The 60,948-nt window shown below is 46.5% G+C and overlaps 1 long non-coding RNA gene across 1 annotated transcript; it reads left to right on the plus strand.

Moving 5' to 3' along the window:
* The first annotated feature begins 34,188 nt into the window (after positions 1-34,188).
* Positions 34,189-44,104, plus strand: LOC119398039 (uncharacterized). Its single transcript, XR_005184736.2, has 4 exons — positions 34,189-34,316; positions 35,594-35,704; positions 39,268-39,542; positions 43,682-44,104. It is a non-coding gene; the product is annotated as an uncharacterized LOC119398039 (long non-coding RNA).
* Positions 44,105-60,948: the final 16,844 nt, after the last annotated feature.

The raw sequence follows: 60,948 nt of genomic DNA on the forward strand, positions 1-60,948 counted from the left end.
GCGAAACGGAAAGCTAGCTATTCAGTGAAGACTTCATCAGGTACGCGAACTGAACACTGAACTTGCAAAGTGGTACAGAGCTGGACATTAGGAACGGAAGCAGGCAACATTCACCGTCAGCCTTCAGCGAGCTGAGAAAGAGAGAGAGAGAACACTAGAAAAGCACGAGAAGATAGAGACAAAGAACAAGAAAAGAGAACATATAATGCCATAACTGCATACGTAGTGACTGAGCGGATTGTAATGAGAAAAAAACAACAAGAGGAGAAGGCTGCGAGAGAGAGACAGAGAGAGGAGGGGAGAGGGGTACCTGTGGGCAGGCAGCAGTGTTAGCACGTGTAGAGTAAGGCGAGAAAACGCTGTCTTATCCGAGTGCAGCTTAAAAGCTCGCGCAAAGAAACGAGTCGAGCACGGAGAAAGAGAGCGAGAAGGAGTCCTCACGGAGGCAATATAAAGGGGCCGCTTCCGCGGCTAGCGGCTCGAAGCGTTCCACTGATTTGCATGTCCGCAAACAGGGTTCTTTTTTTTCCCCTAAATGTAAACACGGACCGGTGGCCCCGGCTCTGAGAGGAAGGAGTAAGAAGACGAAGAGGGAGAGAAAGGGGGGCGGGAGACGGTCACTGCCGTGTGTCTCAAGTGCGAGAGCCCTGTCCCGTTTTTCTTTACCAGCATTTCTTGAGGCCCCACGGCTGAGACGTCCTTTCCTGCCAGGTCGGGCAAGTCTCACGGCTCGTGCGTTATTGCGCGCGACACACAGACACACACACATGCAAATGCAGTCACATCCTCAAATATGCTAAGTTTCTTTTTTGTCTCCACACTAACGACAAGACAAAAATCACCGTTCAAGCACTCCGTACGGGTGGTTAACCAACATCATGAAACGTGCGGCCCAGGTGTTTATCATAAGCCGGGATCTGTGGAAGTGTCTTCTTTACAAATAAATTTAGCGCGAAAAATTAACACAAACAAACAAGATGAGCACGGACGAGGACGAGCGCTACTACCGACTGTTTCATGCAACTGTACCAACTGTGCCAACTGTAATACCAACTGTACTTTTCGCGCTGAATTCATTTTTAACGTTGGCACACCAGCTAGCCCAACAGCTGCCCTTTTGAAGTGCCTTCTCTGGCTCTTCATTTCTATATCACCCCTTTTAAGAGACACGTGCTTCAAACTTTGCGTTTGGTTGACGTTAGCTTAAAGGAAATCAAAAACACCTAAAGGACTTTATGGGTGGCGATTCATACTGCGCGCGGTTATCATCCATCTAGCTATATATGCTGATAAAACTTGAAAAGAAACTTTTGCAAGCGAGGAAACCCTCGAGGTAGCGTATGCTAGCATTATTTCTTCATCATAGTTTCTGCGCGCTCACGGACTCACGTACAGCCACATTTTCCCACCTCCTAGCGATATACAGGTTGCCTGTAAAATATTTTGCCGTGTTCCTCGCTGTTGCTGTCTCTTCTTAATCAAGTTTCGCAGCAAAATCGCACTTCATATAGTCCGAATTCCTCGATACTCTTGCAGCGGTTAATTCTCCGTTGTTTTTCAAGACAACAGAGAGAGAGAGAAAGAAAAATCTATCTTCGTCTGCGCCCCTCCGGGTGTTTACGTCTACATACCCCAATGAGTAGTGGCAGCGAACTTCAAGCGTCGTGCTTTGTCGCACAGCAACCAAGAGGAAAAAGAAAGGAACGTACGTGGCATCGTAGAAAACACGTCTTATAGTTAGAAGCCTATACAAAAGCGACATCTTTTTTTTCTATCATAATCACGCAAGCAACGATATCAGATGTTGCATAGAACAATGTGAACTATAAAATGTGATCTCGCAGCGTAACTTCAGGAAGAAGAAAGTAGCGGTGAGTTTAGAACATTTGCCAGATGTGAGTAGGCAGAAATGCAGGTCCCCGAATGCGTAATATATGGGCGCGAGAATTAAAGTGCTAATGGGGACATAATCAATGCTGAAGAAAAGGCTTTATGCCGAGCCTTCGGTGATGTATATTACTTAACGCCTTATTAACAGCCCGAATGAAACATGACAAGAGAGTGAGGTATTTGATGTGATAGAAAAACTGAGAAGTCGGCCTGAGTGTTTGTCACACACTTCGGCGAGGCCCCCGCCGATCTAACAACGGCGTTGCGGCAGACTCGCAGGCTTCCACTTTACGCTTAGGCCTGCGACGCCTGGAAGGCCTCGGAGTGGTGCATATCGAATTTGTAATGGCCGGTCGACCCGTGCGGGGTTGCACGTGTAGTGGTGTGCAGGATGACCGACGGACTCATTGAGCGGACACGGACATTTGATACGAAACAAATAAACATTTAATTATGACAAGGGCAACGGTAAGCGGTACAATGGGAACTAAGAGGAGACAAAAAGTATGCGCGATAAAAAGAACAACTACAGAGCAAGCTACGTACTAAATGAACAACAACAGGTACACATTAGAGGCAACGCGGGATGTTAATAAAGTGATTACAGACATAATTGTGGCTAACAGAAATTCAAGGACAAATTATGAGAAAGGTAACGGGCCCCCGCTTCGGAGCTTTTATGCGACGCAGCGCACCATGATACAATATATTAAAGCTGGGTAAAATACAAAAAAAAAGGTAACAAAAAAAACACAATAAAAAGTTCCGTACGGACCATTCCAGCACGTGGTACTCGTAGGGGAGGTGACGTGGTGCCGCCGATGGACTCGCAGCTTCGGTAGACGACGAGGGTGCCCGGTGTTGCAGCCGACTCGATTCGTTGCGCGGGACACTCCGCGCTCGCCGCCTACGCGAGACTCGCGACACCGATGACCGCGCTCTTCGCTGGTTCAACGTCAACTGCCGTAAGCAGTCAAATTCTCCCTTGCTTTTGATGCGTGACAGCAGGCTCGCGGGGCTACGTCCGAGATAATTGATGTTGCTGTCCCCGGATGTCTTCACCCATTTCCTCTCCTCCGTGAGCCGGAGACCGCCGCGCCGGTCGTTAAAACTAATGGTGAACAGACCACGGCTCTCCACTCGAAACGGCTCCGGGAAGCGAGAGGTGTTTGCCTGTCACCGCACCTCTTTTCTCCGAACCGAGCGTCGCCGTGTTCGACCTTCGTCTCCGGGGCCTGGCGCCTGTTAGGCCACGGCCGACACCACGGCGCCCTTCCCAAGGCACGAAGGGACGGGCGAGCGAGAATTCCAGACGTTTGTGACAGTGTTATACGTCGTCAAAATGTATGTCGCCCCTGTGGGCCTTAACGCTGATCGTTTCGTCACTTAGCAAGGTTATAGTGTATCCGATAACCTGGCTGATCGATAACTACCGTGGTGGGTCGAGCTATGGACTTTTACGTGTGCGACTCACCAATCAATCAATCAATCAATCAATCAATCAATCAATCAATCAATCAATCAATCAATCAATCAATCAATCAATCAATCAATCAATCAATCAATCAATCAATCAATCAATCAATATTTTTTGCAATGCAAGAAAGAGAAACAGGGGGTGCCCGAAGGAAAAGCTCGAATGAGCTTGACAAGGCTTCCGAGCCACTGTGCAGTTCGTCAGTGTTATGAAAGAAACACAATATTAAGTGCAGATAATCATGCACACAGATCATCTTAAGATTCAAAATACTTCACACACTTTTACAGTAACATAATAAGCAAGCGGCCTATATAAACGCGACTGTTTTGTTACTCATCCAAGTCGATACGCTGCGTAGAACAGCACACGTCGGAAACAGTTTTTTTTTTATTACAGCAAAAACAAGTTGTTACAAATCAATATGCAGGAGGAGGTCCCAGAGTCGGATACCAAATTGGTACGTCTCCTCTACATCATAACTATGAAAGAAAATTAAGTTTAGTATAGCATCAACAGGAAGGAAAGAAAATTACAATATACATTCTAAGATAAGTGGGTATGCAGATTTTTGAGACATGGCCCAAAGACCGAAGGTCTGCGTATTAGGCTATATCGAAAAGTAAATGTTTGCATTAGGGGAAAGTAAAGGAAATGTTACGTAATGTTATATTGGTTGATAAGGAACTTTATAATTCAATCTGAAATGAGCTTAGTCTCAGTGATAGTGCAGCCACTTTAAATAGATGAGGCTTAGTGTCAAGTTTTAGGATTTGGTTGGAATGAGGTTGGGTTTAGCTTAGGTTAAACTAGAGTGAGGTAAGGAATAGGCTAAGGTTAAGCTAGGTTGAGTGTTGGTTAAGTGTATGAAGGTTGCGTTAAATGAAGTTACTTTCAATACATCCTAGACACACGCAACAAATTTGTCGTAGAATGTACATCCCCAGAATTCGGGACCACGCGCCTTGAAAAACTGGTCGCGCCATCTCGCGGTGCGCCCATGCGTAATTGAATGGCTGTGAAAGGTGAACATCACTAAGTCGCCATGCACACCAGTTATCACTATGCTTTCTCACTTATGCGTTAAACACCTGCCAAAATTTCTTTTAAGTCGATTTTCATCCGCGTGGTTAACGTATTGCGATTTCCTAAGGCAATGACATATGATTGAATGTAGCCTATGTAGAGGCTCTAAAGAACGCACCACTTCACTGTAATTCTTCATCGACAGCTAGGTTAATTCGCAAGACATCGCATTGCCATGTTAGTAACATTTGTTTTTTTTTTCTTTTCCAGTTTAGCCGAAGTCCCGCCATTACACCGCTGTAAGTGATCCGGTCCATCTAATTCGGCCGAATCGCGGTGAGCCAATTTTTGGGGGCGGAGTGAGGCATCGATTGATAGATGAAAAGTTAAACTCAGACAAGCTCCTAAAAGAGAGCACTCACGAAAAAGGAAAAAAAAGAAAAGGAAAGCGAGGACCCCTCCCCTCTTGATACCATCTCACTTGATCCCCTCCGAAACGTCGTCTCTATGGGACATTATTATTATACAAGGAGAGAGTACGTTAATGTATTTAGCTTTAACATAGTTGGACCGAAATGCGAGTCCACCAATCAATTACATTGATCGCACCGGGTGTCGAACGAAGCGCTCTGAACACTCACTGCAGACCGAAACCGAATCGTCCCCTGCGTGTGAGTATATGCCCGGCCTTGGGCGCATCGCGCTGCTTCGACTTTCCTTCCCCGTTGTAATCAGTGGCGGTTCGAGTATTGCATCAAGCCGAAAGAAAGATATTTCGACGAAACTGTCGCGATATCTCGTTTCGACTTCGATCTCATGATATATAATGCACTATTTGCTTCACATCTGCGTTATTGTCACCTCGTTTGGTCAAACAGCACAAAACAATCACTAGGTCATCTAGTCATACTGCAGAAGCAAGCATTACGGGCTATTGCTGATGTACCCTACAATGACCATACGCGTGATCTGTTTATAAAGTTCAAAATTATCCGAGTTGACCATCTATATGAGTATCAGCTTATGTGTTCTTTTAAACGTGAAACGACTAAGGGTACTACCCATATTAGGAACATCGCAAACTTGTTAACCAACCAATCATCTCGCTTAAACCGACACACTGAACAATGGGCAGTTCCGCGACCACGCACAAGCTATGGTTTTCAAACACTTTCCTACTGTCTTCCCTCCACTCTCAATAAATATAAACTATGCGATGAAAACATACGTTATGTTCCTAAAAACGCATTGCTTCAACTAATATTATGAATATCAACCTTGCTTTTGTGTTTCTTGAAAATGTGTGTTTCTTGCTGATGCTTATCACATTGCTTTGTGTATTTTTATTTTAATATTGCAACAAGTGGGAATATTTGCCATGTTGCTGCTGTTATTGTATGGGGAGGTGGGACCAGTCAAGCTGCCTATATGCGGCTTTTATCCCACCATCCTTGCTGTGTATACATGTTTTGTAACTATGTGGCAATAAGACTTCAATTCAATTCAATCTATGTGGTACTAACTTATAACAAGATATGTGAACGTGTTTATTATTAGTTCTGGTAACGTGGTTAAGCAGGTTAGTCATACTTAACGCCGGTTACTTCTCAGAACGGGATAACCATGGTTAGGTTAGCTTACGCTATATGACCAAGGTTAACGTTAGTCAGTCGGATCAAAACCCTCGTTTTAATACTGAAGTGACCAGTACGTAATACTAGGTAACATCAGGTAAGAGTGTTCTTTACAATCCATATATTATACTGATCAAAACCCTCGTTTTAATACTGAAGGGACCAGTACGTAATACTAGGTAACATCAAGTAACATTGTTCTTTACAATCCATTTATTATACTGATACCTGCCCGTCACCAGCACTCCGTGTGATGAAACAAACGTTTTTTTTTTATTCTAGTTGACCCAGAGAGCTTTTGCTATTTCTTCTATTCCTTGAAACAGTGTACAAACATTGATTTCTACACTGTTTCAAAAAAGACACGTCCTGTCTTTCTTGTTTCATTCGTCCCCGTCAAAAGTACGCAACTTCACCATACGGTATAATTATCAGTCACCAGCTAGCCCAGCTCTCAACCCTGCAGTAGAAATCGACGAGGCTGTACGTTTCGCTGACGTTAGCGCAATTAAACAAAACGAAAAAAAAAAGAAGAACGAAAAAAATAAATCCTCGTTCCGACCACTCGGCAGGCTACTACTTGAATTGATACACGACATGCGCTTGTACTGACTGAAATAACGGCAATGTTCGGAACTCGAAAACCACTTCTTTTCCTTCGCGACAGGTTTTCCCGATCGCACCTCGGTGTTCGTATTAGTTTCCGGAAAAGAAATTACGAGAAAAAAATTATATTCGGTTTATCGAATATACGTTTCAGCTCGTGTCGTATACGTTCCTGGAATCGCGCACTTTGGTGGCACCACTCACGGAGTGACCGAGTTGTTAGCAAAAAAAAAAAAAAAAACACACACACTCACAGACAAGCGTCTGTAATATATTACAGTAGACGTTTCCACAATTTCCAAGGTTTGATTTCCAAAGCCGGCCGCGTACTATAACGGCTTCACGGTGACTTTCGTGATATACGAACAAAAAAAAAAAAAAGGGAAAAGAAAGCGCTATACTGCGGGTACCATAGATGTTTCGAAATTCACAGAATCCGGCATACCTGCCTACCTGCATAAAGAGCTGGGGCGAAAGGTGGGTTCGCGCCTTTTCCGTTTCAGTTTTGCCGACACGCGCGTCCTAATCGCACCGCGCACCACAGCCATCCGTCAAAAAAACGGGTTGATACGTATGCCGCGTAAATGCATGGCTGGCTGGCTCGTTCCTGTAGTACATATACAAGCTGCCTCTGCGGTCGCTCGCGAAGCGGTGACAGCTAGCGCGCGTCAGCCGCAATCACTCACGCAAAAACAGCTGGACACGAAATGAAGACAAGGCTTCGATCTCCCGCAACTTCTCGTCAAACGGAGAGATGAAGAAAAAAAAAATGAACAAGAAAAAAAAATCGTGTTCCTGCACGTTCGATCGCGGAACCTGGCCCTGCGTTGTGAGTGACTAACCGACGGTAGGCGGCGCGTCGAGCGTTAGTATAAAGTAAAGTAGCCCGAATAGCAAATCAAACAACGGTTTCTAGGAATCCCACTCGTCGAGTGTATACGTAAACGAACGGCGCCGCGCCGTCCGTTCTGTTTCGCTCATATGTTTGCGACGCTGTGGGTTTTCTCGCCAACCGTTCGCGGTACGCCCTTTGTATGGTACGAAGTATAGAAAAAAAAAAAAGAAAACGAAACCGTCGGTGCAAGTTTGCCTGGGGACACGTTATTGCCGCAAAGTCACCGCCACCTGTTTTTCGCACTGTCGTCTTTGTAGCGCGGCGAGCGAGCGAGCGTGTGTGTTCGTGAGTGCGTGCGACGCCTAACTTGTAATAAACGTCGGCCTTTTCTAGGCTACTACCACTTACTACTACTAATACGAGTGCGCGAGAACTTTGTTTTCTCCTTCGTTTTTTCGTTTCGAGAACGCGCGCAAAGGCCTACGCCGCCACCAGAGGCGCTGCATGCACAGCTTGTGCACGCAGTCTCACCGCGGGAGGCGAACGCAGATGCCAGTGGCACGCAGTTCCAAATGCTCGCCGAGGACTCTGTATACATCGCCAGCCCGCAGCGTGACGAGGAGGATGAAAGGAGCATATATGACGAGAGACAGAAGGATTTGAGGTTCGCGACGTTATGGACGGGGGAGTAAGGAAAACTACGGGGGACTTGCTGAAAAGAAATGTTGGGGGAGGTGGGGACAATCCAGCGCTGGACGACTGAAAGTCTGACAAGGACGGTACTAAGGTCTCCCGTCGAGACGCCACTGTCCAAGAATGCCGCCAGATGCCTCTGAAGAAGAACACCCGTGTATGCACAACGCCGCGGGCGGGCGGCGTGCCCCGCGAAATAACGGAAGTGCCGTTGCGTAATGGCGGCGTTTCGGAGACGTCTGCATGGCCGTCCCGTCGCGGCGACTCGAAATGCCCCGCTGGAATCAATTAGCCTCCCGCCATCTCCTTGCGGTAACTAGCCGGTGTGTGTGTGTGTGTGTGTGTGTGTGTGTGTGTGTGTGTGTGTGTGTGTGTGTGTGTGTGTGTGTGTGTGTGTGTGTGTGTGTGTGTGTGTGTGTGTGTGTGTGTGTGTGTGTGTGTGTGTGTGTGTGTGTGTGTGTGTGTGTGTTCCACGCAGTATATCCACGGGGAGGCTATACCAGGTGGTCAGCGATGCAATCATTATATGATGATGGTGATGTTGATGATGAGGCCATATCCTTTGTAGCGGGCGGGCACATATGTGCACCCTAGCCCATCATATGCTAACTACAAACATAAATTATAGAAGAAATAGCAAAACATATAAAGAAGTAACAAAAAAGTAAAGTGAAGTAACAAACAAATTTGACAAACATAAAAGGGACACTGAAAGAGTGCGCGAGAGGCCACCTAGCGGCGGGTTTAGACACTTCTCAGGAGTCCGCGAGTTGCGCATGTACGATTTCGTTAAGTGCCACAAACGTTCGTCGCGTGTCGTTGAAACCAGCGTGTAACTTTTAACGGGTCATCCTCTATTCCGCAAGCTTGCTTGACTCGCGTTTCCCTCCATATCGGGGAACGTCTTACGAAGTTAAAAGCCGTTCTCATATTTTATACGAAAGTGTGTGGGAATGCGTCGTGAGGGGGCCGTAATGCAAGGTGCTCTGCGGATAATGGATCTCTCTGTCTGGCAAGAATTAGCCGTAGGCAGCACAGGTACAAGCCAGTGCGACTGTCCTCATAAAACTGACTGCGCCGTCAAGGTGACCGACCAACGAGAGGTCACCGAGGGTTAATGTCTCGTTCGTGGCTGTGTCCGGCAATTCGGCTAACTGTTAGCACCAACCCTCTACAGCAAATCATGGTGGCGCAATACGCGAGCTGCATTTCGGTGATGGCATTCTCGAGGCGAAACTCTTCGACTTACAGACAGGGGAACGCTGCTCGTGTAAAAGCTTTCGCTATAAGCAAACCAAGAGCGAACAACGCTGAAGATGGGCCCGAGATGAAGATGACGCTTGGATGGATGGATGGATGAACAACTTTATTTTAGTCCTTCGGTGCGCGCGATTAGCGTGCAGCGGGCCGCTCCCACGTCGGGACAGAGAGGCCTTGCCCCTCCGCCGCGTCGTGTTAAAGTATAAATCAATAAAAAATGTCATCTTTCGTAATGTTGGTGTAAAATAAATTGCGGGCCATCAGAGTCGGACACAGACAGTTTACGTTTGAACACCAATGGTTTCAGTTAAGAGGCGTCCGAAATCTCCGAAATATCTAGCCATCGAGCAGTTCAGTTGCTCAGGATGTTTCCTTAGATATGACCTCGCCTGCAATACGCGGCCACTTGAAGTACATGAACATAACTACTGACACGGCCGCTACATTAAAAAAATCTTTTTCTTTTATTGTAGCGGCCGTGGGATAAAATTCGCTAATTAACGAACTTGCGTTGAACAGCCCTGTTTTCCTCGCTGGCAGTTGCTATACTGTCTAAGCTAAAAACCGCAGCGCAAAAAAGACTCAAGGACACAACAAGACAACGACGAGCGCTTTGTCGTCTTGTTTCGTCCTTTTGTCTTTCATGCGCTGCAATTTACAACAAAGATGTGTATGAACTCGCCCAACGTTGCTATACGGTCGTTAGCATTGCGTCGGACTGACGCGTGTGGTCCTGCACCTGTATTGATATAACGTGCGTTATGTATTTCTCTAAATATTTTACTATAGCTTGTCGAATTACCCACCGTGGTCGACTTTGACCCGAAGGTCGCGGGATCGAATCCCGGCCGCGGCGGCAGCATTTCGATGGAGGCGAAATGCTAGAGGCCCGTGTGCTCAGACTTAAGTGCACGTTAAAGAACCGCATTTGGTCGAAATTTCCGGATCCCTCCTTTAGGCGTCCCTCATAATCATATCGCGGTTTTGGGACGTAAAACCCCAACAATTATTATTACCTGCTCGATTTAAAATAATACTGCACTACACTTTTCGCGGAGCAGTTTGTTCAGTATGAATATGATGGCGCTTTCGGCATCGGCGTCGTACGTCGACTCAGGTGAAACTGCGCTTGTACGAGACGATAGCCCTGCTACTGCAGATGAGCTGTTGTAAATGCAACCTTGTATTTGCTGAAGCAGTGTAATCTAGCCACGCTGCAAAACGGTGAAATGGTAGACGGTATACGTGGGCACTGAGCAGTATATAGTCGACTGCAATACTGTGGCCAAGGTATTAAAGTATGGAATGAATGATAAATGCGTTCTGATGCATCAGTGACAGGTGTAGCAGGGAAGCACCTCCCCCAACCCCCTCTACACGCCGAGCCGCATACGCGACTGCATCTTGTTCTAAACATGCAATTTACTACTATGTATGTAGACACGTAGTGTAGTTGAAAGGCCCTCCGAGAAGAAACGTGCTACGCCACGGTGTGGCGGCAACAAAACCAATCGCGCTTAGCGTTTTTTTTTCCTTCTTTCTTTTTTTACTGCCGAAGCCTAAGTACCGACATAAGAGAGTGCATATACGAGTGAATGAAGCTACATCTCCGATACCGAGCCCAATATCACTTCACGACATAGGTTTAGTATTCAGTCTTGCTAAGCAGTTCATGGTTGGAATATTATACCTTGTTAAGCATCCGCATAACAAGAAATCGACAATCTCTGGACTGCGATACCCGGACCGCGCCTAAATTGAAGCATTATGCTGCAGTGAAATTATGTTCCCATTGTAAACTAATTCACACATTTCATTCATCCTACATTTTTTGAAATCCGGTAGTTTCATCTTGCAGATCGCGTCGAAAAACAGGTTCCTCGCAGTTTTTTTTTTCGCTCGATACAAACACTCTTTCAGTGCGTGATTAAAGTTTAAGGAGCTAATTACAACGCTCTACTCAGTAATTATATTTGTTCCTCGTTCAGAAACTCGATACCCGGCTCGTGTGCCTACGGAAAGTGAAGCTCCGAAATCAGTACAAGCGAAACAAGTACGAAAGAAGTGGTACAGGACGGCGAAGAAATTCATAGAAAGCGCCGCGCCCTTTCACAGAAAATGCACGGTGAAGAATAACATTCTGTGGGATAAAGCTTTTTTTTTTCTTTTTTTCTCTTTATATTGTTTTAGGTGGAGTCAGGGAGGATTGGGGAGGGGGTTTTGTATTCGGAGAAATAAGAACCCCTCACAAAAAAAATTAGCGACTCGGTACTTCCTATCGACTGACTCCCTTGTGGGCAAACAAGTCGTTCGTAGGAAGAAAGGAATAATTAGGAAAACAATGGACAGTCTTAATGAGCAAAGATTTGTGACAGAGACCTGTACCTGTTATTTTTTTTCTTATTTTCTTTTTCTTTTTTTAAAACCTGGAATAAGGGAGTCGCCCACCTGTGGGCTAAGAGAACGCGCGCCTGGTCATACAATAAAGTTTAATCCTCTCCGTTGCATTTACGTGGTTTTTTTTCTTTTTTTTGTGAATAGTAAATGACGCGATTCTTGGGGGATTCGACCGCAGAACTTGATCGTAAGTGTAAACTGAGCGGAGAGGCTCCCTGACCGTGCAACATCGAATATTGATCTACCATCCCGCGGTACCGTAATTACGCGATTATAGCTCAAGCTACGTCTCTTTTTCTAAGCAAACGGCCCGAATGTACTGAAAGTCGATTGAAATGAATACAGACAACTGTTTTCGAGATATTCGAGAAATTGCACGATACACTTCCTTTAATTACGTTCTGAAGCTGTCTCAGAACGCGGCGACTGATGTCATCGGCATTACAGTGACGTCGTAACGCAAGCTTAGAGAAAGAGAGAAAGGCAGGGAGGTTAGCCACATTGTACCAGGTTTGCTACCCTACACGGAGGAGGGGGGGAAGGGGAGGAAGAGAATAGATAAAGAAAGAAGGAAAGAAAGAACAACTAAAACTCTCGCACGCATAGCAGCGTTCAGCGCGCATTCCCAGAAGGTATCATACTGCGAACTGTTACATAGTGCGGTTTGACTGTGACTTTCTTAATGAAGTCCGTAACTGCAATCCATGATGTTAATAAAGACCTAAAGGAGCGACTTTAAAGTTTCCAGGATTCGAAGTGCACTTTGAGCTGACGTCGTTACGCAAGCTTAAGATACTTCGATTTGTAGTGAGGCTATAGAGGCAGGATGACGTCATCCAGTGGAAAAATAGTTAGTCCGGGTGTTGACCGCGTTCAAACCACGTACCACGAACAAAAACCACACGCTGAAAATCATTCACGACACCGACAAGTCTTCGTTTTCCTGAAATTCTCAAAAAAGAAAAGAATAATAAGAAGAAAGGTTATCACGTACTTATTTCACGAACCATGTTCGATTTCTGCGGCGACCTTTAATCTAACGCTGTGCTTGTTCCAGGTTTCGGAACAGAAAAGCACATAAACGCTGGATTCGGGAAAACTATTATCCAATTTCGCTCGACATTTGCGTGAGCATCCTAATTTCATGTGCTTACATCTATCTATCTATCTATCTATCTATCTATCTATCTATCTATCTATCTATCTATCTATCTATCTATCTATCTATCTATCTATCTATCTATCTATCTATCTATCTATCTATCTATCTATCTATCTATCTATCTATCTATCTATCTATCTATCTATCTATCTATCTATCTATCTATCTATCTATCTATCTATCTATCACCACTTGGCGCGAAGGTGGGTGACAGGATCTGGAATAGGAAACGCGGCCTAACCACTGTGCTAACCATTTTCTCTCTCTCTCTCTCTCTCTCTCTCTCTCTATATATATATATATATATATATATATATATATATATATATATATATATATATATATATATATAGAGAGAGAGAGAGAGAGAGAGAGAGAGAGAGAGAGAGAAAATGGTTAGCACAGTGGTTAGGCCGCGTTTCCTATTCCAGATCCTGTCACCCACCTTCGCGCCAAGTGGTGATAGATAGATAGATAGATAGATAGATAGATAGATAGATAGATAGATAGATAGATAGATAGATAGATAGATAGATAGATAGATAGATAGATAGATAGATAGATAGATAGATAGATAGATAGATAGATAGATAGATAGATAGATAGATAGATAGATAGATAGATAGATAGATGTAAGCACATGAAATTAGGATGCTCACGCAAATGTCGAGCGAAATTGGATAATAGTTTTCCCGAATCCAGCGTTTATGTGCTTTTCTGTTCCGAAACCTGGAACAAGCACAGCGTTAGATTGTGTGTGTGTGTGTGTGTGTGTGTGTGTGTGTGTGTGTGTGTGTGTGTGTGTGTGTGTGTGTGTGTGTGTGTGTGTGTGTGTGTGTGTGTGTGTGTGTGTGTGTGTCCTCTATCACTATCTCTCTCTCCGCGTTTCTTTCCCCTTCACCAACTAGGAAAGCGTATCTTTCGAAAATGCTTACCATCGAAGCACACACCGATGGTTCATGCCTTTCTTTCTCGTTCCTTACTCCGTACGCTATACGACACGTCGTTGGCTCGCTTAAAACTTGGCCCGGGGGTCGTTCCGAACATGTGCGCGAGTCATCCCCCCCTCCTCCCCCTCCCTTTAGCCGGGGCGCGTGGTTATAACGTTTATAGGTTTGCCCGCTGGCGCATCCGCGGTGCTGCAGCGGATTCTTTTACTGCTACGCATCAAGCCGGCTGTAAATATGGCGCTGGCTGAATTATTTATGCCGGCAACCTTCTCCTCGATGGCATTAAGTTGGTCCGCGCAGGCGCACTCGCTTGCCTCGTGAGCAAACTTAAGGGCGGAAGCTACGCGTTCCAGAGAGAGAGAGAGGAAAAAACAAGCGGTACGCTGTAAGCCTGGACTAGTCGTATTTTCTTCTTCTACACTACGCACAGTTTTTGTCCGTTCGTGCACCGTTATTCGGAAACTGGAAAAAAGAAACTGTTATTAGCTTAAGGGCTGCGCGCGCGCCCTTAAAATATTGCGAAAGTTTGTACATGACTTCGGCTTCCGAAAGGAAACGATACTGCATTCGCATGCATGTTCGTGCGGTCGCCTATAGGGAGCGTGGTTAAGAATTTGTTACGGAGGCGGCACGGCTTGGCGCGGCGGAATTCTGTAGGTGTCGTGCGGCATAAATTGTTAACTAATTCTCGGTACGCATATGGCGCCCGTTGCGCCTCATCGAACACGCTTTCTTTCTCTTCAATACCCGGCGTCCAGGTTACGGCACTAAACTTGGCGTTTCCGGGCCGCCTTATCGTGCTGCGTCGGAGAAGGCGGCAGAATCGTTAAAAAAGTCGAGCTGCAAGAGTTTTTACATTACTTTTTTTTTTTTTTACCGTTCGTTCGTCTAGTCCTTCACGAGAAGCAACAACGGCATGTTTCGAAATGCGAATGACCTCAGAAATGTTCGCAAGCCAAGCACCGGCTTCACCTATGAACAAAAAAAAAAACACGTAGTGAAGCAGTCGCAACAAGTTTTGCATGGTTAACGGCCATAGCGAGTTGAGATGGTAAAATTTCGAACAACTGAGCAAGATGGCACGGGAAGTTCTGATCGTTCCTTTTTTTTTTCCTTTTTCTCGCGGCACTGATACTTCGCCTCATAAACCACGTGCAATACAGTGACAGCTGTGACGTCAGTCACACTGTCTTCTGTGCATTTGCCTAAGACGACTCGAAGGCGAAAGCCACCTTCTTTTGCTTCTCAGTCAATCGTATTGACCTCACCTCCACCCATTCCCCACCACCATCGCGAAAGCTTCCGCACCCAATGTAGTTTCGCATGGCCTCCGGGATCGAAGGCATTGGAAACTTTCTGCACCTCACGTCGCTTTGCATTGCCTCCGGGATCGGCCCATCTTTCACCGAGCACCGAGCAACGATGTCATGTGGGATACGTCATCATGTGACGTCAGGTTAAGCGACGTCATCGTGCAACAAATTTCGACGACTTGTGACATCATGATGGCGTCATAAGGTGATGTCACCACGTGATTTTTTTTTTTGCATCACTCGTGTTGACGCCGGCGGTCACTTTTCGCGTTTTAAGGCGCTCGCCTTAAAAAAACAAAAAAAAAAATGTGGCGCCTCTAACGTCCTATTCTCATCACTGTGCACTCGACGTAGACAGAATGGAGGCCTCACGCAAGGTATAGTAACGCACAACGGGCGAAACCACGTTATCGATTTCGAGTAATCCGAATCGAGCATCGTCACTAAATGAAATGGCTAAACAGAAGCCTTCAAAATCCTTTCACTGCGCTGCTAGGAACTGTTAGAAACTGAGTTCGACAGATTTCGCCCAAGCACAGCGCCGCTCGATAATAAACATCTTTTAAGGGCAAATCGTTCGTGGATGTATGCGTGACACGGCCGCATCAACTTACCGTGAGAGCGATACAAACGAGCGCTTTCTACCTATCTTGATGTTTTGTTTTAAAGCGCATCAGTTAATAAGGCGAAAGCGTTAGATGACCGTCGGCTTCGGCGGCGTCAACACGAGTGATGCAAGAAATCGTAATCACGTGATGACGCCGCATATCACCAAAATTAGTAACGTCATCATTACGTCACTGTGACGTCACATGATGACGTCATCACATAACATCGTCACTTGGTCATAGGTGGGCTGATGCCGGAGGCACATGATTTGCGGAAAGCTTGCAATGCCTCCGATCCCGTAGGCAGTGCAAGACAGAGCTAGGCGCAGAAAGCTTTCGGGGGAGGGGGGGCGGGTCAATCCAATCGACTGAGAAGCAAAAGAAACGGAAGATGAATTTCACCCTCAGGTCATATTAGGTGCTTGCAAGGACACTGCGAGTTTTACTGTAACAGCTAAGGGCAACACGGAGCCCATGTTTCAAAACACAAGACTCACTCAGCACCGCTCGTTTATTCATTGCGCAAGTATTGCAACTCCATTCTACACAACCTACTTGGTTTGAGACTGAGGACGTTTGGCAATGGTTTATCCGAGAGCTGTCTCATCGCCGAACAAAGAAAAATAATACAGCGTTATCAGAGTCTGCACGAAGACCGTCTCGTCACCGCCTGCCGCGTTTTGTGGAGTGAGTGAGTGAGTGAGTGAGTGAGTGAGTGAGTGAGTGAGTGAGTGAGTGAGTGAGTGAGTGAGTGAGTGAGTGAGTGAGTGAGTGAGTGAGTGAGTGAGTGAGTGAGTGAGTGAGTGAGTGAGTGAGTGAGTGAGCGAGCGAGCGAGCGAGCGGCACGCTTACCGTAAACTATACATTGTTTATTTTTAATTAACTAATGTGATAGCGTACATTTCGTCGGGATTATACGTCTATAGTGCGTGTCACTAAGGACTTGTTGTTTCAGATTTTAGCTCGGCTAATGCTTCTTTTATATATACTGATGAAAACTGAGCAACTAATTGCTTCTAAAAGTCTGGTTGACTTCCCCTAATATTAATCGCTTTATAACTGTAATAACAAAAGCGAGATACGAGAAATCTGGGCTTAAGTTTCACGAGAGAGACTTTGCAGCCTACCAAAACAATAGCAATAAAGGGGCCCTTGTTTTGTTTTTTGTTGTTGTTTTTTTAGTCTCGCTCACAATGCGCGTTCCGTTTTGCGAAACCAAAGCGGCGTCGCCAACAACAGAAGAACGCGTGCACACCTTAAGCATGAAAAATTGAAAGTCCCGGGAGATTAAGCTTTCGGCTCTAATAAAGCCGCGCGTAACCGTAACGTTAGCGCACGTTCAGGCCCTAAAGCACACACACACACACACACACACACACACACACACACACACACACACACACACACACACACACACACACACACACACACACACACACACACACACACACACACACACACACACACACACACACACACACACACACACACACACACACACACACACACACGCACGCACCATACACCGTTGCTAAATATCTTAATGCAAACAAATCACCCTGGTATGCTACGCGGCTAACCTCCTCTCTCCTCTCCTTACCACTTGTTCGTACCTCTTTCCCTTCCTGCTAGTGCACAACTGCTTGTTGTTTGTTTGCTTGTTTTTTAAGCCAGGCAAGGCCAGCAGGCAAGGTAGACAAGGCTTGTTTATGTTTTGCCTGCCGGTTCTTGTTCGCGGCAGGAATCATGGCGACCGTTGTTCCGCGGAGAAAAACAGAAAGAGAGAGAGAGAGAGAGAGAGAGAGAGAAAAACGAGAAGAAGAGAAACTATCTGATCTAGACAAAAAGAATTGGTGACGCTGGAGAGGTGTCTGGCATGGTAAACAGATATCTCTGTCCCAAGGCCACGCAACTGGTAAACAAAGAACGGACGGCCCCGACTGCTCTATGTACGGGGTGTTAGGTACGCCTCGCTGCTACAAAAGAGGCATCAAGGGAGAGAAGGGAATAAAGTAAAGAGAGAGAGGGAGGGAGTTGGGAGGCTGGGGGGTTCCGTAGGCTCATCACTGTTGGGAGAGGAAAGAGAGACAGTGAGAGATAGAGAGGGAGAGCCATAATAGAGAGAATGCGGAGGAGAAAGAGGAGAAGGGCAGCAGTGGGTCCACTTGTAACAGACACCGGAGCTGGCTGCTTAATTGCTTTATCGTGTACGCCGTCGACCAGCACCGTCGCAGGCCTGCATCATGGCGCCCTGGATACAGCTTCTGCGTGCTGGCGCGTGTGATCGGAGTAGTTAGAAGGTGAAGGTGTGGGTGGGCTAGCACTAACTTGCGTTGCTTTTGTTTTGACGCACCATTCCGACCGCTCTTGCAATCGAGCTCTGTATTTGTCGTCGGACAGCTCCCCAAGAAACACGATCGTCGACGCAGCCAAACACCTACGCTGGGTCTCACGCCCGCATCGCCTCAAGGACTTACCCTCTCTTTCACCCCCAAATCAGTGAAAGAGCGGGGGAGGAGAGGGAAGATAAACGAGCGTCGAGAATGGGGAAAGAGGCAAATCCTGCGGGGAAACGGAAATCGGGGAGGAGGATGTGGCAATCGTACAGTGAAGTGGGATTCACGCCTCCCAGCCGTCTTCAAGGCCTTGGCTTCGGCTTTGGATTGTTTTTGTGGGGCGGCACGTTCTTGCCTTCGAAAGTTGCCTCGCACTATATTATACATACACTAGTTTCTGACACTGTGAAGCTGTCCGGAGACTAGATCCTCGGGCTACATTGGATTCCACGTAACGTTAAGGAACGAATTAAAGGGATTTTTATACCTTGTGCTAACGCTCCCTCTCTAGCGGGGAGGGGTTCCATCCCCACCCCCCATTTATCTAAGGGAGGCGTCAGCTCTGCCCCATACCTTTAGTCATTCTGACCTGTCTCGTCATTCTATAAAGTACAGTGTTATGGCCATGTGGAGGTTTTTTGGTGATAATGGCGACTGACCTGTGATGTTGCATTCCAGTGACTGTTTACTGCACACCTTCACCCCAGAAAGACGGGGACCAAAGGTAAGCCCGTTGGGAGAAGTACGCGATCACTTCATTTTCAGTTTGTGCATCCACTGCGAAGCTTTTCTTTCGGACTCGACCATACGGGGGGGGGGGGGGGGGGGTCACTGAGGCGAAACTTCGCCCTCCCCAAACGGGGAACACTGAGCACGCCCATGCGTAAGAGCAACATCGCAGTTCACTCAACCTCGACACAACAATATTTGTGCTCATCGGTTTTGACGGCTGCCGAACCTTCCGCGTATCGTCAGAACGAAAAAAAAAAAAACAACGAAAGAGTCTTGTCGATTGTTGAGGCGCTATAACAACAGTGAATAAAGTTCGAATAACTGAGAGCTGAGCTAGTTAGCATGTATTCGCGTTAAAAGACGGTGTGCGGAAACACGGACGCAAGAGATAAGCACTCGACGTTTGGGTTGCCTTGACTTCTCTCTTGTGTCCGTGTTTGCACGCCTTGACTCTAAGTTTTTAACATCAGCAACTGGGGAGTGCGCGCTTTTGCGTCGACCCCGCATAATACGTGACAGCTCCATCGAAGAACGCGATGCTTCTCAGGCAAGCAAGCAGGCAGGCACAGGGCATAACAGGCTAATATCGTGATGGTCGAGGATCTCCAGAGACCTTCCTGTGACGACATCCAGCGCCACCTATTTTTTTTTTCTTTTGTCGTTTACCGTTATGGGGCCTGCCAGTGAGGCGTAAGAGGAACGGCAAGAGGCAGACTGGGCGAGGGAACATAAGCCCATTAGGAAATCAGCGCCATGCATTTCCGGCGTTGCCTCCAGCGCGGAGCGCCGAGCCGTGCAGCTTTGCTTTTCTTTCTCTCTCTCTCTCTCTCCCATACAATCCCTAACTCGTGCCAGGCCTTGCACCGTGTTTGAAAGCCGCAACGCCATACGTATATACGCGGTTTCCAGCGCAATGCCGCGTACGTGCGTTTATGTTCGCGTGATTGCGGGCTTCGCCTTACTGTATATACAGGCAACAGCGTGCGTGTTGTTGCTGCCGCTGATTGCGCCACCCTCGTGTACGCAGCTCGAGCCTTTTCGTGCCTTATCTCTTTTTCTCTTTTTATCCGACATGACGAATTATAAACGGTCTGGTCTTCGTTCATGCGTATAACCAGCCGCGAGGCCCTGTGCAGCGTCGAGAACGCGACGCTGCGGGGAATTTCGCTGTCGCGATGTCGGCGCAATTGGAGAGGAACATAACGGCGAAACACTTTCGGCGTAATTAGCATTCCTAGCACATACAGTGCGCCGCGCGAAAGTTAAGTGGAAATGTGTTTGGTGTGCCTAGTACCGTAGGTTAAGGGTTCAATAATTGTGGTGGATGCATGAGTTTGTATAAAGGTTGGGAGAGACCTAGCTTAAAGTCACTTGTGACTCGATATATGCGTTCCCGCTGAATCAAAACGTGTGAAGGGCCACTTATTGCCCCGTCAGCTGGTCTCGCGTGTTACTCTGTGACATCGGGCGTTTTCGGTTATTAGGGCGAAAGAATGAGATCAAACGCGAAAACTGAGCGTCGGCGTCAATACAAGTTAAGCAAAAAAATCATCATCACGTGATGGCGTCACCATATGACGTCAGAGATCACCGAAGTTTTCAACGTCATATGACGTAACGTCCCATGATTATGTCATCACATGATATCCCCGCTTCGACAAAGGTGGGCCGATCTTGGAGGCAATGCAAAAACAGACAGCTTTCAATGTCTACGATCCTGGAGGCAGTGCAAAACCACGTTAGGTGCAGAAAGCTTTCGGAGGGGTGAAGGTAGGATTAGCATACCGACTAAGAAGAAAACGAAGAACATGGCTTACGCCTTCGAGTCGTCTTAGGCGAATGCATAATGAACCATGTGAGGTTTTTTTTTTATTGTGTGATTAAGCCGTTTAATCAACTAAATGCGCATAAGTATTTAATGGACTGCATACTAAATTTGACCCAGCATCAGACACTGCCCGTCTAATGCTTTAGATGCGCAATTCAGCAACATTTACTTAGTGTTGCGAACACGTTTCTCTTTAATCAGTACTCGTCTTTTATCGGGCCAGGTAGCTATGACAGGAAAGTTCACCCAGACGAATGATAAGCTTGAGTCAACTGAATCGCACGTCGAGTTTACACACAAACGGTTTACGTAGGACGAGCAATGCGATGTCGAAACGACGCAGCGAGCAACCAACCGTCGAACGCAAGCTGACAGTCGCACATTTCCCCTCCCGTAACGAAGAGTTCAATGACTTGCGAACACTTTAAACTGATCCCTCTCGTTTCGACCGCCACGATTTCTAGGGTGCTTATGCATAAACTAGGCCTATTTGTGTTCCCTACCGCATCTCGTCCGAACACAAACGTTGTTGCGTCTTCCTCACTCCCGGCCGCTTGCCCTTAAACGCGTAAAACTCGTTTCGTCCATCGAGTAACGTTTTTTAAGCTGATGCGCGAGCCTCCACGTTGAAAACCCTGAGAGCGATACGCGCTTTACTTTATTCCGGTTCGACCGCCCCCTGTTGACGTCGTTGGACTAAACTCCCTCGGGCATATGAAGCAACTACCGATGCGCGTCTTGGGCAACTACGTTACAGGTCGATACAAAGATTAAAGAGAGCAGAAAGGGGTGCTGAGAAGAAAACAAGAAAAACATAGTGGTTCTCCAGTGGCGTTCCTACGTGTATGCGTTCTTCTTTTCTTTTCAAGCGAGCTAAGGGGGACGCGACCGTTACGCGCCCATAAAAGATCGAGCTCCTTGCCGGCCGTAAAGCTGTCTTCTCGCTCGGCTTTTAAGTCGTAGGTGAAGCAAACTTTACGGCAAGCCTAACTGCTACAACGGGCTGAGTGGGTGGGTGGGCAGGAACCGAAGCCGAGTGGGCCTGTAGAGTCTGGACTAGATAACGGAAGGATGACGTAAGAGAGGAACTCGCATTCAAATATAGGATAGCCTCCCCCGTACTGAGATGGTTGCTTATAGCCTCGACGAAAGGAACGGGGCCGTTGTTAACTTCGCTTCTTTCCCGGGAAAGGCGAGGTTTCGTTACGCGAAGTAGTTGAGGAATGGTTTCCCCTTTGAGCTGCAAATGCCTCAGAACATCCTTGATGAAATGCTACAGCATGCGCAACTTTTTTTTTATAATACTTCTGTTGTTTCTTTTTTTTTTTTTTGTTAACGGGGCATAGAATCAGTGTATGTTCATACGGTCAACGTGTTGCGCATTAAACCGAAAATGGACCCTACGACTGGGGAAGTGGGCTTTTACTGTTATTTCTAAAACTCGTGGTTTTGCGTTTTAGTGTATTACAAGCTTTAAGAAATCACATGCTCCCTTATACATTTGGCTAAGACGACTGGAAGGCGAAAGCCATCTTTTTCCTCTTCATTTTCCTCTCGGTCGACTGTAACGCGTACCATTAAACACGTTACACCTGCGTAACTAGTATAACGGTGTTCCTAGCAGAAGCATCCTGTTCCTTTTTTTCCATACTGTCGTAAGCAATAGAGCATTTTTTCCCGATCACACGCGACCTGACATGTACACGTGCAGGCAAGCACGCTGCGTGTTTCGCCCAATCATGGCAATATCTTGGTGTAGGTCACCTCATTTTAAGTGACATGCATGGTGAAGGAAGGAAAACGAGAGAGAGCAAAGACAGGGATGTCAACCAGTTTGGCATAACCGATATGCTACCCTGCGGCACAGAGGGAAGGGATGGGGGAGATTGAACAAAGAGTAAAGGAAGAGAGAAAGAGAGGGGAACACACACGCACACACATAACGTCACAGCGCAGAGGGGCAGTCTTGTGCGGTATGCGGCATCATTAAGAGTCTACAGCCGCTCGTGCAAGTCTGTTGTCCTTAGGAATTTGAGCGTAATAGTCAAATAGCCAACAGGCCATAGGCCATAATCATAGATAGATAGATAGATAGATAGATAGATAGATAGATAGATAGATAGATAGATAGATAGATAGATAGATAGATAGATAGATAGATAGATAGATAGATAGATAGATAGATAGATAGATAGATAGATAGATAGATAGATAGATAGATAGATAGATAGATAGATAGATAGATAGATAGATAGATAGATAGATAGATAGATAGATAGATAGATAGATAGATAGATAGATAGATAGATAGATAGATAGATTAAAGGCAGGAAGGTTAAGGTATAAGGCCAAGTGGAAAAAGCGATTTTTTTTTTTTTCAAAATGTCATTTTTTCGTTTTTGGTCATGTTAAATGCACAATTTATCGTCCATCATTTTGCTGCATGAAGTTTCTGTCTATGCAGTCTCTTTCAAATGATACAAGCAAAAATGTTAGACCACCCACCGTCTACGAAACCGAAACTTAAAGCGCCAGTTTTGTGTGCACCATAAAGTTAGCTTGATATGTAGTATTTTGTTGATTATTTAACAACCAAATCAAGTTTTAACATGTTATAATATGCTCTCATAGCATTGTAAACCCATCATATTTAATCATAAAAGTCATAAACTTCTCACCGTGTGGACGCGCACTGTCGTACGTCTCAAGGACATGTATACGAACCTGTAAATCACCAAATTTGCATTGTATGATGCTGTGTGTCATTTCAATAATGGCAACAGAAGCACATTTGAATATTTTGAAGCAAGTTGGCATCGAGTCTGGCCTCTACACAGAAAAAACTTGTTTTACAAATGATCGGCACCGCATCGCACAAACATCCCAACACGGCACTGATGCTGCGAAGCAAGCTAGAAAGAAAAAGGCAAGTTTTCGCTCGAGCAAAGACAAACAAGAGTAAGGTCCAGGATGAAACTAGCTGCAAATATCGAGAATTTTAGGGCTCTTGATCGCCTTGTGTAAGCGCTGCACCTGTTTCAAATCTTTTTTGTTGATTTTCTCAGAACTTGCATTTTTGGTATTTTTCCATACGCGAACATTCATGACGTTTTTACTAATAAAGGTTTTTCGTTAACACTGAGAACACTTCCTTGTCTTATTAGTGGGTGTGCAATGATCCTCAATAATCAAAATCGTGCCGCAAGATTTAATATGGCTGCCTGTTATACGAAGTTGCTCCTAGTGTTAGTGCATAATTTTTTGGTTATTTAATCACTATAATTTTAATATTCATCTGAACTCATTTGTTTTGGTTCATTGCACTGGCCAAAGCTTCTTTTATGTCTCTGCAAAAAATTAGATTTTTTTTTATTGAGGGGAATATGAGTTAGGACTGTTCGCGTGAGGCCCTTTTTTAATGAAATATTTATTTAAGAAAAATTAACAAAAAATAGGCCTTGCTTTATAATGCTCGCATGCGCCTAAAAAGATGTGCTTTATAATGTAGACTAATAATTTCTAGTGATTATTGCTTTTTAAAGAAATTTTTTTGACACTTGGCCTCATACCTTAAGCAGGTATTTACATGGTTCGCTTGTCTCCCCTTACCCCTTGCCCAGTGCAGGGTAGCAAACCAGATATGTTTTCTGGTTAACCTCCCTGCCTTTCCGCATTACATTTCTCCTCTCTCTCTCTACATGGTTCGCTGCCACCACTATAATGTTCGTATGAATCGGCGCACGGAACAGGACAAGGCGGTGAAAACGCAAGTGAACAACACTATGGCACTTGCGGTTTCTCCATCTTGTCCTGTTCAGTGCGATGCTTCATGAACATTATGATGACTGATCACAAATTTACCCACCTGTCGACTTTGGTGAAGTGGCGACCGTTCACTGAAGAAAGTTACCATGCTACATATACCGGAGCGTAGCATTGCGCCAATCGCTTGTTGCTCTTTTCCTTGTTCATTAAAATGTACTTACATCTTCATATTTTACAGCTAGATTTTTTTTTCTTTTGACGTGTACTATAAACGTTTCTTGCTTATTTCGACTGCTCGCCATTTATGGGTTCCATCCGCATAGAATACTTGGACCCTTGCGCTTCTGAAGGTGAACCCGCCTCCAAAAGGCCCCCTGCACCCTTGAAGCGATCGCTGTCACCTGAACACGGCGCCCCGGCTCTTTTTTAGAGCGAAAGCTGTTATGAGATCCCAACAGCCGATTTTCGTGACGCAGTTGTCCGCCGCTGCCGCCGCCACCGGTTTCCACAAGCGCTATCACGCACAATGAGAAAAAAAGAAAAGCTATCCAGGATCCAGCGGGACTTGAACTCAGGACATCTGTGTGGCAGTCGAGTATCCTACCACAGAGCCATGCCGCTGTTTGAAATTTCTTTGAAAAAATATCCTATGAAGGCGTCATGTCGGACAAGGAATCATGTTAAGAGATGCAATACAGCGTGATTCAATACAACGTGATAGAAAGTAAAATAACAACCAGGCGTCACGCAATGTGAATTGCGTAATGAGTCGGTGGTTTAAAGCTTACCACCCATTACAAAGTGCTCAGCCATAATTCTTCATCGTCGTCAGCCACAACATCTACAAATTGCACATAATGTCTTACAGACGCGGGGTGGGTACCTCGCTCCTCCTAGAATGATGAATAATGGCATAGTGGGTAGTCCCCTACTTTCGCAATGTTAAGACGATTTATGGCGTAGTGGGTACTTTGCAACCGTACTTCAGTAGTTGCCCCAAGAGAGTTACAACGGGCCCTAGAAAACCCGTTCCGTCCAGAGGGCCCACGACATCGCGACCGAACTTGGACTTCCAGTCTCATCGTGGGCGGAACCACCAACTTGATCTGGGGGCCTTCGGCTCCCCAGATTCGAGTTCCTCAGGACTCCAATGAAGTTCTTGTCATGTCATGTCATGTCTCCAGCTTTCGCTGTGATTTTGCCGCGTGTTACGCGCAGGCCTGCGTTCATATCAGGTCATGGTTAATCCAATGCAAGCTCTGAACTTTTCGGTTACGCTTCACAACCGCGGCTTCTGAAATATTTTGTTGTAAGTATTGGCACGATGTCGTCAAAATATTTCGATACCCCTCAGTGCCCTAACCACACACACCCCCACCCCCTCTCTCTCGAATCTACCACAGTCCCTTGACTCATTCAACATTCATCTTCATGCTTAACTCTATGCCATCATTCCCTATCTTTTGGCACACTTCACAGACTGTCTCCTGAAAATATTTCATGCGACCGGGCGGACGTGGGGGAGGGGGGGAGGACGATTGTTTTCACCCCCGGACCTTTCCCCACCCCCCTCCTCGGCTCATCCGAGCTCTGTACACATAATTCGTATGGCGTAGCGCACCACGACAGGGACAGAGAAAAGGGACGCACAAACACAGCGCTAACTTGCAACTAATGGTTTTATTTGCGATCACACATGCCTTTTATACAATAACAGTGAATCGATAAAACCGAGAGAACAGCATGTGAAGATACAGCACAAAGCCTGCACGTGTCATCACTAATTACAACAATCTGCACCCGCCAACGTCAAAGCAAAGATTCCAGATGCATCTTTTCTTTAGCTGACAATTGAAGCCTACGAAATCGACAAAAGGGAAAAAAAATGTGTGAGTGTGCTTTTTTTTATTGAAATAGAAAATAAATGGAGTTGTCACTATTGTTTGGTGACGGCTACCCCTTTCCACATAGTTGTTAGGATAACAAAATAAATACTCTTTGGCTCTGTCAGCTAAAGAAAAGATGTATCTGGAATCTTCGCTTTGACGTTGGCGGGTGCAGGTTGTTGTGGTTAGTGATGACACGTGCAGGCTTTGTGCTGTATCTTTATATGTTGTTCCCTCGGTTTTATCGATTGCCGCAAAAATTTCTCGAATCTGTCAAGAATATGAGCGGAGTTACGGGGGTTTGGCGCACGCTCTCGGCGCTTTCTCTCTTTTCTCGTGCCGACGAGCGCACTGGAAGCTACACAGGGAAGGATGGCACGGGGGAAAGAAGTTACGTCAGCGTGCATCATGAAACGCGATCGCTCTCCCGCTGTGATTCGCGTGCGCGAGTGCGGCTACCGTATACTGAGGAGTGCGGCGCCGGCAAGTGGCTATCTTGCCTCGCGGCGCCGACGCAGGCAGCGTCGCGAGGCAGCGTCTTGATTGAAAAAAACCGACCGCTCGCGCTGCACAACCGTTCACTGACCACCCCGTATATATAGCCACTGGATTTTGACCTCCAAGGTAGTGCGTATGTGCGATTTCTCCTGTGCGTGATTAAACGATGAAAATTCACAGCGTACATGTAAAATTAAAGTGAGCTGCAAGTCGTCATAACTCTCATCGAACCTTTAGTATAAACGCGCCCGATCTCACGTCGGTGATGATGTACTGGGCAGAATTCACGGAAGATTCACGGTTTACCGATGAACCTTCGCAGCTTCGCCGACTGATCATCATTCACTCCGTGGATATGCTGTGATTTTTTTTTTCCGTTTCCGAATTTGAACAAACGCCTCAAGTCAGCGAGGTTTGATCGTTTGATTACTTCAGCTCGATTCAAACTCCCGCAGAGTGGCTTGGCAACCAGGAATAACTTCCTTTTTTTAGGGGCGTAGCTCTTCTTAGTCTAACCTCTGGTCTAACCTTGTCCCATGTCAGGCGTAACCGCGGCAGTATCTCCCAAACAGTATAATAGATGGCGCTGTCCCATAGAGATGCATGCAAACTGCAGTTGGGTGACGATATACTAGATGGCGCTGTCCCATAGAGATAGAAAAAAAATAAAAAAATAAAAAATAAAAAATTTGAAAATAAAATGAAAAATAAAAATGAATAAAAATATTAAAAATTGAAAAAAAAATAGAAAAATAAAAAAAGAAGGAAAAACGGAAAAAGAAAAAATAATCAAAGCGGCGTATCGCTTTGATTACTGCTGGGCGAAACCACTGAACATTTCACGGTGTACACATGATTGCTTTAGGAGCTTCGCCCAAGCTCTTCATCATTCACCCGTGGATATGCTGTAATTTTTTCTTCTGTTTTTTTTTTGCAGGGTATCAAAAGCCCTCCGGAAAAAACAGAGAAGTGCATTAGTGTGCGGGGAGATTATGTTGAAAAATAATTTTTTTTCTAAGGTCCGGCAGGTTTCCTGATATATGCGAGTTTCAAAACTTTTTCATCGCCCCCGTGCCTCTTCAACATTTCAGCTGGCTGTCGAGCAATTCACGAGACTATTGACGGCCGGTTTTTGTCCACGCTAGGCCAGGGGGGGGGGGGGGGGGGGCATCGACTGCAGCCAAGTGTACAAGTCGAGCGTTACGGCACCAAAGTCGACATGTACATTTAGCCTTACATTTACGTGCTGAAAAGTTGCCTTTATAAATGACAACAAACAAAACATGACGACGGCCGCTAATGCGAAGAACGCGCAGTTTATTTTTCATAACTAGAACTAGTCACTTAATTACGAAGCATCAGTACGTAAAACTACGCTTTGTGGCGCGGAGCCACGTCATTACGAAAGAGAGAGTTTTAGGTTGCGTGGGACCATGTGATCGAGGGACGCTGTGGAAACTGCACTGCGTTGCACCGATTCCGAAACGCAGCAGCGCATGAAGACGCGAACGGTTCTTCCAGCACGCGGTGCCCCACTGCAGCGCTTCACACAGCCACCGATGGCACGCTCTCGCTGCAAACGCGGTGCCCACGCTATGCCCGCGCGCATCACACTAGCAACACCATAGTAAGTTACGTAGCGCTAGCGGCGCTAGTTGCCACAGAATTGAGCCGTAGATGGAGCAGTGATACACGTTGTATGTGTGCTGTATGTCGGTTTGTACACCAATCAGGTCTTGACGCGCCAACTGTCGTCACCCAATGAGCGGTTTACACGAGCGAGACCTTCACCAGCGCTGCCAACGCCGCCGACGCGCGCGCCGCCTCGCCGCCTCTTCGCCTTTGTCTTGCGTTGGTTGCGTCGTTACGGTCGTTACGTTGCGTTTCGGTTGGCGCCTTGTTGGACGCTTGGTCATGCTTGGTTACCTTACCGGCCCTTGGCTGCCTTCACGGCGAGGAGGTTACGCCGTCGATTTCAAGACACAGCACTGAGGACGCGACAAGAACGGCGTCGCAAGGTACACACAGTTTTTTTTTCTCCCCTTGATCTGTGAGAATGGCCGCCGCTTTGAGTGCTGCGACGCAACCGCGTCGACGCCATCTTTCCTTCTTCCTGCATGCCCAGCGTCTACGTAAGTAGCTATAGCCGCGGTTTTACCCACTGCTGATCTCCCCTTGTAGTGGAGATCAGTGGTATTACCTCCAAACCATTCTCCCTTCCATAACATGCGCTTCTCTCTTCCTTAACATTCCCTGAAGATTTTTAAAAAAAGTTCATCGAGCATGTCTCGAGGCGGGCGATGGGAGCTGTTGGAAAGACATGTGGCGTGCGTTCGCGCCCATCAGCGCGATTACAGGCGGCGAAAGCCAGCGCAAGCATAGTGTTGCAACAGCAGTTAGTGATGAAAAATTCGGAAACAGGGGATGTGCTGGAGCCGACGTTTCGGCAAGCGGATTTTTCAAGACTGCAAATGAAGGCTGCAACACCAACAGCACTTAGTGTTCCACAATGAAAGGCGCATATATTTCGCCGCCGAGCAACTGGCGGCGACACGACAGCCGACGCGATTTCGACTGCATCGGATAATGAATTAAGCGCGCAAGTTGCTAGGCAAATTCTTTGCCGAGACTATATATATATTTTAATTCGTGAACGCCATCGAGAACAATTCTGTCGCATGTAAGTTCCATATACACGCGTGTTCGATATATTAGGGTGTGACTGCGAATGTCCAAAAGAGTGCATTTTTGTGAGGAACTGTGGAACACCCCAGCTGGAGAGAAACCGTTGCTTGGTACTGGTTTCTTTCCTATATGTTTATACTGCTTTTCTCGAGCCTCAGCATAACATTCATTGCAAGCTTCCCCATCCGTCAGTTTCACTTTTTTATCGCTTATTGGCTCATCTTGTGAGGGCTTCATGCCGAATACTCCTGCAACTTTTTTCTCTCTCGTTTCTGTCCAGCAGTAAGCAGTGCACGAAAGCGAAGTTTGTTGGACTCGTGCCTATGTTAAATTGTGAAGTACTTCAAAAAGTACGTCGTAAGTCCCAGCGAGGCGGCCGCGTTGCGAGCGTTGCTATGTACTAAGGAAGTGCTACATTGTACGCTGCTGCTGTTGCACCCGTGAACTTATTGAAGTCCTGAATACCACGTATGGCATTTCAGCCTGTATCGCACTTACGATGTGAACAAATCATGCAAACTGTCGAATTTAAGCAAAGGAACGGCTGAGCGAAACTGCACGAAGACAGACATACGAATACATGCTGCGCCTAACATGCTTCTTTTTCTCCCGATATTGCGCCATACATACGCCAAGGCGTGAAATCTGCACTGGTTCCGAAACCGAAACTGCGTTGTTCCAGCGGCCAAGCCAATTTTCAGCCGCTGCTAGTGGCCGCCAGAGCCTGGCGCGAGGGCTGTTTGCCGCCGGCATTGTGTCAATTGTGTTTCTGTGAAATGGATTTCGTCGATGCATCGCAGTTAATTGGCGATGAAACTGAAACGCATTAGTCTGATTTGGGCTATAAAAGCACGCCTGGCATTCAGTCGAAATGGCTTTTGCTAAGGTGAGCCCACAATGCCTGGCGCGGACGCCTACATAGTTTCGCGTGCGCGAACACGGATATGATGCATGGAAATGCAAATTCCGCGCATGCTTTGTTGCTTACCGTTTTGTTGCTTTGATGCTGCTGTGTCGAATGCTATCGCGCGAGATATCGCGATCTATGGTTTATAAGAAAGGTGATCACGGCGACGCATTGCGGGACTGCACAGCTCGATTTTGCGCTCACATAATTGGTGACATGTAGAGGTTCCCACTGAGCGCGAGTCAGCAGTGGAATCTTTATTTAATTATTCTGCTTTGTGCAGCCATTTCGTGTATTCATACTGACTCGGCAACTCGCCGAACCTACAATTCCAGTTGGTGTTGATATAGAACATATTTTTTTAAATGAAACTATCAACTTTGCTAAAATGCAACTGTCGGGTGCATGAAATGCTGTTATGCGAATGCGACGGTGGTTTGGCTGTCCCCATCACTTGTCACGTTCTTTCGCGATTCGGAAACATATCTAGTAATGTAGTTCTAGAATTGCCCAATGATGTTATTTGTGTTGTTACATGCTTTTGTGCTGTTACGTGTTAGTGTCACGCCAATTAAGCAGCCTATACCAGCGCTTAAACCAAGTCGAATAGCCGGAAGGGCACGGGATGGGATGAGACGGCTTACAGATTTCACTTGCAATACTTACATTTCTTATTGCATTGATGGCCACTTGATATAGTATGGTCACTTGATACAGCAGCTGTGGTAGCCATTCAGACTTGTTGCACCAGCAGTATGGTACGGTCCACCTTTCTTTATGCACCGGCCAACTGTACGATATAGTTGATGGGCCGACCTACATTTTTCGTGTTGGCTGTTCTTTTGGTAATGTTTTTGTTCGATGACACAAGCATGCACGCTTTTCCGTGAAAACCTAGCCAAGGAATGTTTACACATCAAAAATGCTGCCTCCGTTTTCCTGAAGTAACACACAAGGGCTCCTCAACGTGACCTCAGAGATGGGGGCACTGACACATCTCTAAGGCTATGTACCTGCACCTATGTTGTAGCAATAAGCACCAGGTGCACGTGTTTGCTTATACACATAGTTTATGGGCTGTTATTAAGAAAATTATACCGTTACCAGCCCTGTAGCCTTGCCAAACTTGCTTTTTTGGTATATGAAACTCAAGAAGTTTAGCCAAAAGTGAAACTTTCTTGCCTTTCAAGAGATACCCGTTCTGTTCTGTTAGTTTCAATTGCGTAAGGTGGTACTTTTCATCCTTAGGGGGAAGCAGAACTGCTGTATCTGTAGGAAAGGTGTAATTAGCTTTGTGCGTACACATGGGCAGTCACGTTGTGATTGTGTCATTCCATGCATTTCGTCATTGCCTCTGCCAAGGTTACCAAGAAGACTCCAGCAGAACATGCCCGCACAGTTTCCAACTGCATCAACATCCAACTGGCCAACATGCCATCAAGGCTGTTGAAGTTGTACTCTTCAGTGGCCACCGTCTTTTGTTTTCCTTTGTTTTTGCGGCGAAAGCTCTTGTGAGATCACAACCAATTTTGGTGGCGCAGGTGTCCGTTGCCACCAATGTGCATAACCGCTACCATGCACAATGAAAAATAAAATTTAAGATCCAGGATCGATTAGGATTTCAACCTGGGCCCTCTGCGTGGCAGTTGAGTATTCTACCACAGAGCCACAGCGGTGCTTGAAACTCCTTCACAAAAAGACCCTATAGTGGCGTCATGTCGGGGCAGGGAATCACGTTAACATATGTAACGGTGTCGTAGAAAAGCAAAATAATGCCAGGCATTACAAAATACGAACTGCATATTAACCCTTTGCGGTCCGTTGTCGGGCAGCGCCAGACAACGCAACACGGCCGTAGCGGTCCGCTGTCGGGCCCCGCCCGACAAGGGTGTTCATGGTTTAAATTTCGCTTTTTTCTCACTGCGAGTTGCGCGCATTTTTTGTATACATGAAGTGTCATCTCTTGAGGAATAAGTGAGCTTTGTTTATTGAGATCTTACTTTTTTTACACTAGGGTGCAGCACTATGTTCAGCATGGGGCCTAGAGCGTACCCACTCGCGCGCACGGTTCACTGAGAAGCATGGCCACGTTTTCACCACGTGCGTTTTACGGTGGTGCTTTTAGCGAAAGCGAGGATGACTCTAGGGAGGAAGAGAATTACGTGCCTCCACCAGACAGTGATGACAGTGATTCGACAGAAGTGCGTGACAAAGACGATGGCGGTGGCGGTGGAAACCTGCAGTAATAACCCTGGCCTGCACACAGGAGAATGCTTTGAGCGGTATCATACGTTGCCCAAATATTGCTAAAAGAGTTGCCTGCAGAATGCAGGAGCAGAAATAAATATCCTGTGCGTTTCTCTTCCACAGTTTGTGTTTTTATTCGCGGCGCCAGAAACTGGCGAAATAGTTTCGGACCGCTAGAGCCAGAAAGTGGGTAAAGGTTTTGGACCGCAAAGAGTTAATTGCATAGAGTTTCATACACTAACCTAGAGAGGAAACTGGCACTGCGATCGTTCAACCACCATAGGAATGATGGGAAGTACAGGCTTCGGATTGGATTTTGTTAGCTAGTGAACTGTCTACGGATCTTTTTCTACAGGTTCAGTTTCGATCTTTACTAGGCGTGGGCAGTGGGGTGCGTTGGAAAGTACTGAAGCAGTGCCCTTGTTGTTCAAAGAGGCTGAAGACCGCTAGGTTTCTTGCTTTGCAGCCACGTTGCAGCTTTACAGGTTGTATTTGATAGTTTTAACAAAGCGTCGGGCACTTACCGCTGCGCATAGATGTAGCGTCCCATGCCCGTGCAGGGAATTGCACAGAGTTCACGTTCTGTGATAAGCGTTACTTATCAAAACTCTTTCATATTGACTGCAAAACGACGGCGAAGCTAAGTAGACGCACCGTCACGCTCTTCTGAATCGACATAACAAGAAAACAAACGGATGCGTTGGAGGCAGGCCACTTGAACAGACGTAGCTAGCGTTGCAGCAGATGATACGTTAAGTGTTTCTCACAAAATACGGTACTGTTATTTCCATAAATACATAATGCGTACTTTCGAGGGAAAGACATGTGCGTTTGTTTTAAGTGCTGTAAAGAAAATAATTCATCATATTGTGGTGCCAAATCTGGAACACAATTGCAGAGCAATGCATACCCTGTTGGTTGAATTTGTCCAGGTTTCAGTTCCATGTCACAGTTGCGCAAACTTTTTGCAAGAAGTTTTACGCACAAAAGAATGAAGCAAGTTCGAAATGGAAATAACTTCATATCGCTTTGTTTTACACTCGGCAAACGAGCGTCGCGAATCTCAAGAACCTAATCCATCCGAAGCAAATCCGAAGCCTGTACTTCCCATCATTCCCATGGTGGTTGAAGCACCGCTCAAAGAGCCCGCATAGACACTAGTGCCAGATTCTCCTCTAGGTATTATTGTAAGAAACTCTATGGGTTAATTGGGTGGTTTAAAGCTTCCTACTCGTTACAAAGGGCTCAACTATAATTCTTCATTGTTCATCATCATCAACCACAGAACCAAGAAAGTGCACATAATGCCTTAAAGACGCATAGTTAAATAATTGCAGAAGATAAATAATTGCATAGTGGGTGTTTTTTCTCTACGCAAATTTGATTTATGGCGTAGTGCAACTGTACTCGCTGTCGTCACCCCAAGAGAATTTACAAGTGACTCTAGAAAGGCCGCTTCTGCAGCTTTCGCTCTGCTGCATGTTCTATGCAGGCCCAACATATATTTTTTTTTCTTTTCAGATGTCCTTATGGCCGAGAAATGGGCCTTGGAAAGCGAGCTCAGACTTCAACAGCCTCCAGGTGGGATTGTTTTTATTGAGCAAACATTTTTGCACTCTTCTTGATTATCCTATTAAGGTAACTGTTGCTTAACAGCTGTCATTAATGGACATGCAAGAAAGGATTGGCAAATAGGCTTTTTATTAGGGGTGTGCGAATAGTGAAATTTCATCTCGAATCGAATTCGAATCGAATAGTGCCGAATATGGCCAAAAATATTGTATATCGAATAGTATATTTACACGAAACGTGTACCGCCAGTTACGGCAAGAGAAAGGAAAAATCAGGGATGCTGCGGCTTATGACAGCTTTATTACGCACTTGTTCGGGAGGGATTTCTTTTTTTCCAGCATTTATGGGCGCGCAGGCATGTTGATACAAGAGCCACCATTCCAGGCAGCAGCGGCACTCCTAACCTCTTAACGGCCAACAGAGGGGGCTATGGTAGCTATTTTTTCCCCTTATCGTTGCGCAATGCGGCTCATCTGACAACGGTAATGTTGAGCTTCATCCTCATGAGTGCACCGGGCCCAAAAATCTTTGGGCGCCTGTTCACAGCAGCGTTTTAACTGAGTGCCGGAACGATGAGAGTTTCTGAATGACTGGTGCGGTGCAGCAGTGGCGACTGCACAGCGTCAACAACTTTTCACGTGTGAAGCCAATCACTGAGGGTTTCGCGGGCCAAACTCGTGGAGCTTTACGCCGCATGCGGCGTACGCGATCGAACTATGCAAGAAGTCCGTACCTTAGTTTCACAAGCGAAGTTAGGAAGGAAGTTGTGTGTTCTTTTACGTGGGGAAATGAAATAATATCCTTTAAAAGAAATATACAATCGCTTTTGAACCAGGATGTCGGTGGAAGTTTCAACGATTGCCTACTGTACCGACGTTAGCGTTAGTTTTAGCCACCCCACCCTAACCAAGTTGCACCATTGGCCGTTGCCGTGTTTTAGATATTCGTCCTGTCGAATTATTCGAAACTTCGAATACTAGCTATTCAAAAGTCGAATCGAATTATTCGATTAGGTATTATTCGATTCGAATTCGAAACTCGAAATAGCCACCCCACCCTAACCAAGTTGCACCATTGGCCGTTGCCGCGTTTTAGATATTCGTCCTGTCGAATTATTCGAAACTTCAAATACTAGCTATTCGAAAGTCGAATCGAATTATTCGATTAGGTATTATTCGATTCGAATTTGAAACTCGAATATTCGCACACCCTACTTTTTATCCAAATAGATAGCTGCCTTTTGGGAGTGTGCTAACTGTGGTTTTCCTGTGCTCGTATTTGTGCAGTGTGAGATCTTCCTTTGGGAGCTGCCGCCAGGAAGGAAGGGGAGGGAGCTGAAAGAATGTCTCTGCTGAGGCTGGCTGTGCAAGAGATGACGAGAGAGGACAATGGAGCTGGTGTGTCCGTGGCATCAAGCAGACAATGCATGTAATTTTCATAGCTTAGTTCAAAGGTAGGCCATATTGGCATCATGTAGTTTGTGCAATTCTTATTGTCAAAAGCATCTCCCCCTCCCCAAGAAATAAGCTAGGACAAGGGAGCAAATGGGCAGAACGGTGATAGTTCTAGAAAACTGTATTATAGGGATGAAGCTTGGGCTAGTTGGCTCTACATAAAGTGCATTAGAAGAAAGGTCCACACTTAGGTGGGTTGGTTCATGACTATGAGCTGAAAACAGTGCCAAAAGACTAGACAAAAAAAGTGCCATCTTTTAGCACTGTTGGTACGTGTTCTTTGTTCCGTCCTGTCTTCTAGCGCTGTTTTCTGCTCATAATGTGTTAGAATTTTCAAGCAATAAATGCCAAGAAAGCAGGCAAGTTAACAGGATACTGGTACTAGAAAGTTAACATCTCTAAATGCAGTGTGGTTGAGTGAACATACCAGATTACAACAATTCCTATGCGTGAGGAACGAGAAAGGTGCTTTCACACATTTTGCAGAGGTAGGGGATTTGCATCTCCTACATATCCTCAAAACCTTCTCCAACAAAGGACTGTCCACCGATCTACGGAGCACAAGAGATTGTTTATGTCGCGTGCTGTTCAGAGTGCAAATTTCATAGATAGGCAGACCAAACACCTCCCATAGCAAGCACATTCACCAACATGCGAATAATCTTCGCAGTTTCAGTCATTGCCAAACACTGAATTGCATGATCACCGAATTAAGCCACGTTCTGTGGTTGCCTTAGAGTTAGAAAAATATTTGATAGACACCCTTGTTTGGAGTTGTGGAAAATGCTTAGAAAAAAATTCAAATGCAAGAAGAAATTCAAATTGGTCATTGGGTATGCTTCATTCGTATGCAGAAGGACTCTGCCGCATTGCAGCCAGTCTTGAGTGGAGACTAAAAAAGAAGCGACACCTCGGTCGGGCTTTGAACCGCCATGTCCTTTAGTTCATATGCTTTTAGTCAGTGTCGAACTCTTTGTCCATCAAAAGAGACATCTCTTGAATGAGCATTTGAACAAAAGCACTATGCCATAGATGCCATATATCTGCTGGCAAAGAAACGCAGTGCCTTCGATAATTGGGCCATGAGCTTCATAAGTAAAGCTCAGTGATGTGATTCGTATGTGTTGTTCTAAGTATACAGAAGCATACCTGCCAAGTCTCCCGGATTACCCGGGAGACTCCCGGATTTTGAACGTTTCTCCTGGTTGTACGGGTCATAGCAAAATCTCCCGGAAATCCAGTTTTGCCCCGCGCGTCCAGTTCATTGCGCGCCCCGTGCGTCACGGTGAGGCGAGGTGGGACGTTTCGCGTATAGATGCGCTACACGCAATTTAAAAATTGATCCTAAATGTGTTATAGGTTATATCAGCCGTTAATATTTCGTAGATGATGCGTTTGTTTACACACAAATCTATCCCACAAGTTATCTTGCCTTCAAAATTTTGTGTCACTACTGCTTTGGAGAGCCCAGCACTTAAAAGGGTAGCCGTTACCGATGTCTGTCGAGATAGCGTGTTCGCCAGCGCTCGCGACCGTCCCCGTCTCAACGGCGCCCCTTATGGTCCCTTGCCCGATGAAATAACTGGTAAGCAAGCGACGACAGGCCTCGCACGCGGAGCGATGTTACCGCATGTGCCCTTCGCGCGACGGTGACGGCCGGGTCGTTTCATCTCTGCTTCAACCGCGTTCGTCCCTAGCGCTAGCGCGCATTTACTCGCACGTGAAACAGACGATGCGTAAGCGATGATATCGGTTTGGACTCTGTACAGATCAGCGGCGACCGCAAAATCCCGCTGACAGTAGGCAGTTTTAGAATAGCGTACGCTAAGTTAGCGTTTGCGGCCCGCTATTTTCGTCACTTAACGGGAGCCCGCGAGCGGTTAGCGTACGATGCATGCGCAGTTGCGCGAAAAGCCAACGCATAGCGCAAAGCTTTGTGTACGCTATTCTAAAACTGCCTAGTGTCCATATAATTGCTATCGCAGTACCCCCCCCCCCCCCCCGCGGTCGGCATACTTCATACCCCCCCCCCCCCCCGGTTGAGTAGATCTCCCGGATTCCGTTTCTCCAATCTTGGCAGGTATGCAGAAGCATACCAAGTACCAAGAAGCCCTTAAACATAGGTATGGCCATCTCGGAAGCCTCTCCAACAAGGCAATATAAAGTTTTGATAAATTCACACAGCACATTGGCTTGCATAAAACGCGTTCTTGGGCTAGTTGGTGCATAGTCTGACAAAATGTTTTTGGAGGCACAAAGGAACGAGGACAAGAAAGAGGGCACCAGTCCTGTCATTTCTTGTTCTCATTCCTTTGTGCCTCCAAAAAACTTTTGTCATAGGCTTGCAGCATTGGTAAAGGCTAGGCTGTTATCTAATGACATGAAGAAATGCGTTTATTGAATAGTCGCAAGTAGGGGTGTGCGAATATTCGAAATTTCGAATATTTTTCGAATAGTGTTTGCTATTCGATTCGATTCGCACTAGAATTTTACTATTCGAACTATTCAAACTTCCCAAAAACCAATACAGGCAACGTCTGATTGAAAAGCGACTCCTTCAGATTTTCAATATGCTTCACCTCATTACACTCTCGTATTGCGGCAAAGCTGCCTTTCAAGCTCCGTTACGGTTGGACTTTGCCAAGAGACAGTCAACGTCCGATTGGAAGTGGTCCCGAGATTTTTCCATATGCTTCACCTCATCACAGCTCGGTATTGCGGCAAAGCTGCCTCTCAAGCTCTGCTACGGTCGCAAATGTACTAACTCAAGAAAATGCTGGTTTCATCATGGAGATGAAAGATCTAGCAGAGGTGGGGGCTTAATTAATGCTGTTTTGGACGTGAAATTGGGGCAGGAAGTCCGAAAAATCGGAAGCCGCTTCGGCTTCCGAGCTAAAGAGCTTCTTTTTAGCATCCAAAATTTAAGATGTTCTTATATATCAACATCTACGAGGCAGATTTGGAACTCCGGACTTGAAGGGAGCACACCCTTGTCCGTCACATCAGTTGGGCTTCCACAGAAGTTGAAAGAGGAGGAGAGGCTGAGGAAATTGCCTCTTTGCCTATCACGTGTAAAGTGTTGTCGGCAACACTTTGGTTGCACCAAATCATGTACATAAATACAATTCGGCCTCTACATTGCCTCATTCTTGATAAGACAACTATGAAACACCACCCCGCCAGTGCTTCATCAACCTAGCAAAAAGAAACACTTTCATGTTGCTATCTTATAAGAATATGCTTAGGAATCCTCTCCAACTTTTTTTCTGCTATTTCACTTCGAAGTGTTTGAGAAATATTCGAGAAATATTCGAAAAATATTCGATTCCATTTGCACTCACACTTCAATATTCGAATTCGCTTCGCACCCAAAATTTTGCTATTCGCACAGCTCTAGTCGCGAGTGTTCGTTTTGGGTTCCCAAAGTTGGTACACCGTGAGAGCATTTATAAAACCTCAGCAGGATCATCGAAAGTTGCACTTTGCAATGTTTTATGTGCATGCAGGTAAAGCAACAAGCTTGCAGCGGAGCTTTCTGCCTGCTCAGAAGACGCATGAAGTGTGCGGAAGACAGCCACATCTCCGCAGTCTCGGCTTCGGTAGTTGTCGAGGGTAGCTGCGCCTTCCGCGCCCAGCAGCGTCAGTCAGCCTCCTGATAAGGCTGCCATTTGCATGTGCCAAACACCATGCATGCACTTCATCCTCTTCTTTTCTCCTCATCGGCGTTCCTCTGGTCGGCGTCCCTACAAGTGGGCACCTGGAGCTGATTAACAGATGTATGGTAAGTCACGAAGTGAACTGTATTTTACTCTACTTTTTATGCTCACGAGTGCCACTATTCCCACATACACATTACAAAACACAGCATAATATTAAAGGGGTGCTGACACCGTTTTTCAAAGGCGAGTTTACCCTTCCATACAATTCTCCGGCGTGCAGAGACAACTCTGAGCAAGTGTGAAGCTCAGCTAATGTTGATAAGATAGTTTGTTTTGATATTTAGTCAGTTTTCCTATGGCACACCTACCGACAGCGATGCTAGTTTGGCGTAAGGCTCCAGTTCTAATACTTATGACTTCATGCAACAGTCTGGCTAGTTGTAATGACATCAGTTACCAAAACTTTCAAAATGGCCAGTTGTGCGTCACCAGTGGAGCCACGGTGCAGAACTGCCGTGGAAACATTGACATCTTGCGCAAGCACGTGACAAGCTCATACCGTGCTGAGGTCGCGAACTGAAACTAGCTTTTAAAAACATGCTGTAATTACTTTTTCAGAGTGCACTCACGCTTAGAAGTACATTTTCTGGGCTCTTGAGGGCTTGGCCTTTCATTTGAAACACGAAAACGACAATGAAAACTGAAAATTTTTGTGTGAGTAACCCTTTGAACAAAAGCCATGGATGCCTCATGAAATGTGAAAATTGACCATTGGCGGCGTCGGCGTCAACATGAGAGATAAAAATTAATCACGTGATTACATCACCATATGACGGCATCATAGTGTTACAGATTGCCCAATTTTGTGATGTCACTATGACGTTACATGACGCGACGTCGTCATAACGTGGTCGCTTGGTCAAAGGTGTGCCGATCATGGAGGCTGTGCAAAACCTGGGGAGGTGCAGAAAGATTTCAGCGGGTGGCAGGGCAGGATCAGTAGTCACGACTGAGAAGAAAAATGGTTGTGGCCTAGCTTGGCTTGGCCCGGTTATGCAAGCGAAAGCTTCAAAGCCAAACACCACGCCCTTAAACCACCAACAGACGCTCGCGCACATGTGCTACTCTGCACCTTGGACGCTGAGGAAGGGCATTCAGAGATGAACGCGTTCGCTGTAGGCTCATGCACAACTGCAGTACCACAACTAAATTTCGCGGGTCTTGTCACGGGGTATCCATTCTTTGCTTCAAGGCCATGCAGAGATACACAGCGAAACCCACTCAACTAGGCCAGTAAAGCTTTTGCTTTAAGAGAAGATGGCTTTCGCCTTCGAGTCATATTAGGTGAATACATGAGAGATCCTGTGAGTTTTTCTTTCTCAGAGGAAGCAGCCAGCATGTATGTATATACAGGGTGTTTCACATAACAAGAACCTAAGATTTCTTAAAAAGTCGTTAACCATATGTCATTGGTTTAATTAAGTTGCGGTTAATCACGTAAACAGCCTGTATACACAGTAGGCCTGATTCATAAGCTTCAGCTACAGGATACTCTAGAAATCTGCATGCTTTAGTATATTCATTGTATCTGACCCTACCGATGTCTTTATTTAGAGTGAGTGGGCTGTGCATCATGTATTATTAACATGAATTTAAGAAGCAGAGCAAAACTGATTTGCCTGCGTCATTTCGAACAATAAAAAACAAGTGTGACATAAATTGGCAGCTTTTTAATCTTAGCACTCAATTCATTTTATTGAAGGCACTCCCGATGTCAGCCTGTCTCATAAGATTGTTTTCCTGTGTGGACACTCCTGATGGATTTGATGTACATTTATCATGTCTCAATAATTTTGAGAAAGGTTAGCTCTGTGTTCTGTAAAACTATCAATGCATATTCTGTCCTTATGCGCAAAATTACACAGCTTATTTTTCCATTATTTGCTCAAATTGACAGTACGCCCCACTAGTTTGTATTGTGTGTGCATGTTTGCACTCACATACTGTATTTCTGTTGTGAGGTTGATGCATTGTCAACACCGAGTTATGAAATTGTGGTCGTGGATGAGTGCTGCTCCCAGAGGGCGTTTGGTAGCAGTGTAAATGCAAGCAGCCACAGCTGGAGCTTGATGAGGTAGGTCAATGGATGAGGCCTTAGCAGGTGTGAGGTAATGTAGGGCACAACCAAAGATGTTAATATACTTGCTTATGCAAGACCTGTGCAATGCAACCTTCGCGAGAATCGTTAGTAAACTTGCAAGTTGGGGTGAGTAGTGAAATTGAGATGGGCGATGTCCTAGAACCATCATACAGCTTCTCATTTTTTTTTTCTTTTTGGTTTGCAACTTCAGTGTTAAATCCGATGTAATCTCTCCCCTGTAAGAAATATCTGTGGCGTGTATATTTAAAACAATCAAGAGCCTTTAGAGAATCGAGAACCGAATATAACACAGCCAGGCCAGCTCAGGCCAAGCCAGAATAATTCATACCAGGTCCCAGCTTAGGCCTGTGCATAACACGAATACAGTAGAACTTCGTTGACACGTTCCTGCTTAGTACGATTTCCCAGCTTCTACTCTCGCATTCACGAAAACAGAAACTAACCCAATAGAGCTACGTGTAATACGTTCCGGTTAATACGTTACCGGAAAATACGATTATTCGGCAGCAACGTTCAGCACCGCGGCAAACTGCGGTCGTATGGTACGTTTTGCAGCCAGAAACTCTAATTCAGTTGTGCAAAAGGGCCCACTCGTGTACTTATGAAGTGCTAAGCGGCAGACTGCCGCCGCATGGTGACGGCGGCTTCTCTGCAGTGCCTAATTTCCACCCTCCGCACCTTCCCTGCTTTGCTCGATCGTCCCCTCTGCGGCTTCTCCAAATTACTCGATCGTCCCCGCCGTGTCTTCTCCGAATTGCTCACTCGCCCCCCTTATTCATTGCCTCAGCTCTCTGTCAGCCACACACCGACCCAAAGGCAGGCGGCCACGCTGGCCGTCAAAATGTTCACACGGAATCAATGGAGGCCGTCGTTCCTCCAGTCTGGCGCGGTTCGGTACGAGACTTATGGAAACGCACGTGCCACTGCCGCTACACAACACGCCGGGCAACCATAGCAACGTTGCCATCGTGCGCAATGTATGTGGCCGAGAAGACGTCATTTCCTCCACTCATCCTGCCAGAACGAATTTGTTCTGTAAGATATCCGACGCCAAAAAGAGACGATGCGCGTTCACCACCATCTTTCTCAGGACTCAACAGATCGCAATGCAGGCGCTTGGGGACTTCACCTTCGGTTGTCATTACGCCTGGCGTTATCTTTTAAAGCCTGTTCCGCCGTGCGAGATGGTGCGATTGCTAGTGGCGGCAAACATACCGCCACATGTCTCAAGTTAAGACAGAATGCAAACTAATCGGCGCGTGTGTGCGACATAGTACGCGATAGCCACGAGCAGCTGTCTTTTTCGGGGACGCTTATCACTGTCGCGAGATTCCGCATGTCGTGTTGTACCGCTGTTGTTACATGCAGTGCGCAGAGTTGAGCTTGTTAAGCCGTTAACGGCACGGTAGTTTTCACGGACGAGGCGAGTCGCATGTGATCGTATCCCAATTGCGTATGCTCGAGAATATCGCTTCAGCTCTTCGGCAAACCTAGCCACATATTTCCAAGCGGCAATGCAAAAAGTACCTACGCTCACGCAGCGCAGTTACGTTTGCTGCCATGGCATTAGCGTTTCTTTACGTTTACGCTGGTTGTCCCAGCGTTCGATTTTGCAATATCCGGGTTGTCTCGGGATTTCAACACACATGACCACGACGTTGTTTCCTGTCAGGACCAGAACTAAGTGGCTGAGCTCTGGGTGCGAGCGAGATGCCGGAAGTTAAAAAATCGAAAGAGTTACTGTATGTTTTTGAGAAATAAATGTTTTTTGCCCGTGCACTTCGATATGGGCTTGTCAGCCTCCATTTTTACCAGATTGGGATCATACGTTTTCCCGAATCGTACATTTATTTTTCGTGTTTTTTTTTCGGAAACGTATGAACGAGGTTCAACTGTAATTTAGGTTTGGACAGGGCACGGTGAGAAAATTGGCCCGTGTGATGCTTTAGGGTACACTTACTGAAACATCAACAGCCGAGAAACTTGTATTTATGCGCCACTTTGCAGTGTACTGTCAATGTAGAGGTAGAATTCTTTTAGGGGTTTGTACTGTACAACTGAAAAGTTCCACAGACTGAAGCATGCCAGCACTGTGTGCAGATGGGCAAAGAAGACCTGTACCATGCCTATGCCCTGATGAGGTTCATGGCCGAGATGGTGACTGGAATGAGGCGGTGTACGGCGTCCGTGTGGATCGGTGAGCAAGATCAACTGGGCAGCTGTGGAGATCAACACAGGCAAGTGCCTCCTGAAGCATAATGTGGTCTGTAATGAAGTACTGACCCACTGTCTAGCGTTATCTCTGGCACTTTTATTTAGCAGTGCCGTTAATACCTTTGAGCAAATTCCTCCTTCGCACAAACACATGCACAACAGCAAATATTGTTACTGTCTAATTTATGGTGACTGCAAGTTTACGGACCTTAGGAGTGATCTTTAATGACTTCAGGCTTTGTAACCAGGCCTCATGCCTATTGTGCCTTGACATTTCACATTCCTAACACGTCTACTAATTTTATGCAAACTTTATCCTTGGCACCCATGGCACATTACATTTAATCGACAAGGATATATGTGGCTGGTGTAGTGCTTTGGTGTGTGTATGCAGCAATGTTTTGTGCAAGTTACATGTGCAGTTTGCACATACGCATATGCTATTTTACTGCATAGGTAATAGTGTATAGGGGAACTCGCCTTTGACGATTATACTGTTGAATCTCGCAGTCACGAAATCGGTGGGAAAATACAGTGTAACCTCAATTATAGATCCCCCGGTTTTGCGATGACTTACATTTTACGACGAATCGGGTTGGTCCTGGCAAAACCCCAATAGAAATAATGTATTGATCTCAGTTATGCGACGCAATTTTACGCCAACCCCGCAGTTTTTGTCGACTCTCCGATACCATCCAACAAAAAAAATAACCTTCTTTGCTTGAATATAATGCCGACCAAATATTCGCGGGTGCTAAAAACTTACAAGCCCCTAGGTTGAAGATTAAAAACAAAAAAAAAAAAAGAGTGGAGACTGGTATAGTGTGCCTTCTTAGACAGCAAAATTTATTCTCTGGCAGTTCACGTGCTTCTGTGATCCAGTTTTTTTGGCTTTAATATCGCTTCTGCATATGCCTTGATCGTGTGTGTATCCCAGGGCTGTTACCTAGACAAGCTCGTTCAACACGAAGTAGCTTCAGATAGTCAACAACCTCATCTTCGAGATTCGGATATTTTCACGTTTTTGGCTTGTGGAAACTTCTGGTCAACATGCAGCTGAAGATCTCTTCCCTTTGTTTGCGGCACTCGCGGTCAAGCCTCGAGCATGCAAAAAGAATGCGACGCAGCTATCTTCAGCATGCAAAATAACTTTCCCTTGTCGTGAGCATTTATAATAACAGCGGCACCTCACCAATTTCGCTTCACAAGGGGGCAAATATGGTGTGGACAGCGCAGTTGCACGCGAAATCATCCTACTCGTACTTGCAACAAAACGTGCTCCATTGCCATTACGTGACGGCGATGACACTGTATTTGACTCTTCTGACAGGAGGCTGCTGCGGCCAACGCGGTTTCGGTTTTGCTTTAGTGCGCAGGGAATTTTCCGACTTGATTTATCGGAAAAAAGATGCGCATTGGATTTCATTTTTTAAGTTGAGAATGAAGATTCGCTCACGGCTCCTTTGATTAAATGCTTAGCTGCCATTTTCTAAAACAATTTAATTTACTTCCCAGGGGGAAGCGCGGGGACATGCCGTGGGCTTATTCAGGCTGTCTGTAGCAGTATTTTGGGCAAGGCTGAGTATCGCTGCCTATATTCTTAGTTTTTCGATAACAGAGTGATTTTGCGTGGGCCCCTCAGTCGTATAATCGGGGTTCCACTGTAGTTGCTATCGCTATCACAATAACTTTGTTTTCGCAAAATAATGCCGTGCAAATACGGAAATAGGCAGCAAAACAAAAATTTAATACCAAAACCAAGTTAGCTTGCCTTGTTCACCCTTACTGCGTAGTAAAAGCATAGTTAGAGCTTCACAGTGCAGCAAGTAGTGCATTGCCACATCGTCATCATGCATTTCGAGGAATGTCAGAATCATGTCATTGGTCATGTTTTCCCATGGCTTGTACCCTGTTCCTTGGTATCATTGGTTTCGCACATGCTGCTTACGATGGCCTCTTCGTAGACGAGCACGTCTTCAACCGCAGTAGCAAAGTTGTCAGCGTCGATGCTATCGGAAAAGTCGCAATTTAGGGACCGTGATGGCTCTTCAGCAGCATGGAAACTCGCGGGATCAAAATAGTTTTCAATGACAGCCAGGCGTGCTGGCCTGTGTTGCACACGGTACACCACACAATCGTAGCTGCACATGACACAGAACACTTTGCAGAAGCAGCACCACACGAACTGCGCACAATGCAGAAAGGGTAGTTGCAGAGTCACGTGTAGCCCCTACTGTTTTAACTAAATCTTTCACACGTGCTGAAAATGAAATGAACTTTATAAAATTCCATGTAAGACATTCCATGACACATACGGCACACATCTAATAAACTTTCCCTTACGCATTCGCCCAAGATGACTGGAAGGTGAAAGCCATCTTTTTTTCCTGCTCAGTTAATTGTATTGATGCCACCTGAAAGCTTTCCACGCCCAACACGGTTTTGCATTGCCCAGTGGCATAGCCAGGGGCACTGCCATAGCCCCCCCCCCCCCCCGAAAATTTTTTTCGCTATAGCATACAGGGCCCAAAATGACACTTGACCACGCTGCTTGCCCGACATAACCATATGACTGAATGAAGGCAGCTAAAAAGCGGCTGAAGAGCTGCTCATCAGAAAGGCGTAGGTACACGGGTAGCAGTGCAGAGGCAACATGGCTTTCTAAGCCGGTACTTGAGGAGTTGGGGGGCTTCTTCAGTGCTTCTGCTGCCTGATCTTTGCTCCAACTTTGGGGTCCTGGTGGGTAAAGGTTGTGATGGGGGTGGTCTTCATCGGCAGACGTTACGTGATATGTTGCCATCGCGGCCTTTTGCATTTCTTCAACATTATCACTGTTAAGCAGTGCCATGCCATAGTAATTTGTTAGTTTCCTCATTAAATCTTGAATGAGGCCACCTTTCCCTCCAAGAGGTTCCCCTTTTTTTGCCTTTCGTGAGCATGGCACGTGGGGCTGTTCTCATTCTTTCCTTTACGTGATCAATGCAGTCCTCCTTCGTGAATGGAATAAATCCATACGTTTTATCTTCAAAAAGTGCAACAAAAGTTTAGCTGTCGCCATCACAAACAATGTCTGTGTATCGCAAACCATGTTTGCTAAGGGACCTTCTGAACAGAATTTACGCTGCTTCATCCTCCATTTTGCCAGAATTTATATCTGTGTTTTTTTGGCAGATATGTCATGATTTCCAACTGCTACAGCCCTCGTCACTTCTTTGGGGCCCAGCGTGCAACCATGGCACCGGTTTGAAAGTACAACACAATCCAGCACCAGCCCTATGTAAAATCTGTCACAATGCCGACGCCTATGTGGGATGGATGACCACAAGTCAACCATGTCCCATTATAGACTACTGTTATGTTATTGTTAGGCATGTTCGAATAGTGATTTTTCACTTTGAAGTGAATACGAATCGAATAGTTACCTCATTCGAATAATTTTGAAGTGAAGTGCATATTTTCGAATCAAAGTGAATACCTGGGAGACAAAGTTCATGAGAGAAAAATTGATGGAATGAACTACATTACCTTATTACAATAACCTTTGCTGGCTGTTTCATCCACTAAATCTTTTTAACCTTGATAAGCAGGTGATCAGAAATAGACAGACGTCAGACTTTTCATTTTCAAATTTATTAGCACCCACCCTTTTATGTAATACCCTCGTAAGAGGGCCCTTAGGGGTATTGTGAATAAAAAAAAACCATGGCTGATCCCTCCGTCATAGCAATTGGTATAACACGAAAGTGAAACGTGTCTTCACAGAAGTAGTGCTTATTGTGTAGTGATATATGAGAGCGTGTACAATGTCTATTCGTGTTTGGTAGCTATAGCACCATTTGACGTGGATGCACCCATGTTGACGCCTCGTGGCCTGTCTCCATCGCGACGACTAACGCCCATGATCATGATTACATCGTTGTGGTAGCTGAAGTTGTGAACATATATTTGGACACAGCGAATCGTGAATTCCGCGTAAAGATGACATCAACAAGCTCATAATCAACACTGGTGTGCGCTTTCTAGTAATGTGTATCCGACGCCTCTGCTCATGCATACACTACGACACTGCGTTTCAGCAACAGGGAGGCAGAGGTTTGCAGCTTGAGCCACAAACGCGTGCGTCCCGCTGGCCTCTGTCTCACTCCACCAAGGCACGACATTTGCCCGTCGAAACCGTGTCCTTTCTGCAACGCATATTGCAGCAGTTTTGTTAGTCGGTGCTCTCACAATCGAAGCAGTCGGCGGCAGAGAAATCCCGTTGGTGCATGTGGAAGCTGCACTACTCCGATGAGCCGGCGCACGCTAACATGAAGCGAAAGGCAACGAACGTAACTGCATCTAGGGTGCCTCGGTGATGCCAGCGTGGCCAGTGTCCCTCGCTGGTATCAAGACTCTTTAACCATGACCTCCGATATCACGCGCAATCACGGAGTAAGCGCTAGTAAGTGTCGATCGTGATGCATTACTTTTCACTAGGGGTGTGCGAATATTCGAAATTTCGAATATTTTTCGAATAGTGTTTGCTATTCGATTCGATTCGCACTGACATTTTACTATTCGAACTATTCGAACTTCCCAAAAACAAATGCAGTCAACGTCCGGTTGAAAGTGACCCCTTCAGGTTTTCAATATGCTTCACCTCATTACACTCTCGTATTGCGGCAAAGCTGCCTTTCAAGCTCCGTTACGGTCGAACTTAGGCAAGAGACAGTCAACGTCCGATTGAAAGTGGTCCCTAGATTTTCAATATGCTTCACCTCATCACACCCCCGTATTGCGGCAAAGCTGCCTTTCAAGCACCGTTACGGTCGAACTTGGGCAAGAGACAATGTCTGATTGGAAGTGGTCCCTAGGTTTTCAATATGCTTCACCTCCTCACACCCCCGTATCGCGGCAAAGCTGCCTTCCAGGGTCCGTTACGGTCGAACTTAGCCAAGAGACAGTCAACGTCCGATTGGAAGTGGTCCCTAGATTTTCAATATGCTTCACCTCATCACACCCCCGTATTGCGGCAAAGCTGCCTTTCAAGCTCCGTTACGGTCGAACTTGGGCAAGAGACAATGTCTGATTGGAAGTGGTCCCTAGGTTTTCAATATGCTTCACCTCATCACACCCCCGTATTGCGGCAAAGCTGCCTTTCAAGCTACGTTACGGTCGAACTTGGGCAAGAGACAGTCAATGTCTGATTGGAAGTGGTCCCTAGGTTTTCAATATGCTTCACCTCATCACACCCCCGTATTGCGGCAAAGCTGCCTTTCAAGCTCCGTTACGGTCGAACTTAGGCAAGAGACAGTCAACGTCCGGTTGAAAGTGACCCCTTCAGGTTTTCAATATGCTTCACCTCATTACACTCTCGTATTGCGGCAAAGCTGCCTTTCAAGCTCCGTTACGGTCGAACTTAGGCAAGAGACAGTCAACGTCCGATTGGAAGTGGTCCCTAGATTTTCAATATGCTTCACCTCATCACACCCCCGTATTGCGGCAAAGCTGCCTTTCAAGCTCCGTTACGGTCGAACTTGGGCAAGAGACAGTCAATGTCTGATTGGAAGTGGTCCCTAGGTTTTCAATATGCTTCACCTCATCACACCCCCGTATTGCGGCAAAGCTGCCTTTCAAGCTCCGTTACGGTCGAACTTAGGCAAGAGACAGTCAACGTCCGATTGGAAGTGGTCCCTAGATTTTCAATATGCTTCACCTCATCACACCCCCGTATTGCGGCAAAGCTGCCTTTCAAGCTCCGTTACGGTCGAACTTAGGCAAGAGACAGTCAACGTCCGATTGAAAGTGGTCCCTAGATTTTCAATATGCTTCACCTCATCACACCCCCGTATTGCGGCAAAGCTGCCTTTCAAGCTCCGTTACGGTCGAACTTGGGCAAGAGACAATGTCTGATTGGAAGTGGTCCCTAGGTTTTCAATATGCTTCACCTCCTCACACCCCCGTATCGCGGCAAAGCTGCCTTTCAGGGTCCGTTACGGTCGAACTTAGCCAAGAGACAGTCAACGTCCGTTTGGAAGTGGTCCCTAGATTTTCAATATGCTTCACCTCATCACACCCCGTATTGCGGCAAAGCTGCCTTTCAAGCTCCGCTACGGTCGCAAATGTATTAACTCGAGAAAACGCTGGTTCCAATATGGAGATGAAAGATGTGGCAGAGTTGGGGGCTCAATTAATGCTGTTTTGGACCTGAAATTTGGGCAGGAAGTCCGAAAAATCAGACGCCGAAGCTTTTTAGCATCCAAAATTTCAGATGTTCTTATATATCGATGTCTACGAGGCAGATTTGGAACACCGGACTTGAAGGGAGCACACCCTTGTCCGCCACATCAGTTGACCTTCCACAGAAGTTGAAAGAGGAGGAGAGGCTGAGGAAATGGCATCTCTGCCTATCACGTGTAAAGTGTTGTCGGCAACACTTTGGTTGCACCAAATCATGTACATAAATACAATTCGGCCTCTACATTGCCTCATTCTTGATAAGAAAGACAACTATGAAATATGACCCCACCAGCGCTTCATCAACCTAGCGAAAAGAAACACTTTCAGGTTGCTATCTCACAAGAACATACTTAGGGATTCTCTGCAACGTTTTCTGTAATTTCACTTCGAATTATTCGAAAAATGTTTGAGAAATATTCGAAAATTATTCGAAATTATTCGATTCGATTCGCACTCAATCTTCATTATTCGAATTCACTTCGCACCCAAAATTTTGCTATTCGCACAGCTCTACTTTTCACCTCTCACAGACGGCGGCACCGCACAGCCCCGCTCCACCCCGGCAACCTACACCGCCAAGAGAGCACCATGCGAGAGAGAATGTGTGAAAGATATAAGGTGCATTCGTGAAGCGTCCAGCAACTGCGAAGGTAGCTTAGTCGGTTCAGCGTTGGGCGCTTACCGTCGCGGCCGCAAGGTCGTGGGTTCGATTCCCAGCGGCGGATTTTTTTTCTTGGTTCTTTTCTTTCTCACCCGTTGGCGTCCATTTTATCAACGTCATATCCGTAACGGATGTACTAAAGCACTTTAATGTTAATAAAAATAAATAAATGTCCAGCCTGACTTCCTAGCACATGTTGCTGTGCATGAACACCAACTGTTCTGCATGCTTGTGGAGAACGTGCTTCTTCGTGCCGTGACAACATTACCTGTAGTGAAAAATGGCCTCTCACTGGACACTTGAGTAACTGGCACTGAGAGGTAGAGCCGAGCTACCTTGGAGAGGGATGGGTACTTGGCCTTGCCAATATTTTTACACCACAGAAAAGGATTGTCCAAACGAGGTTGGACAAGTGCATGGAGGTGCACCTCTTTCTTCAACCTCTCAGGGGCAGTTGGTGCAGTGTTGGAACCAGCCAAAGTTCCAAACACTCTCCACACATCACTGCTCGGTGAAGCAGCTTCTGCAGACACGCTGCTAAAACTTGGCTCTTCATCATCGTTCTGTTGAGGCAGGCTCTTTCCCAAAGCTGAGCAGCACTCACTCTTTAACCATTGTTACTCACAAGTGGCATCATAGCACACTGCCTTAAATCGGGCATCTAGTGGTGTGCTCAGGGCATATGGCACCTGCAGTTTAATGTCCCCAAACCTACACTTGATGGCCCGAAGGAGGTTTCCTGCAAATACAGACTTCTCCTCACGACTCCGCTCTTGCTGGGTGAGGAGGAGCGGCATGCAGTGCACTAGCGGCACCACTTGCAAAAGTGCTGGGTGCTTTTCGGAGCAACTTTCTCCCGTTGCATCATCAATGCATTTAAGGACTAACGTCACAGATGTCATGAGACGCCATTCACTTGAGGTAACATCCTCCAATGTGTCCTGTTCGGACAGGTCCAAAGAAATCGGACAACGAAGCTTTAAAAGGCGAGTCATCATTTTGTACTCACTGTTCCAAGTGTTACCACATATTGGATTACTTCAAGGGGTTCTAAGCCCATGCTTGTTTGAAGTTCCTTGAGGCAATTCCTGGCCTGGGAGCTCCTCTTGCAGTATCCTACAATTTCTCGTGCCTTTATGCACAGCTGCTCAAAGTTTGGGGTGTCTCTCTTTGCACAGTTAATGCACGGTTGCAAGGTGTGCGCAAAGCATTGAATGCTTAACCATCCTGTTCGCAATGCAGCACCCAGGAAGTTTCTGGCATTGTCAGTTACAACGAAGACTGGTATACCTTGAGGCAGTCCCCATTCCTCGGCTAAATCAAGGACGTTTTTCAAGTTTTCAGACTTATGGCCCTCGGACATGTGCTGGCATGCAAGATGGTAATTGTGAAGATTGAACTCTTCGTCCAGCGGGTGGCATGTAAACGAGACATAACTATCCCCACGCCTAGACCACCACCTGTCTGTTGTGACCAAGTAGCATGGGGTACAGTGGTTGAAGTGATGGTGCAGCTCACCTTTAATCCACTCTTCTTCCTTGGCGTGCGGCAAGGGGAGCAGGAGATGATGTCTTCTTATCTTTCACATTATAAGGGTCAAGCACTTCAAGGAGCTTGATTTCTTCGTCCTGGAAAGAAAATCTGGAAAGTATCTGGTGGGCACTTTCCATAAAATTAAAGTCCAGACACCTTAAGCGGAAGCCTTCGAGATGTTGTGCTGACACGTTATTCTCTCTGAGAAACGAGCACGTTGTTTTCGCTCCCAGATACACTTCTGGCTTCAGGAAATGGCTGGGATTTCTGAACTCTATATCTTCAATTGGTGTGGATCTTAAATACAAACCCTTAAGGTAGCAGTCGTAAATAGTCCGGTGAGAATTACCAACTGTCTTCCTCAGGTTATGGATTTAGGGGAATTCAGACTGCATTTTCTTGTTAAGCTTGGTAAAAATAGAAAGAACAAATTCCAGGAACTCTAAATACATTCTTATAAGAGGATCTTGAAGACGCTGCAATATTGTCTGTGGTGACAATAGGCGAGATGTGTTGACTTCTTCTGCAAAAAAATGCTTCAACGGCTTGTACTGTTCCAGCAATCTTTCTACAACGGAGTGGAGAGACAACCACCTTCTCTGGCTTGCCTGTAGCATCTTGTGCGGTTTACTGTCCAGGAAGGTTTAGAAAACTTTTAAGTTTTTCTTGTCGCTTGGGGCTTGAGTGAAAATAGCTGTATATATCACGCACTTCGCCTTCAGCTGCACGCTGCAACTTCTCACACGCATACGATGCGCGAAGGTGAAAGGAGTGGCAGATGCACTTCATTACAAGCAAATTAGGACTGTCTTTTCGCAGATGCGTCATTAGAGAGTTTCTTGATCCCATCATCACGTTGGCCCCATCAGCTGCGAATTCTATCACATTCTCTTTGTACGAGCACGTTCCTGTCGCCAAAAGCCTTGACTATGATCACACATAGCCTGTGCAGTTGCATCGTGAATCTGAATTAGATCAAAGAATGCGTCTACTACACGCTCACCATCAGAAACTCTCGTCGGCAAGCAGAGATGCTTACAGCAGCTGCTGTCTGTTGCCTCATCCACGATTAAAGAAAACTTGTTTTTTCTGAGTAGATCACAAACACGCTCCTTACTTTCCCAACCGGTGACGTTCTTGACAGTGGCTGGAGATTTTGTGCGACTACATGCAATCTTTCTCGCAATATTTGAGTCGGGGCGCACCGCTTCCAAGAGCTTCGGCATGTGCTCCATCACGGTGAAAGGCAAGTTATGTTCCGCAAGAAATACTGCCAATCTGATTGCTCCCTCACTCACATGTGGGCTTTCTTTTGTCACTTGGCTTGTAGATGGCATGCTTAAAAGGGTCCGCTGGCCAATAAGCCTTTTTGCGTCAGTCACATGCTTCATTGTTGCCACGTGGTTTTCCAGTTCTTTCTTTCCGTCGAATTGAATATCATTATTTTTGCTTCGATATTAGAAAGTTTTGAATATTCGCGCAACCCTAGTTATTAAAGGCACGGTCCATCTCACCGTAAACGTTACGAAGTGCTACCACGGCATCAGCAAATGTATTTGCAGAAGTTGTCTCGGTGTCTGAACTCTGCCTTCAGATGTTTCTGAAATGTCTTGTGGTGTAATCCTCTATGGGAAACATTCATTGTTTACCAGAAATTGGTCAAAGCTGTTGCCCCCTTTGCTGATAATTTCGGTAGCCTGTGCTACTCTCACATTCACCCCTTCCCGACAGCACCACAAGTCGTGCACTGTTGGGTCTAAATGTGGGCGCAGGTCAGCCAGAGGAACGAAGGACGCACCCGAAGACAGTGAGGAACATTTTTATGCGACAAGACAATGGACGTGGGACTAACATAAATAATATGGACATGTAAACACGTTTTTGTCTATTTGACCGCTCTGTCAGCGAAGCACACTCGCAATCTATCGGTGAAGCGTCAGTCGTCAGCCGTGCGGAGCATCAGTCGGAGCGTCAGCCTTGCTGGCACCAACGACATGGTGGCGATGGTGGCTGACATGATGCCCAGACGAGGTGCAGCCCCAGAAGTGCGTCAGCACCTCCGGGCGCAGCCAAAGTTCTGGAACAACACCTGTTCGTAGCCCAGGCTCAAGATCAGGCCCGCAACGTTGACCAAGCTCGAGAACAGCATTGGAACGGGACCCAGGTTCGAGAACAGCATCAGGACGAGGCCCGGATCCGAGCAGAGCACCGGGGCGTGGCCACGTACGAGAACTCCTGCTTGGACGAGCCCAAGCAAAGGACGGACGGGGTAGCGGTCACAGAAGGTGGGGCGAGGCCCAGCTCAGCAGGCTGCAACGATGGGGAAACCGGTTCGACGCCCAGTCCTCCATCTGCTCCCGTACGCCGAACACCGCATGCTGAACATCGCACCAACATTGATGCTCATGCACCGTCCTCTTACCACATGCACGTCAGTATCATTTGCGCTGTCAACCCGTGCCACGTTCCCAGCTGAACTGAAAATCCTTGTCGGTAGCACTTTGGGCACTTATATTTATCAGTTCCATTTTCCGCGCATTCGCAGACACTGAACTTAGCTTTGCTTGCACTTTCGAGGCAATCTCCCGGGATGCTTCTGCTGATACAAAATGCGGCTCTAGGCGTGCCTGAATGATGCTGCCTGTTCTTGTGGACAGCGCGGCATTATCATGAGAAAAACCAAGATCAGAATCGGCTGTGCCTATGAGCAATGTTCGCGCATTGCTTCTTCTTTGCATGAATAATTGAATCTTTCACAGGTGCTGAAGATGAAATGACAGCTTTAGAACATTCCGTTAAGACAATTTATGACACATATGGCACATATCTCAATCTCATATTAATGTACAAGAGCATTGTATGTAAATACGTACCGTAAAAACCGAAAAATAGGTCGATTTTTTTTTTTTTTAGAAAACAGCCCTAAAAAACGCCCCCCCCCCCTGTCGTATATACCGGTCATTGGCAGAAAAACTTAACAAGTCTGGCCACTATAGGCAACTGAAGTCAACTGCCTCCATCACCATCGCAGTCATCGGTGTTGCATTGCTTACTACCAGCCTTGTGCTGTGGGCGGCCTCATTTTGCGCTTTTGTTGTTGTCTTGTGAATCTATTTGGGCTCCGAGGTGCTTTTTTTCTTGTTCTCGACCGGTGGCCGATGACAGTTTTCCGTAGCGTTCAAGAAAACAGCGATCCAGTTCGCGAAGGCACGATGAAATCTGGTCTGAAGTGTGTGAAAGGTGTGTTGAGGTGGGTGCTAGCGCACGTGAATGCGAGCGGGAGCCGTGAGTCACTAACAATAACTGAAAGTTTTTGCATGGGTGTTCTCGCTGCTCCGATCTCGCCGGATACTCTTTCTTTGTGTCTTACTGCGATGCCGGCAGCTCTGGTTACAGCGGCACCTATGACTATGATCAGTGGGCAGATCGAGTGGTGCATTTGCTAGTGGCGGATGCTGAAAGGAATCGCATCATGACACGCAACGATCAGAAGAAAACTGTTTTGGTGCCAGACTGCAGCGTATCTAGAGCTGGAAACGAAGGTTGCACAGTTTAACTGGGAGCCGTGCTTGCGTCGTGATTGCTACCGGGGACGTCTAAGTGCATCCAAAAAAATGCTGTCAAGACTGTTGCGACGTCTTGCGAAGGTAATGCTGGAGCCCATCTTTTGGCTTTCTGCCATGTGTGAACACACGTGTAAATAAATGGCATTTTCACTGTGCACCATTCACTGTGCACCTTAATGGACTGTCATTTCGTCTGTACTCTTGACACCCAAACTCTTCCAGTGCTTGAGAGTCATCTTCCTGTTCAAGACCTTGGTGAAACATACTGAAGTTGTAGCGTTCCCTCATAGAAACTCTAAGGAAATCATACTTGAGGTTCGTGTCCTTGCTTCTATCTGATGTAACTTGGTTTCTTGCCCGTAAAATGTAACCCGGTTGTCAACCAGCAAAACCTGTGGTTATTGCATGAACTTCTGGAACCATATTACCTTCCTAGCAGTGTGACACATAGCCACGTATTCAGCTTCTGCTGTTGACAATGTCGTGCTTTGCTGGTTCTTGCTACTCGGAGAAATCGCAGCACCAGCGGATGTGAACACACATCCACTGAATGACTTCCTGTCACTCTTGTCGCTAACCCAGTCTGCATCGCAAAATGCTTGCATACACCTCCTGGTTGTTTGGTAAATAGGTGAGCAATAATTCACCTGTTTCACATAGCAAAGAATGTGCCTTACGCTACTCCAGTGTTTTTCTGTGGTATGTTCATTAATCCTTTCACTGTCGGGCCTGTCGCTTCTCGCCGTGACATACCCCCAGTGTTGGTTTGTTTTAAGGAAAAATCTTGAAAGCTTGAAGTGCAGAGAAACGACACTTTGTGAAGTCAAGATGACAGATACAGATGGATAGAGCATACAACAACCTCGTTTGCTGCTGATGGCAGCAACAGAGGTCGTGATGAGCATGTGAAAGGCAGCAGTTGAGTCGTGTCGTTCTATTGGAGAGGCAGCGGCGTGCACCCCAGAAGTTGATGTGCCAAGATTACCATGTCACCTGCTTCGTTTACTCAGTGCCGCCTCATTCGCATTCCAGCTAAGTGGCAGTGAATCTTTTCAAGTGTGTCACCACATGAGAAATGTGAGTTTAATGTTACCTGCAACAGGGTGAGTCATAGCCAAGATGTCATAGCTATCCATGTTATTTGCAATGTTATTTGCTCCGCTGTGCACATAGCCCCAGGCCATGTACACAGCGGAGGAAGCCAACGATCCGGAGGAGAACGGTGTCGCGCATATGGTGGCCAGGACACTGCCTCGCCGCTAGCTGCAACTTCGGGTTCTGGGAGCCCCATCAACCTACCTTATGCTCTTCGTCGTATCTGTGCTATCCGACTTTCTCGCCGTCCAGCTCAGTTTCCTGGCTGTGCTGAACCTGGTGGTGGCGTCGCTCTATCAGGTGACGTCATGCGCGCCCAGAAGCCTCGCGCCTGACGGAAGGTTTGTGGCCCCGTCTTGGGATGTAGTGCTTATCGCCGGCGATGTGCAGGCCGTCTCCCGGTTCACTGCGTGGTTTGGAGCAAATCCCTCATAGTGGGTAGGAGCCAAGAAGCAAGGTATGAGCAAGCGATCAAGGCAACAGCTCGGTTCGGGAGGTGAACGAAAGGTCATCATCATCATTGTCACCTTCATTTGAAACTGGACGGACGTGATCAAGCAGCCATACCGACAGGCAGCGTCTCGTGAAGCTTCTACGAATGGACGTTGCCCGTTTCCCGCGTCAGTGGGCCGAAGTTGCAGCTAGCGGTAATGCCTTACGTCCACGTCGAGAATGTACTAGGCTACACGTTTTTTGACAAGGGCTTTCTGCTGCAGGCATTCTTGAGTAATTTGATCTCGTGGAAACAGTGTCGTCTGACAACCAGCCCCTAACGCATCAAGCGGATGAGGCTGCAGACGATTGCCGTGAATACCCGTTGGAGCAATACCGGGGACACGCTTGAGGTAGCTGAAGCCCGCCGCATATCAGACACCACGGTCGCTTTCGCGCAACTGCTCTCTGGGACCCCCATCTCTCTGCCCTCTGTGCGGCGTGCCAGAACTCCCGTCGCCAGCGCCAAAATGGCGCACTCCATATAACCCGCCTCGCCGTGGCTGACCTTCGCCAGCCGGCCGCTCCAGCCCTCAACTCCTGGCACCGTTGAGGCCGCCTTGCCCGCTCCCACTTCCCTCAACCATCCGCCTGCCCCTCTAGACGAGGTGGAACTTCTGGACCTTAATGAGCAGTAAACCTCACCTCCTCCCCAATGTCTACCGCAGGGGGAGGGGCAGTATGGATACCGGTGCAAGTAGCTCCCACAGAGGTCGACAAAGACAAAGATTTTGGACCCTGCGCAAACCGCTCACGCTCGCCCGCCGCTGGGCTCTCAGTCCAGCCGCAGCTTGCATCAAATAATGTTGTGTTTCTCGTGAGCTGCCTCCGTGTCCTCTTTGAGGGCTCCGGCCGACCGCCGACCCTGAGCCCACAACTGGAATTGAACCTCTAACACACCATGAAAAAAAAAGCATACTTTAAAGCAGCTCAGCAGGTACCTTAAAGTGCCACTTATGCAGCGCAATATGGCTTACCAATTGCTCGTGGGAGGCGCGGCTCGCGGAACTGGAAATGGAAGCCAACTGGCGACCCTTTGAAGGCCCGACGAGCCGCTGTAACCTGTGGGGCCCTGGAAGAGGGTCACCACCCACCTTAACCACTCCAAGCTCTGATGCCAATGAATGTTTCTTCTCTCTCTCTCTTGCGACAAAAATTATATGTGGCATTGTCACGGATTCAGGTGGTTCTGGGCGATGGACTTGACAAGGCCCGAGTATCAGCACAACACATTTATCAAACAGACATATGGCACTCAGAAAAACAAAAACAAGCAATGTTAAACTCAAATTACTCTAAACAATTAATCCTTCTTATAGTTATATCTTCTGCTAAAATAGTCTCACGAGTCTATCATCAAGATTACCGATTCGTCGGGCTGCTCTTACTTGGTTCGTCGTCATTATCCACTCAGTCGTCGTCCTTGTTCCGTCATCCATCGTGGCTCATGATGCAGTCACCCATATTGGGGCCCACTCTGTAGCTCGTTATTCAGCTGTTGCCTGTGTATGCAGGCCATTGTACTGCCGACGTATGTAGCTCATAGGCCCATTAGGCCTAGCTTCATCTTCAGCTCCTTCGCCCGGCACAACGTTACTAGACTAGGTTCGTTTACAAACTCTCCGTTGGCACTGTGCTTCGCTTTTGTCTCCGTTTTCAGTTTGGCCGACAGGTGGCGGGAGCGTTCCATCGAAATCCACCCTTGCCGCTCGCAAGGCTGTGCTCAGGCGCCGAATGTGCGCAATTATTTACGTTTAACCGTGTGGAAAACTTCAAATGCATCGCTGCAACATATCTCAGCCACTGGCGCTTCTTCTGTGCTTGCTTCAAAATATGTGAGCGCGGCATGCTTTACAGTCTCAAGTCCACAGCTCCCGGAACATCAGGCATTTTGCATTGCGTGCGTGGTTTCGCTACCTTTTAGTAACGTTGTTCGCTACTTTCCCGCATGCCCTGCTTTTTTGCAATTCGCCTAAGGTTATATCGAGCGTCTTTTGAACAAAACATTTTGCATTTGTATTTCTGTACAAACCAGGGGCGTAGCCAGAAACTTTTTTTGGTGGGGGGCTCAGCCATCTTCATGTATGTTCATGCATGTGTTTGTATGTGTGCATGTATATATACGAAAGCAAAATTGAAAATTTTTGGGAGGGGGTTTGAACCCCCTCAACCCCCCCCCCCCCTTGGCTATTCCCCTGATACAAACAACTTGCACAGAAACTCACGCGCGTCGCAACTAACGGCCGTGGCTTCCATGCTTGTGAGCACCCTTCTTTCAGTGTAAATGCTGCTTCATGCCAACTTGGCGGGCAAATCGGGCCCACTGCCCTCACTAGAAATTCAGCATGGTATTGAACGTAACAGAGCAACAGGGCTTTCATTCATCAGTTTATTCAAGTGTATTTGTCTACTACTGCTGCCACGAAATAAAGGATAAATCCACTGGTTGTCCTCCCACTTTCCTCTAAACTTAAGTTCACACTCCACAAACCTCAAGTACTGGCCGGTACATATGTCCACCACTGTGGTATAGCGGTTACGGTGCTCGGCTGCTAACCTTAAGGTCGCGAGTTCGATTCCCGCCGTGGCGGTCGCATTTTTATGGAGGCGAAATGCTAGAGGGTTGTGTACTGTGCAATGTCAATGCACGTTAAAGAACACCAGATGGTTAAAATTTCCGGAGCCCTCCACTGCGGCATGCCTCATAATCATATCGTGGTGCTGGTGCGTAAAGCCCCAGATATCATTGCTTTGTCCGGCACTTACAAGAGCTTTGCACGCTTTCTGGCGACCTTAACTTGCACACTCGTGTTTTTGTGTTGCCGTACAAACTTTGCATAGAAATGCATGCGAGTTACTAAATAAAACTTCAAAATATGTGCAGAGAGCTCCTCAGAATTACTAGAACACCCAACCTCTACAAGGCTGCCGCCTTTTGTCAAGTCTTTGACAATGCACCAAAACAAGTCTCCAAACACCACATTGGACTTGGTTCTTACAGCTATAGCTTTCTCAATGCGCGTAATCAGTGCTGTCAGGGCTTTCGATGGCAGCTGGAGGGCACCTGGGACAAAGGAGCGCATCTCAGTCAAAATGGCTGCAGGTGGTACACCATCCGTGGCAAGAAGAGTGGCGTTACAGTCATGGCAGCTGAAAAACTTTCCTGCTTTCTGTACTACGTATCCTGCAAGGTAGTACAGGGCAGCATCAATTGCAGTGGGTTGGCCATAACTGTGCTGGTTTGGGTCCTCTTCTGGCAACTTCTCTAACGCAATTGCTCTCGTTCCGTTTTTTTTTTGCTGAAGAACTTCAAGCCTCTTCAATCTTAGGATCTCCTCTACGCTGACAAGAATGGGATCTGCATCGCCAGCACAATTTCTTTTCGTCGCCATCTTCAAGGGAGCGTAGAGGCTCAAAAGCCTGAATATTTGGCCGAAATGTCCTATCGTAGGGTGATCTTCATCACCGCCAAACGACCTCACGACTCCAAAGAAGCGCTGGGAAGAGAAAAGTAAACATTTGTAAATGTAAATTGCAAAACAAGGCAGCCACAAACTACATCCAAATTAACCTAAACTACGTACTTC

The sequence above is a fragment of the Rhipicephalus sanguineus genome, chromosome 6 (genome assembly GCF_013339695.2).
Source record: "Rhipicephalus sanguineus isolate Rsan-2018 chromosome 6, BIME_Rsan_1.4, whole genome shotgun sequence".
NCBI lineage: Eukaryota > Metazoa > Arthropoda > Arachnida > Ixodida > Ixodidae > Rhipicephalus > Rhipicephalus sanguineus.